Source organism: Mytilus galloprovincialis, chromosome 7, assembly GCF_965363235.1.
Source record: "Mytilus galloprovincialis chromosome 7, xbMytGall1.hap1.1, whole genome shotgun sequence".
Taxonomy (NCBI): Eukaryota; Metazoa; Mollusca; class Bivalvia; order Mytilida; family Mytilidae; genus Mytilus; species Mytilus galloprovincialis.
In genome coordinates this window covers 23,561,752-23,626,201 of record NC_134844.1, presented here as the reverse complement: position 1 = coordinate 23,626,201, position 64,450 = coordinate 23,561,752, and the positions used below count along the sequence as shown (strand labels likewise).

The 64,450-nt window shown below is 31.2% G+C and overlaps 2 protein-coding genes across 4 annotated transcripts; one reads left to right on the top strand and one right to left on the bottom strand.

Annotated features, from left to right (window-relative positions):
• Window positions 1-3,925: 3,925 nt before the first annotated feature.
• On the bottom strand, window positions 3,926-13,486 carry LOC143082592 (uncharacterized). Its single transcript, XM_076258337.1, has 6 exons — window positions 13,313-13,486; window positions 11,594-11,726; window positions 8,818-10,614; window positions 6,009-6,186; window positions 4,857-4,934; window positions 3,926-4,147 (listed from the first exon to the last, which is right to left on the bottom strand). Exons 1-6 carry the CDS (start codon window positions 13,361-13,363, stop codon window positions 4,057-4,059), a joined length of 2,328 nt encoding a protein of 775 aa, XP_076114452.1. The 5' UTR covers window positions 13,364-13,486; the 3' UTR covers window positions 3,926-4,056.
• Window positions 13,487-13,519: 33 nt separating this feature from the next.
• On the top strand, window positions 13,520-53,947 carry LOC143082591 (uncharacterized). Of its 3 annotated transcripts, none has more exons than XM_076258335.1 (15): window positions 13,520-13,611; window positions 30,497-31,320; window positions 33,126-33,395; window positions 33,851-33,926; window positions 35,243-35,551; window positions 37,540-37,802; window positions 38,773-38,908; window positions 39,708-39,910; window positions 40,426-40,483; window positions 41,191-41,293; window positions 43,638-43,710; window positions 44,028-44,162; window positions 48,242-48,393; window positions 49,721-49,872; window positions 53,049-53,947. In XM_076258335.1, exons 2-15 carry the CDS (start codon window positions 30,529-30,531, stop codon window positions 53,789-53,791), a joined length of 3,465 nt encoding a protein of 1,154 aa, XP_076114450.1. In that variant the 5' UTR covers window positions 13,520-13,611; window positions 30,497-30,528; the 3' UTR covers window positions 53,792-53,947. The 3 variants fall into 3 exon arrangements, with proteins under 3 accessions (XP_076114450.1, XP_076114449.1, XP_076114451.1); XM_076258334.1 differs by having other exon boundaries at window positions 13,526-13,639; XM_076258336.1 differs by lacking the exon at window positions 13,520-13,611 and adding an exon at window positions 29,695-29,713.
• Window positions 53,948-64,450: the final 10,503 nt, after the last annotated feature.

Sequence of the window (64,450 nt, the reverse complement as noted above, 5' to 3'; positions counted from 1 at the left end):
CAATATTGGGAATAACAAAATAATGAAAATGATATATTTGACTTATCATATCATCAATACAGGTTTTATATATGAATTAGCACCTTCCAATAGCCTACACCAAATGCAATACATGATATATATATAACTGATTTTTTTTTTTAAATTCTTATCATATAAACTGACAATTTTGTGAAAATTGATGAAGTGCTTTTCAAGAGATAATGCTTGTTTCATTAATTGTTGATTGCTTTATGACCATCAGCTAAAAAAAAAGCTTTATCATGGCAGCAAGACAATGCTGGAAGACGTTAAATAATTATACTAGATGTGCTTGAAAAGAAAATTGTAATTACATGTTCTGTTAAAAAATGATTATATCAACTCAACAAAAAAGAAGAGATATTCGATTTTAGAAATTTGGTAAATGTGAAATTTGCTGACATTTTGTATTAAGGTCATAAATATTAAAATTCAATTCATGAACTTTCAAAAATGACTTTCAGACAGCAATATTCTTAATTTCAAATCTTCTAACCATTAGGAATCAAACCTAAAGTAGGTTATAACCTCTTTATAGAGACTCACACCTCTACATTTTAAGAGGATTATTATTGAAAAAATATTCTAATAAAAATTACTTTAAATCTATCTATCAGAAGTTTCAGTTGTGAAAAAAAATGTCCATTAAATGGTTTAATAAAAGTGGTTTAGGTCACCAAAAATATCTTGTTCTTAAATCTGTCAAGGAATTTTTTTAGTTGAATATTTAATATACATTTTATGAAACAGTTTCTCTTTAACAAACTTTCAATATTTAAATCTATCCTTTCTTAAAACAGAAACTAGAATTTGACTTAATCACATTTTTTTCAGAGTCACTTGAATGCACCGAAGTACTATGGCAGTAAATAATATTAACAACAACCTGTATATGTAACAATTAGTATAATAAATATTTGAAATCAAACTACTATTTTACAATTTTTCAACTTTTTACTTCTTATAGAATGACAAAATCAAACACACACAAACACACATGCACACATATACATTTCAATCCATAAAACATTGATTTTCTGTATGAACCAGGCAATATAAAATACATTGTACTATCCCCTCTAACCACCAGCAGGTTTTGTATTAGTTACATCCTCTCTGGGTATGTTTTTAAAGATGCTTGTTCAGATCCAAATCCAGGATTTTGAAAGGGAGGGCACCAATAAGCAACATTAGGAATTGGACTTGAGTAATAGGTCTATGCATTAACCATTTATGTGGCTCCAAAAGAAGTCCCCTTCTGATATAAATTCACATCTGATGTTGTTTGCATTTCAATTTTGGAACTTTAATCAAAAGTTTTTTAAAGCTTAAAATCATGATACTTAATTCATTATAATGGTAAATATTATTGGATGCAGTTCATTGACAAAAAACGAACACAGCACTTATTTTAAACAATGAAAAGCTGAAAAATACAAAAGGTCAACAATTTGCCTGCTGTCAAATGCCTTATTTTTTATCATTGTTGCCTGATTCATACAAAGGCTGCAGTAACCCAGGGATCTCCATGGCCTGTTTAATGATGGCGACCCGCCATTGTTCAAATGTCTAGCGCCATCCTCAAATGTCCTGCGCCATCGTCAAATTCGCTTCCTCCATCGTTCAAATTGTTATTGTTTTTATAGCCCGACACCATTTTTCTTAGCAATTATCATCATATGCATGTCATTGCATAAACCTTAGCCTGTTTTAAATTATAATCTAATCAGTACAGTTTTAACGTCTGAGGGATATCCGGATTAAGATCACTAAACAATTGTTCCTGAGCTTGTACAGGTAGATCAACAAACCAGACAGGAGAAAACTATCTGAAGATTTACGGTTTATTTAATGAATTTTCCAAATAAGTTTCAGCAATTGCTTGTGATAATTTAGATTAAATAAATAAATTAATGATCCAGTTACAAAGAAAACAGTTTACTTTAACAAGTTGAACACATGCTTTTCTTTTGACTTACGCAATCAGCACCCCCTTTTTAAGAAGTACACAATAAGACATAAAACATTAATATTATATATATTTAATCGCAAATAACTCTAGTACTGCTGCAACAATAAAATAGAATTACTTAAAAAAGTTAAAACTTATATGTTTACTGTAAAGAAATATTGTATCGGAAATCCAAATTCATTTCGTAGTTTACAATCAAATTGATACTTCCGCGTTTCCCGTTTATATTCAGACTCGAAAGATGCATGTTGCATAGCATCAATTTGCTAGTTAAGTCATTAAAAACCTTTTCATTTGTGAACGTTTGCTTTACAAATCTCTTCAAACTTTTACACAACCCGTACACATCGCTTTGTTTTTTCTGCAAATCAGCAATATAAAGGGTTCATGACTTCTGAATTGGACAGTGCTCGTGAAAAAAAGCTCCTCATGATTTTTAACCCCCCATAACAATTACAAAAAATAGCAAGAACACTCCATTTGGGACTTTCATGACAGGTTTAGGTCGTTCTCGAAAGGCTTGGCATTTGAATGGATACAAACAGCAATTAATAAAAATATTGATACTTCTATAATGAAAATTCAAATAAGTATAAATTAAATAAGCTAATGAATTAGCATGTTCACCATTCCTTACATGGAGGGATGACACACTTTCGATCACGCGACACTGTACTGCGTAGACAAGGTTTGTGATGATGAAAGTTCCTCCATCGTTCAATTTTCATCCATGGAGATCCCTGGTAACCTAAACACAGAGCATTCATAATAACACACATTTTCCTATTTAATAAGCTATTTGTAGATACTATCATACATGTATATATATGTATAATAAACAATATTTTATCATTCATCCCAGTAAGTTTTCATAATTATATTTTGTTTTTTATCACATGCATATTATAAAATACACATACAAATGTATAAGCAACACATTAAAGGAAACAATTTCCAGTTTCCATGGAAAAGAAGAGGTATGGTGTATAAATCTATGACACATTTCTTTCTTTGACACATCTGAAAAATTCATAAGGAAAGGAACAGTGGTTTTATTGCTGTTCTCCATCTCAATGTCATGCTGAAGTCTTTTTCACAGACCAATAACTCATACCCCACAGTAAGTTCAGCACAGCCCTTATACCAGTCTAAGCCAGATCTTTAATAGATGTCTAACTGAAAACTATACTTTTAATTTAAACATGCAATGGAACTGAATTTAATTCTACATTTTTATAGGTCAAAGGTAATTGCCAATCATTTCTGAATTAATTAAAATTAATTAGTTTAACCCATTCAATATTAAATAAAATTCATTTTGTGACATATTCTTGAATTTGATAATAAAAATAGAAGTTTCTTAATTTTATTAAATGAAAAAGTTTTACATTAATAAGATAAGAAATTTTAAAATAAGTATGTTTTAGGGGATAAACAGAATGTGTAAACTAAATGAAACAACAGCTAAAGAAAAAAAAAACTGTCACAGGTAAAATCCTATAATTTGTTTTTTATTTAAAATTACTTCATGTTTTCATGATTATCTTTACTTGAGAACTAAATACAAATTAAGATATTTTATCATTATGCTTAGTTCAGAACAATTATTTTAGCTATTCTTATGGTCTCTAATGGTTTCTAAAGTGGTATAGTAGGCTCACATGAAGTCACAGTAATTTTTTAAAAGTAAAAATCAGCTGACTTGAAGACTTAAAAGAAAACTTATTTCAATTACAGCCATCAAGAAACACTGATTTGAGGTAAAACACACTTTTCACTTGTATGTTTCTGTTATATGCTTTTAATCTGATACTAAATGCATTCGGGCATTTAATTCCTTCAATGACATAATTGTAAGTCCTAAACAAATAGAATAATGGTATCCATGAAAAGATTCTTCTTTCAACATTAACAAATAACAGCTTATTCTTAATCTGATGTTAATTATTCATATCCGTAGCATTTTCAAGACCTCAGTAAATCACTTTTTCCTTTCATTTCTACCATCATATTTAGAATATGACTTTTTATCTTAATCTTAAATAACAACATGTTCATATTTATCATCTCTTTTTCTTTCCTGCCATTTTTCTTTTCATTTCTTCCTCTTCTTTTTTCATGTCTTCCAGATCCTCTTGCATACCAAGTCTTGCACTGTAATATGTAACATAATTGTAAATACATGTAACATTATTGTAAATATATGTACCATTAGTGTAAATATATGTAACATTATTGTAAATATAGGTTCCATTAGTGTGAATACATGTAACAATGTAACAATAGAGTGAACACATGTAACATTCAATGAAAGAACTTGTTCTAGTTAGTTATATTACAAATATATGCTTCAGTTACTAAACACAAGTGCTCCTGCAAAGATTTCAAATCACCAATTTTTCATCCTACACCAGCGTGACTTATTATGAAAGCAATCATATAATTTCTTATTTTTTTCTCACATGTGTACATGTCTTATATCACTGACTTTGTAATGTCTAACTGTCCCATTATTATTTGTAGAAGTTTCTATATTTCAAAATATTCAATAAAATATAAACAAACAAATAAAGATTTAAACCACCTTAAGAACTCTACTTTGGGGATGACAGATATTTGTCAAAGATTAAACTGTTTTATATAGCTGGAAAAACCATCGAAGGAGTGTTTAGGATCAACTGTTTGTATCACAAAATCAGGAAAATGACAGTTGTTTTCTGTAAAAAAAGTTGTGATGTCATTGTGGCAAGTCCGCAAAAAGGACATCTATAAGAGAAGTAAAATATAGGCCATCAATTTGACAATCAGAATGAGGATAATTTTTATGTTTTAATTCCAGATATCTGCTCCATTCTGTTCTTACCTTCTAGCTTCTTCTTTCATTACATCTTTAAAGTTTGATTCCATATTTGCGATGTCATAATCACTTTCATACTTAAATCTGTTAATATAAATCAAATTTAAATTAATAAAATCATAAAACTTTACACATTCAATTGCTTTGTGTGATTGATATTAAGATTTTGTTAAAGGTCAATGATCTCTGATTTAGTAGACAACTTTGGTTTGTTGCATTTCTGTCAAAAACTTTGGTTTTAGTGAACATCATTTGTGCGTTTAGGGGCGTCATTACTTCCGTTCCTTTGTTGAGCAATTGGTTGAAAAAACATTAATGCTGCATTGTACAAATTATACAGCAAATTAAATTCTTATTATTAATATTCAGCACTGGTATCAAAAAGGAAATATGATTCAGTACTTACAAGAATTTTTTATTTCTAGTTTATCCTGCACAATGAGCATGATGAGGATCACAAAGACTTTTGGTGAACTTTACAGCTGATTTCCTAATGCTTGCAAAGTAAAACTTTGTTTGGCTTGCTTGCTTTGTTTGTATAATTGTTTATACAAGCTTTGTAAATAAGATTGACATCTTTAAACAATTTATATAGGCATAGTTTAACCTGTATCTATCATTATTTAAATTTAATTGGGTGTTATCCTAATGATTGTTCAATATACAAACAAAGCAACCAAGCTAACCAAAGTTTTGTTCTACATGCATTAGGAAATTAGCTGTAATAGATCAGGGATATAGGTGATCCCCTCTATCTGGTAAATGAAGTCACAAAAATGACATTTTTTTCTGGTGAAAGACAACATGAAAGTGGTGTATTATGTCAAAATAAGTTGGAGCCTGAAGGTTGAAAATTGCACCTAGATGCAGGCTTCAGCTGGCCCCTCAACAAAAATGTGTACATTGTACTAGTTTATTGAAAATGGAAATCATACTAAACTTCCAAACATATAAAAGAACTAAAATTAAAAACTTTACAACAACATGAAAAAGTCTGCTTTGGTTTCATCATAAATTGCTGTTTATTTTAAAAGGAAGAGAAATTCATATTTAAAAAAAAAATATACTGTCAACAAAGGCAGCCTATGTGCTAGGTATGTATGTTAACTAATATTATGAATAGTATAAAATTTTCTGACAGGTTCTGTAATGACTTACTTTCGCCTATCATAACCAAATATATTTCTGATATGTTTGGAATAATCTTCATAATCATTGTCATAGCCGTCCATTTCTTCTTCCTCCCCTGAAGACAGATAATCCACGACAAATCCATCAAGGTCTCCGTCAAATTCATCTTCTGAATCAGAGTATTCATCAGGATGCTTCCGCTTGGCTGTAATAATAAACATCAAAATATATAGTATTCAAATTTTATTTTAAATCATACAATAATTAAAGAAAACCCAAAGTTTGAATATAGAGTTTTATCATATATATCAACATTAAAGAAAGAAAAAGAAAAAAATGTTCAGTGCAAAATATCAACAATTATATGTTAAATTTCAGTATTTCATATTCTACAAAGTTAAAAGTAATATGTTTTCCCATTAAATATGTTTAAACTTCAATAATGTCAAGAGCAATATGTTTTTGACTTATTGATTAAAATGAAGTTTTTCTGTGTACATTGCATACACATTAATATTTCCATTATAACCATTTTAGTTGTGTGGTGTTTTTTTTTTTTAAATCAATGCAAGTAGTTCCCTTTATTTCAGTTTTACTCTGCAAAAGTCAAATAGATGTCAATTTTCTTGCTTTCCTTAAGCTTTGATTTTCTTGTCACAAGAAAAGGTGACCATTCATGATGGTGTAACCTAGAAAAAACATATCTTTTTTTCAGATTAATGAACAAGAAAGATAAAGATTGCCTTCCTATCAATGATATTATCAAGATCATTAATAAGCAAAAAATTGAAAAAATATTTATTGTGTAAATCCGTAACAAATAATTTGTTTACAATTCCTTATATATATAAGAAAAAATCCTTGAAATACTTTCCTTTTTTAATAAATATATATATATATATTCATCAAGTTCATTTTACAGTTTTGTAAATTGTTCATAAGCCTTAATAAATGAAAAAATATTTTAAAATCTGAATCCTGCAAGTCATAATTTCTAGGCAAAGCTAGTACTAAGCAGTTTTAAGTACCAAGCTACTTTGACATTTTGTTTTCTTAACAATTATTTAATTGTTATTGATATTAATAAAATAAATCCAAATACAAATTGTTTTATATACCATTAAAGTTCATGAAAGTAATGAAAAATGCAATAATCATGATAATGTTTTTTTGAATATATCATTTATTAAGTGTTTTCTTATTCATGTTATTCAAAGCAAATTAATATAAAAAATGAAATGTGACTTTTTATTCTGTCTGTCCTACATTCATAACAGGCGGACCTCAAATTTGGCTATATATATATATATATAACCGCAATTTTTATACGTGTGCATGTAAAACAAATTTCGTTGTAGAAGGGTCTAAAAACAGCATAAACAACATTTTCCAAAAGACCAAAAAAGTGAAAAAGTATATTTAAACAAAACGCATTTGACTAACAGGTCGAAACAACTGATGTTCTTTAACCCTGCTGACTGCCATTGGCGATTGCCAAATAAAATTGATCACAAGATGTAACAAAATGGATCTTAATATAAATTTAATACTAAACAGAAAAACAAAAATTAACTTGTGGCCACGATGTTAAGCCACAAACATACGGTGTCAATATTTTTTTAGTACACCAGATCCGGATTTCGACAATAAATGTCTCTTCAGTGATGTTAGGAATCGAAACGGTATTTGAAAGGCCATATAAAAAGTACCCTCATTTTTAGAAAAAGTACCCTCATTTTTAGAAAAAGTACCCTCATTTTTAGATAAACTCTTGAATTTTAAGAGTCAATATAGGATGAACGGATCATATAAACCGGAGGGAAAATATGATACAAGCCCATATATATATTATGAAGTATGAAATATCTAGCTTGTCATTTGCTACCCATAAATAAAAAAAATAATTTTTTATTGTGTCTATCAATTTTGACTCCACTTGCATTGCATGTACCTAGCTATTATATTCATGAAAAGGTAACATTTCTTTGGACCATGAAGCCAAGACAATTTGATAAATTGTTTTCTATCAGTTTTGATCTTTTTAGAATAAATTTTGTATACAAGGTTGCTTTAAATAATAGTTCAAAAGAAAACACAATAATGGTTTAACAACATTAAAGATTATTTTTTTTTAAATAATCTCAAAACTTTGTCATGTTACTTTTTGTTCCAGGTCTTTCTGACCTAGCTTAGGCCTATATTTACATTCCATTAATACATAACATGTGAGATGCGTCGGATAGAAATTGACCTTATGCAAATAAATATCCAAACATCTGTTGAGTAATTTTGGGTTGACAAAAAATTGTATGCAAAATCTGTAATTGTTTAAAAATTGACGCTATATACAAATACCCACAAATCAGACCAACATCCATCTTTAATGTCACAAAATTAAATCAATCAAAGTATTAGCGTACTTGCATTAGGTCGATTTCTATCCAACTATCATATATATATACTATGTGACATGGTCGCCATGTTGGATATACACACTTATTGACACTATATGTTTATAATAGAGCCATTAAATTTTGATTTTTGTTTTGGGGTTACTGCTGCATAGACAAATGCTTCTTTATCAACTTTGAAATAACAGAATGGTCCATGTTTCAAATTCAAAAGATTATGGCTAACTTCATTGACTTAAATCTATGTAAATTGTGAAAAACCTTTTGTCAACCATACAATGTATATATATACTAAGAAGCATTAACATGAATAATATTCATGATATTGTTCAAAGAAGGGGCCATTTTCCAACCAATTTCAATGTTCTGAATTACTGTTTAAAAAGTGTTCTTCATATTTTTGAATGGAGTTTATATTTAATTACCTGGCTTTGATGGTTGATTTTTCTTAATTTCTCCATATATTCTATCAAATGGATTGGAAGATACTGGTTTTTCATTCTTTGGTGGTCCACACACTAGCACATTTTCACGTACATCATCATAATTATTTCTTTTAGCACCATTTGATTTCTTCCGATACTCATCTTTTTGGGAAATTCTTCCATTTTCTATATGCTCCCGTTTTATTTTCTTTGCTGGATTTGAGTCTGAATTGTGATGAGAATTTGTTGCTGAGTGTAGTTTGAACTGTTTTGTAAATGGTTTTGAAGGAATTGAAGAAGATGACATTGATTTACCTAATTTGTTACTTGATGATGGTTTAGATGAACTAGGCACAGGTGAAGAAGATTTAGTCACTAACTTTTCTGAATAAGGATTTTTCCTTACAGTATTTTGTGAAGAACTTGCTGATTTTGTCACTAAATTTGAAGTTGATTTACTTTTTAATGAATTAGAGTTTTGTTTTTCTCTTTTAACATCCACAGTTTGTCTCTCTTCAATTTCAGCCTCTCTTCTCATTTTCTTATTTTTCAAATATTCTTGATATTCTCTTTGAGATGCAAGCTCTCTTTTATTCAATAATCGTTCCTCTTCTTTTTTTGGTTTTTTAATTACTTCAATTTTGACAGGTTCTTGTGATTTTTGTTCAGCAATTTTTAACAAATCATTAAAATTCATTGATGGTGGGGGTGGAGGTTTTTTCTTTTTAACAGGTTTTTCCTCCCTTGAAGATCTGTCTGAATACCTATCATCACTATATTTATCATTGTATTTTGAATCACTGGAATGACTAGAAGATTTCTTAAAATCAGAATATTTTCTTTGTTCATCATCTTCATTTTTAGAAGTGTCAGATTTCTTTCCCTTTGCCTCACTCTCAGATGCTCTGTCCTTCCCCTTTTTTCTTTCTCTCGGTTTAGGTTCTTCAGGTCTGTTCATCATGGCTCTAATTCGTGCTGCTTTTTCTTGTAATGCATATCTCATTGTTTCAGCATCTGTTCTGTCAAATATCACTTCTCTTTTAATTCCTTCATCTGTTTTTCCCAACAATGTGATAGATTTTCCAGTTGCTTTTTCCTCAGCTTCTTTGAATTCTTTTTTTATTTTCTGAAGACTTTCCAGATTTCCTGTCATTTTATCTCTGTCTATTTTACTGGTAAGAGGTGAATATTTCTGAGATCCATTTGGTTTTTCTTTCTTATCACTATTACTTGATGACCCCTTACCAATTGTTTCTGAAATTTTCCTAATTTTGTCAAGTTTTTCTGTATCCGATATTTTATCACCTACACGCCCAAGACTCCCTGATATTTTTTTGATAATTGCAAGTTTTTCCTGGTCTGACAGTTTATCTAACTTATCTTTATATGATGGTTTCTTGTCAGACTGTTTAGGAACATCTTTTTCATTTGAATGTTTATCATTTGATGGTTTCTTGTCGTCTTGTTTAGAAACAACTTTGTCATTTCCAGTTTTTCTCTGCTCTGGATGAAAAGGTTTAGCTTGTTTATATTTGGAGGAAATTTTGTCACTTACTGCTGAACTTCTTTTTAAATCAGACTTTGACGAGGATACAGCAGTTTTAGATTTTCCAAAACTTGCAGCTAGTTTTTTAGCTTTCTCAAGTTTTTCCTGGGCAGATAATTTTGCACTTTTATCTGATTGTTCTGTAATTTCTTCTGGAGGACGAGGTTTCTTTGGAATTCTAAAAACTTTCTTTTTTTCTTCTTCTATTTGTCTTTGTTTTTCTTCTTCTTTTCTTCTTATTTCATCCATTTCTTAAAACATGAAAAAAACAGTTGATCATTATTTCATCAATATTTCAGGGAAAAAATTACAAAGATGAAATTGATTCAGAAAGAAGGATAATTTAAACATAAAAATATATGAACATATATATATAGGCACTTTATATATCTATCATGTATATAGCTTAAATGTTATAGTTTAAAGACCATTGAAATCCCAAACATCTTTTCCAGTAATTTGAAAAATAAATGGACATTTCATGTAAATCAAAGTTTCTAGATTTTTGCTGATCCTATGTGGATGGTCAATATGCATTATATATGTTATATCGGCTGATGGTCAGCAATCTACACTCACCAAAAATGAAATGGAAAAGAAATTAACCTGATTAACATTTGGTTAAATAATTGGCTAAAGCATTTTTTAATTTCTGTGGTAAAGGTTGCTATGGTTTCATCATTTTTTAATTTCTGTGGTAAAGGTTGCTACGGTTTCATCATTTTTTAATTTCTGTGGTAAAGGTTGCTACTGTTTCATCATTTTTTATTTTCTGTGGTAAAGGTTGCTACGGTTTCATCATTTTTTAATTTCTGTGGTAAAGGTTGCTACTGTTTCATCATTTTTTGAATGGTTTCCCTCTCACAACTGGAGAAGTAATTTTGTTATCAAACAACTATGGAGTTTTTGTTTAGAAGCTTTTATACCTTTCTATGATATTAAAAACAGAAAACAGACTTTCAAACATTTTTACAATTTACAGCAAAAATTTGTACTACATAAATTTAGATCTAAGACATGATAGACAGTAACCTTGGTAACATTTCTTTAAAATTTGATTTTCATATATATATATCATTATATAACTTTATTCTTATATCGTGAAGTGTGATGAATCCTTTGAACGAACTGTTCAATACTCATTATGCATGTACTTAATATCATTGATTCTATTGGCCTACATCACCAATTACAATTATTCTTGTTAATATATTAATGTTTTTCTGTAACCTTTTCTTTTTCTTTCTTGCTCTTTTTCTTCCTTAACTTTCTGAAGAAATTCAGATTTTGGTCTACCATCTTTATCTTTACGTTCCTTTCTAGGTGCATCAAGATCACTTCTATATCTTTTTTCAGTCGGTCTCTGCAAAAAATGAATACATGCATCTTTAAAATCATCAAGTTTTTGTTCTGTGTGTGTCATACCATGCCCAGTGCATATAGGTTTCTTACCAATCTGTTACAAAGAATCAGACATTTACAATTAAATATGCTGAAAAAAATGTCAATCTTAAGGCCATAACTAATATTTCTTTAGTCTTAATTGTTTGTTATAAATTAGGCCACTATTCATGCTACTTTTGTCAAATTAATTCCTTCATATTTTTCATGTTAGGGTCTTATTAACACTGACTATATCAAATGGTATGGGTTTTTCTCATTTTTAGAGGCCGTAAGTTTGTCTATAATTGCTTACATTCACTTCATTACAACTTTGGTTGATAGTGTGCCCTGTCTTATTGGTATTCATACATGTCATATCACATCTCCTTACTTTTATATTTCTTCAATACACCTTATCGCTATTAGTCCGCCATTACTAGATATCACACAGGTTCCCGTAAAATTTTGACGTCATTAAACAAGCTATCTGACGCCACAATGGAAAAGTGATTGTTGTACACTGTATGCTTCAAAAGTTCAAGCGGCAGGGTCAGCCGGGATAAGCGATAAGGTGTATATACATTTGTAATCAAATGCTATTATAATAAGCAAGACTACTGGATTCAACTAGTTCACAAACAGCTAACTATACATGTAGTACCAATCAACTATCATGTCATTATTTTTAAAGGTCTTTTTTTCCTAATTTCACTTTCAATACATGCATGTTGTGAACATGGTGAAAGTGAAAGTAGGATTGTCTCAAATAATATCTTTGAACATATAACTTTGTTTATAAAATTTGGAAATAAATAAATTTAACACACTTCTTTTGAAATACTAGCATACATTGACATTGTATGTGTACTTGTTTTTATTGTTGATAGATTAAGATATAACCATAAGACAAAGACACAATTGCAATAACCAGTCAGGGGTACTACTTAAATAAGTGATTTCATTATCACCCTACATGTATTTCAGTGATTGATGACTACAATGTTGAATTTGTAAAGTGTTGATAAAATATATAGCATGTATAAATATAGGACTCGCTATAGATGTTAAATACATGATCATCATGAATACCTATTCCAGAATTTTACAAGTACAAACTAAATGAGATTGAGTTGAATTAAAATATGGACAAAAAGGCCCAAGACTAACACAATTGTACACTACATTCTGTTAATTAGTATTAGCCTATATGTGGATTTGGTCCATATCCTAGTCCTAATAATAATGACATCTTGAAAGCTATTATATTTTTTTCTTGGACATCTTATATGGTCGCAGGAAGGCGTCAAAGCAAAAATTTAAAATAGCCTTCCAAGACGTCATAATTATTTGCACCTATCCATGCCCATATTTAATTAATCATTTGTTAATTGTTAGAACCTTTACATTGTTGAACGTAGTGTATCTATTACTATTCAGAATTTATTTCTTGTAAGGTTTGATTATGATAGTTATGAAATTTAATCAAGATGTACGAAATAAAGAAGGAGAAACACATTAATTTTCAGTACAGCTGTACTGCGGAATTTGTAAAGCCAATGTGTTTACCTGTTTTTGAGTGTTTTTAGAGGCTAAAGATAATATGGACCCGAAGTCCATCTTTCAAAAGTTTTAGTTAACTCATGTATATAAGAAAAAACTTCTTGAAATGTTGTAAAATGCCAAGTCAGCTGTATAATTTGATAACCATAATTTCTTGTTGATTTTTATCCGGAAGTTGAGCGTGTTAAGAGGAGCGCCCCCTGCATTGCATTCTAAACCGGAAGTTATGACATAAGTTTCGATTTCCCCCTTGACAAAATTTACAACTTCAGAAAAGATAAAAGGAATGAAATTCGCTGTTCATTGTAGGCAACTTTTAGTGATTTGTTGTCAGTGAGTCTATTTACTTCAGTTAATGTCCTTGTTTTTTTTAATATATGAAATTCAAACTTTGTAAACTTTTATATCAATATTTACTTTTAGATTCTACTTTCATTTTCACTATTTATTTTAAGTATTGAGTGTAAATTCAGTAAATTCCGTAGCAGATGACTCCTTATGTGTATTTTTATGTGGTTGCCTCTGTTTCAATATATATGTATTTGGTCGCATAGTACAACGCTTGTATGGCAAAGATAGAGCGTTGCAAATTCAGGAGTTTGTGCTGTAGGGTAAAATCAATTGAGTTACATCGCTTTCGAGATGCGACGGCCATAGGATGTGTCGGCCATACCGCCACATCGCCCATGGGACATATCGGCCACACATTGTGAGACGTATCGTTCACACTTTATTATTTTTTTTATTGAGATTATACGGGGACGAAGTCCCCTATTACAGTAGAAAATTCAATAAAAAAAAAAAAAAAAAAAAAATCGGGAAAATTTCCCGAATTTTTCATTGTACTAATGAACTCATAATCGTTCAATTTTTTTTTGTCATGTTTTTTAATTTCCGGATCTGCGCAGAACATATAACTCTACTTCCTTCTTCCGGTCTTGTTGTCGTGAGACTTTGATTAGTCTAGTAAAATATAGGAACTCAAGGAACACAATACCAATATTTCATTTTCAATCATTCTTTGTGTTTGGTATGAATAAACGTTACCTGATGCATTGCGTTTCTTTGTTTACATTGAACATGACATCATAACTTAAATAACGTCACAAGTAAAATCCCTAACAACAGAACCAAAATCGGAAACGTTACGGTATTTCCGTTTCTTTTTTTTTTAACAAATATTTAAGTTACAAAAAAATTAATTTAAACAAACTTCGTCCCCATTCACAGGTAATGCCTGCCTCATATTAACTTAAAATATAATAATAAAATTAGTATTTATTCATATTGATAACTTCAATATGATATTTTGGTATTTTTTTTCTGCTTGATCATCGTCACTCGTTACGGCCATATTATGATTATTTCTTGGTTATCAGTTATAAACAATTTCTGAATTTTATCGTAATGTGATATAAAGGCATCTTATTTTATATGAAGTTTAAACTTTAGGAATGTTGACTGTCGCTGTCGATGACGATATATAAATATATGTCCTTGATAATTACAAGCACATGTTACAGATCTTCAATTTTATTATATCTGTAAAAAAATATTATTCTAAACAATAAAAATCTTCTCAATCTTCTTGGAATTTAAAACAGGGAGCCTCAGTGTAAAGGTTAACTTTAAGGAAGGCAACTCGTGTCATGATCATCACATAGTTTTAATAATTCTGTATTTTTCCTCTTTCTTATAGTTTAGAGTCATTCCATTTTTAGAACAATTTCCAAAACAGAGACTACTGTAGAATTTTCCAATAACATAACAAAATACCCTTAATATCTGACAGAAATGTAGTATGGACAATGATACCAATATACTCTAGTATAAGAAACACAAAAAGATAATATTTTTGTTAAACATATTTTATTTATCACATCAGTTATACAGATAAACAAATATACAAAAAACATATAAACCATACAAGTATTGAAATGTAATAAAATACAATTGTATTTCATTACATATATAGATATATATGCCATAGAACATTCATCTTGTATACATTTTTTCAATTAACCATCTCATACTTTTTCTCTCATATACTCATGTCACTCATTCATTTACTCCACTGCATACACATTTCACCAAATATTCAACATCTTTATTCACACTCACACATATAACCTATAACATAAAGCACTAAAATACATAAACGTGCAGTTATAAAAGTCACAACTGAAACTAAAGCACTAAACATACCAAAATTTACTAGATTATGATCATTTAATTCATGAACTCAATTAAGTTAGTGTAATATCAAATGAATGGTCTGGTAACGTATCATCAAATGGTTGTGGGGATGCTGGTGCTGGTGATGCTTCTATTACTGCTGGAACCTGAACGAAAAACATATCTATAAAAGTTGTGAAACAAAATATGAAAGTGTATTTGTGAACAAAAATTATAAAAAAAACGTCAAATATATATAATTCAAAATAAATAAATTCACATTAATATTTGTAACATTGTTTGATAATTGGCAATCACGTAAACTAATTAAAGGATTAACACCTCCGAAATTTGTATACTTTGCATTAAATAGAGACATGCGCCCCGACAATGATTGGATTAATATGATTTATGATGGGTTTTTTTTTCATAGGTAATCAAATTCAGATTTAAATTCTTTAACTTTGAGCCTTACGGCTCATCAGAATAATCAAGTACATGTACAGTGTATACATTTGGCATATTACAAACAATTTGCATAATAAATATATGTATATTATGTTTTGTTCTTTTGTTGGTTTTTTTTTCTGTATGATGTATTGTAACATTATTATGTTGATTTACATGTATGTATGCCTTCAACCCATATGGGTAAAAATGTGCATTTATATTCAATAAATGTAATAAATAATAGGTGACGTCATTTAGTCTCTGATGGAGAGTTGTCTCATCATCGTATTCATACCGCAATCATACCACATCTTCTTTTTTATATCTTTTAATTAATATCTTTTTTGGTCCATTTATTGGACAAAATTAATTTGTAATGCAAATATCATTTAATAATGAATTAATTCTTTTTTTAAAACCAAAATTAAAGTACAAAAAAATGTATCTATAAAATATGACCGAAAGTACGAACTATGATTCAAATGAAAAAAATATATTACTACAGTGACTTGACTGTAAGTGTTGCTATCCACCAATTGCAATTCATTCAAAATTTTGATCAAATTGCAATTTGTTTTATTAAACCAAATTGTTCAACTGGTCAGAAATTTGAACCAACTGCTGTAGAAAACCACAGTCAAGACTGAAAGTGCAAGGTGATAAAATAAAACATACTTACAATCCTATAAGACTTTAACTCCACTTTATTGATGGTATTTTTAAATCAGTCTATCAATCTGTATAGTTATATTATAGCCATTACCATACTAAAGGTGAACTGTTTTATTTTTAATTGCTATAAAAATGTCCAAACTAAGCTTTTATATAGTTTTTCTTTCGAAAAATATTCTATATTCATAAGAATCACACATTATGTGAATAAAAACATTTCATATTCAGTAAAATATTTGTGAAATTGCAATATGTTTGTAGGAAGGGGAGATAATCTTCAATAAATATAAAATCCTTTTCAAAAGAAAAACTATATAAAAGCTTAGTTTGGACATTTTTATAACAATTAAAAATAAAAAGGATTTTATATTTATAAGAATCATATATCATTTAAAATAATACATCATATATTCAGTAAAATATGTGTGAAATAACAATATGCTATTGATAAGTTTCCTTGTGGAGATAACCTAAAGTACTATTCTTTTGAATAAAGATTTTTTGAAACCAAAAAAGATTATCTCCCCTTCCTACAAACATATTGCAATTTCACAAATATTTTACTGAATATGAAATGTTTTTATTCACATAATGTGTGATTCTTATGAATATAGAATACTTTTCGAAAGAAAAACTATATAAAAGCTTAGTTTGGACATTTTTATAGCAATTAACAATAAAACAGTTCAATAACTATACAGATTGATAGACTGATTTAAAAATACCATCAATAAAGTGGAGTTAAAGTCTTATAGGATTGTAAGTATATTTTATTTTATCACCTTGCACTTTCACATTTTGACTGAACAATTTGTTCAATATTCTGACCAGTTGAACAATTTGATTTTATAAAACAAATTGCAATTTGGTCAAAATTTTGAATGAGTTGCAATTGGTGGATAGCAACACTAACAGTCAAGTCACTGTAATAAATTTGTAAATACCTGTATTGCAAAGCTGTGTTACTTTTATAAATCAAGGCCGGTACATCAAAAAGACTTGGGTGCTGTGTTTTTATAGTGATCTCAAATTGTATTTCCTTTTGAATTTCTTGACAAAAGCATAATTAATACTTGTGTTCATCAAATAATTGACAATCTTCTTAAATTTAAAACTTAATCATTACTTGATTACCTTGTTTTATATTTTAAAACTAATCTTATAGTTATAATTTTGACAGAAATAAGTCTCCCATTCAGATAACAGTCATTCATATTTGTTCATTTTGTTCTGTTTGTTATACGGAAGATATTAAAAAATCATTTATATATAGAAAACAATATGATATTTTAACAGGTCGAGAACTCTAGATTTCTTTACGTCAGAATATATTTGCATAGTAATTTCCCAAACACAAGGCCAATACGGCCTTGAAAAACTGACCAATCGACTCAATGAGCTACAATGCATTGTGGGCTACTACGAGTTGACTACAAACTGAAAACACGTGGAATTAGAGGAAGAACTGTCAACTAATATAGTGTCTGGGATTCTCAAAATATATTTTTTTGTTCTGCGAATGTGATTATTGTAAAATATATAACATAATCTTCAATTTGCATGCTCAGATTAAAAAAATATTGTTAACGGGCTTCACTATTCGACTTTCTTTTTCGCCTTGTTAATATTGTTGAACAGGTTTTTTCCATTGTACCTGTGCAATAATTTTACGACCTGAAACAGTGAAATTTCAGATGAAATGACCACTGTCCACTATGAAATTTGTTGAGCTCTTTTAAACCTGTATAATGTCATTCCAAAATCATTTCTGCCTAGAAAAACACGAAAACTTTCATTGAAACACTTCTTTCTGTACTGGATATGTAAAATTTTTATCAGGACCTGAACTAAAAGCAAGAACATCATAATATTCAGTATGCTAAAGATAAGTGTTATGAAAGCGGCAGGGGCGGATCCAGCCGTTTTAAAAAAGGGGGTTCCTAGCCCTGGACAAAAAGGGGGGGGGTCCAACTACATGTCCCCATCCAAATGCATTGATTGTCCAAATAAAAGGGGGGTTCCATCCCTCAGACCCCCCTCCCCTCCCTGGATCCGCCACTGAGCGGGTACAGTATATAGCTAAATACATCTCCAATATTTAAAGTCTCTGGATCATAGTAGGTGCCATATTACCTTTTTTTTTCTCTTCTAAAACGTGCTTTGTAAAAAGGGAGAAGGTTTGGATCCATTAAAACGTTTAATCCCGCTGCAAATGTTTGCACCTGTCCTAAGTCAGGAATCTGATGTACAGTAGTTGTCGTTTGTTTATGTAATATATACGTGTTTCTCGTTTCTCGTTTTGTTTATATAGATTAGACCGTTGGTTTTCCCGTTTGAATGGTTTTATACTAGTAATTTTGGGGCCCTTTATAGCTTGTTGTTCGGTGTGAGCCAAGGCTCCGTGTTGAAGGCCGTACTTTAACCTATAATGGTTTACTTTTTTAAATTGTTATTTGGATGGAGAGTTGTCTCATTGGCACTCACACCACATCTGCCTTTATCTATTTGTATATAGAAATAAGAAGATGAGGTATGAGTGCAAAATGAGACATCTTTCCAACACAGACATGATCTAGTAAAGTAACCAGTCATAGGTTCAATGCTGAAAAGTAAGCTATAGATGACCCCAAAATTACTTGTGTAAAACAATCCAGCCAAAAAAAAAAAAACGGCCCAATTAAATATATCAAAGGAGCAGAAATCTATCCCATCAAAAATAAATATATAGGTTTCTATAGGAGCCTGTATTTCAGTGGTTGTCGTTTGTTTAAGTGTTACATATTTGTTTTTCGTTCTTTTTTTTGTATAATTAATGCCGTTAGTTTTCTCGTTTGAATTGTTTAAATTGTCATATATGGCCTTTTATAGCTGACTATGCGGTATTGGCTTTGCTCGTTGTTGAAGGCCGTACGGTGACCTATAAATGTTAACTTCTGTGTCATTTTGGTCTCTTAATTTAAAATTGTGGACAGTTGTCTAATTGGCAATCATACCACATCTTCATTTTTATATTAGATCCATCGCTGCAATTTTCACAAAACATATCAAATTTTCCACCTTGTCGCACATACATATGGATAACATCATTACAGCTTATTTCCTACTGCATGTAGCGCAAAATTTTGGTTAGCTTGCTCGCTTTGTTTGTATATTTTACAACATATAAAATACACAAGTTAAACTATACCTACATATATATTGTTTGAAGATGTCAATCTTATTTTCAAAGCTTGTATAAACAACTATTCAGACAAAGCAAGCAAGCCAACCAAAATTTTGCTTTGCAGGCATAAGAAATCAGCTGTAATGATTTTATTCAGTTGAGCAAATGTCTGAGCCCGTTAAACAATGTTAAAAAACGAAAACAAACTGAAACTACAGTTGCTGGCTTCACTACCTTCAAAACTAAGGGAACAGTTTGGAAGTCCCATATACTGAAATGTGACCAAAAAAAAAATACTCATAGATTTTGTTAACACTGCCATGTATGTAAATATTTCTTAGCCCTTTTTACGAACACAAAATTTAAAGATCACACATTTGCCTTTAATTATCTATACGAAAATTGCTGTACTCGTGAATATTAGCACCGGCTGATATCGACGGCTTACTTTACACCAGTAAGTTTGTCTCATGGATAATTGTGTTTTTCGCTGTTGTTTCGTTGCTGTCTGGTGGACGAATACATGAAATCTCCGTGCCATCATAAAATGTTTAAATGGCTATTATATATCGGGTAATTCAAACCCTTTTTTCTTCGCATAGAAACAACTCTTCGTTAATCTGAGCATGGAAGTAATACTTTATATCACGAACTATAAATGAGGATACACAAAAAGAAAAACTAAGTGAAATTGGGAATCCCGCATTGCATGAAAAAATGTGTTGTATTTCAGTAAATAACACGTGTTCTTGGTTGATTGTAAACACGTAGTAGTCCATCATGCATTGCGACTCATTTAGTGGATTGGTCAAAAACCTAGGTGAAAATAAATTGCGTCACATGAAAATAAACAATTACAAGTGCGAGAACATAAGTATGCTAATTTATGCATTTCCATATAAGGTAGTGGTCCCGACCTGTTTAATATTTTATTAGATTAAACACATTCCTATGATGCGTAAACAAATGATATAACAAAATTAAACATGATAAAGTAATGTTAAAACAGTATAGTTTATTAAAAAAAAGTTATAATAACCATCTATAAGTATCAAAATAATTCATATATAACATCTAAAGAAAAAAACAAAACATGGACGATACGTCTTTACAAAGTATGGCCGTTTCATCTTTTCGGGGTATGGCCGTTTCATCCTATGGACATCATGGCAGTATGGCCGTTACGTCCTGCATCGGTTACATCAGGTTTTCACAGTTGTCTTAGATAAATAAGAATATGAGTGGTTTTCTAAATCACCTATTCAAGTAACATTATTTCCACAAAGGTTGGAAGTAAGAGTTGTCTTCCTTTAATAATCACCTATTTAGTACAAATTAATTACAAGAAGAAGTGATTTAATTTTATTGTAGCTTTAAATATAGAATACTAATGATCCAGGGACTAATTATGTTTCTAAAAATATCAATATAAAAACATCTGTGTTCATAGGATGACCATAACATAGTCTTCAAACTTTGACAGAATTTCATGATTTATAGTGAGATGACATCATCTTTTTAGCGGAAAGTAAAGTTAGAGGATAATACTAGTACTGTTTCATCACTTCATTAGAAGTTCCTGTATGAATTCAGGCAACCTCATGTGAATAAAGGAACAAGTCGGGTACAGTTGATTTCCATGAGAATGCTTATTGTTTGTCAGTTAATTGAAAAAAACACGTCATTCATCAAAATGAAAGCATCAAAATAGTTTATCATATACAACTTCCATAAAATTTGTTACTAAAATAGTTTTCTCAAAATTAATATAATATAAAATGCGTGTAACTTCAACTTATTATCATTTAGTAATATAAAAGAATTAAAACCAAATTTGAATACACAAAAGAAGCATAATTTAAATTCAGTCATAACCATATATTAAATATTTGATTTCAATTAGAATCCCTAATGATTTTTATACGACCGCAAATTTTGAAAAAATTTTCGTCGTATATTGCTATCACGTTGGCGTCGGCGTCGTCGTCGTTGTCGTCGTCGTTGTCGTCGTCGTCGTCCGGCGTCCGAATACTTTTAGTTTTCACACTCTAACTTTAGTAAAAGTGAATGGAAATCTATGAAATTTTAACACAAGGTTTATGACCACAAAAGGAAGGTTGGTATTGATTTTGGGAGTTTTGGTCCCAACATTTTAGGAATTAGGGGCCAAAAAGGGCCCAAATAAGCATTTTCTTGGTTTTCGCACTATAACTTTAGTTTAAGTTAATAGAAATCTATGAAATTTTGACACAAGGTTTATGACCACAAAAGAACGGTTGGGATTGATTTTGGGAGTTTTGGTCTCAACAGTTTAGGAATTAGGGGCCAAAAAAGGGCCCAAATAAGCATTATTCTTGGTTTTCGCACAATAACATTAGTTTAAGTAAATAGAAATCAATGAAATTTAAACACAATGTTAATGACTACAAAAGGAAGGTTGGTATTGATTTTGGGAGTTTAGGTCCCAACAGTTTAGGAATTAGGGGCCAAAAAGGGACCCAAATAAGCATTTTTCTTGGTTTTCGCACCATAACATTAGTATAAGTAAATAGAAATCTATGAAATTTAAACACAAGGTTTATGACCATAAAAGAAAGGTTGGGTTTGATTTTGGGAGTTTTGGTCCCAACATAATAAGGGGCCCAAAGGGTCCAAAATTAAACTTTTGTTTGATTTCATCAAAATTGAATAATTGGGGTTCTTTGATATGCTGAATCTAACTGTCATGACTGTGTATGTAGATTCTTAACTTTTGGTCCCGTTTTCAAATTGGTCTACATTAAGGTCCAAAGGGTCCAAAATTAAACTTAGTTTGATTTTGACAAAAAATGAATTAGTTAGGTTCTTTGATATGCTGAATCTAAAAATGTACTTAGATTCTTGATTATTGGCCCAGTTTTCAAGTTGGTCCAAATCGGGGTCCAAAATTAAACTTTGTTTGATTTCATCAAAAATTGAATAAATGGGGTTCTTTGATATACCAAATCTAACTGTGTATGTAGATTCTCCATTTTTGGTCCTGTTTTCAAATTGGTCTACACTAAAGTCCAAAGGGTCCAAAATTAAACTTAGTCTGATTTTAACAAAAATTGAAATCTTGAAGTTCTTTGATATGCTGAATCCAAAAATGTACTTAGATTTTTTATTATGGGCCCAGTTTTCAAGTTGGTCCAAATCAGGATCTAAAATTATTATATTAAGTATTGTGCAATAGCAAGTCTTTTCAATTGCACAGTATTGCGCAATGGCAAGAAATATCTAATTGCACAATATTGTGAAATATCAAATTTTTTTTTAATTAGAGTTATCTTTCTTTGTCCAGAATAGTAAGCAAGAAATATCTAATTGCAAAATATTGTGCAATAGCAAGATTTTTTTATACGACCGCAAAATTTGAAAAATTTTTCGTCGTATATTGCTATCACGTTGGCGTCGGCGTCGTCGGCGTCGTCGTCGTCCTGCGTCCGAATACTTTTAGTTTTCGCACTCTAACTTTAGTAAAAGTGAATGGAAATCTATGAAATTTTAACACAAGGTTTATGACCACAAAAGGAAGGTTGGTATTGATTTTGGGAGTTTTGGTCCCAACATTTTAGGAATTAGGGGCCAAAAAGGGCCCAAATAAGCATTTTCTTGGTTTTCGCACTATAACTTTAGTTTAAGTTAATAGAAATCTATGAAATTTTGACACAAGGTTTATGACCACAAAAGAACAGTTGGGATTGATTTTGGGAGTGTTGGTTTCAACAGTTTAGGAATTAGGGGCCAAAAAAGGGCCCAAATAAGCATTATTCTTGGTTTTTGCACAATAACTTTAGTTTAAGTAAATAGAAATCAATGAAATTTAAACACAATGTTAATGACTACAAAAGGAAGGTTGGTATTGATTTTGGGAGTTTAGGTCCCAACAGTTTAGGAATTAGGGGCCAAAAAGGGACCCAAATAAGCATTTTTCTTGGTTTTCGCACCATAACGTTCGTATAAGTAAATAGAAATCTATGAAATTTAAACACAAGGTTTATGACCATAAAAGAAAGGTTGGGTTTGATTTTGGGAGTTTTGGTCCCAACATAATAAGGGGCCCAAAGGGTCCAAAATTAAACTTTGTTTGATTTCATCAAAATTGAATAATTGGGGTTCTTTGATATGCCGAATCTAACTGTCATGACTGTGTATGTAGATTCTTAACCTTTGGTCCCGTTTTCAAATTGGTCTACATTAAGGTCCAAAGGGTCCAAAATTAAACTTAGTTTGATTTTGACAAAAAATGAATCAGTTAGGTTCTTTGATATGCTGAATCTAAAAATGTACTTAGATTCTTGATTATTGGCCCAGTTTTCAAGTTGGTCCAAATCGGGATCCAAAATTAAACTTTGTTTGATTTCATCAAAAATTGAATAAATGGGGTTCTTTGATATACCAAATCTAACTGTGTATGTAGATTCTTCATTTTTGGTCCTGTTTTCAAATTGGTCTACACTAAAGTCCAAAGGGTCCAAAATTAAACTTAGTCTGATTTTAACAAAAATTGAAATCTTGGGGTTCTTTGATATGCTGAATCCAAAAATGTACTTAGATTTTTTATTATGGGCCCAGTTTTCAAGTTGGTCCAAATCAGGATCCAAAATTATTATATTAAGTATTGTGCAATAGCAAGTCTTTTCAATTGCACAGTATTGCACAATGGCAAGAAATATCTAATTGCACAATATTGTGAAATAGCAAATTTTTTTTTAATTAGAGTTATCTTTCTTTGTCCAGAATAGTAAGCACGAAATATCTAATTGCAAAATATTGTGCAATAGCAAGATTTTTTTTAATTGGAGTTATCTTTCTTTGTCCAGAATCAACTTAAATCTTTGTTATATACAATATACAATGTATATTCACTTTTTACTACCAACTGATAAATTAAAATAATCTTTACCATTCAGTGATAACAAGCAGTTTTTTTACATCTTAATATTTTATGATGTATTTAAATGAGTAGTTATTGTTGCAAACTCCATTAGAAATTTTAATTGAGATTAGTTTTGGAATAAGGGAAAGGGGAATGTGATTAAAAAAATTGGGTTCAATTTTTCTCATTTGAAATTTCATAAATAAAAAAGAAAATTTCTTCAAACATTTTTTTGAGAGGATTAATATTCAACAGCATAGTGAATTGCTCTAAGAGAAAACAAAAATTTTAAGTTCATTAGAACACATTCATTCTGTGTCAGAAACCTATGCTGTGTCAACTATTTAATCACAATCCAAATTTAGAGCTGAATCCAGCTTGAATGTTGTGTCCATACTTGCCCCAACTGTTCAGGGTTCAACCTCTGCGGTCGTATAAAGCTACGCCCTGCGGAGCATCTGGTTTTAATTGGAGTTATCTTTCTTTGTCCAGAATCAACTTAAATCTTTGTTATATACAATATACAATGTATATTCACTTTTTACTACCAACTGATAAATTAAAATAATCTTTACCATTCAGTGATAACAAGCAGTTTTTTTACATCTTAATATTTTATGATGTATTTAAATGAGTAGTTATTGTTGCAAACTCCATTAGAAATTTTAATTGAGATTAGTTTTGGAATAAGGGAAAGGGGGATGTGATTAAAAAAATTGGGTTCAATTTTTCTCATTTGAAATTTCATAAATAAAAAAGAAAATTTCTTCAAACATTTTTTTGAGAGGATTAATATTCAACAGCATAGTGAATTGCTCTAAGAGAAAACAAAAATTTTAAGTTCATTAGAACACATTCATTCTGTGTCAGAAACCTATGCTGTGTCAACTATTTAATCACAATCCAAATTTAGAGCTGAATCCAGCTTGAATGTTGTGTCCATACTTGCCCTAACCGTTCAGGGTTCAACCTCTGCGGTCGTATAAAGCTACGCCCTGCGGAGCATCTGTTTTTTTCTGTGAACATATAGTGTTCATGAGTAGGGCGAGTTGGCAGACCTTTAAAATTTCTATCATTTATCATCTTATTTCACCTTTCTTTATCATGTTTATAAGTGGGGCGAGTTGGCATGATAAAATTTAGATCTACAGGATCTTAATAATCCTTTTTCATGAGTTTTTTTGTAAGAAAGTTGGGCGACTTTGAAAAGAAGAGGGTAAAATTTTTAAAAAGTGGGCGACTTTGAAAAGAAGAGGGTAAAATTTTTAAAAAGTGGGCGAGTTGGTTACAAAGAGTGTGATATGGCAATGGGGCAAATTGTCTAGACTACGAAACAAGCTTTTTAAAAGCTAATATTTGGTATGGGAAAATAATCAACTAACGAATAACAACTTCCGGTGAATAGAAATACTTATTTCTTGAAGAAAGTTTTTGCCATTTTGCCAAATTTTACCATAATTCTAGATATTTCATAAGTTTGCTATGTTGGTCTTCAATATACTGAATACACATGTTTGACAACTCATACTTCTCATTGGGTTCCTGTTTTATACAATTTTTTTTTATATTTACAATATTTATGATGTTAACAACTGTTCAAAGACTCTTGTCTTTTAACATGTTCAAATAATTAAAAATCTTAATCCTCACAAAACTATGGGCTAGCCAAAATATGATGAGAAATGCATCTGAAATGTCAAAATTACTGACAGAAAGATTGATATTGATGTTTTTTTAATCAGTCAGGGGACTTAATAAAATGAGTGATTTTTTAAATCGCGGATTCAAATAACATTATTTCCATAAAGGTTGGAAGTAAGAATTGTCTTTCTTTAATAATCACTATTTTAGTAGTACAAATTAATCACTTGAAGAAATGATTAAATATTATTGTAGCTTTAAATATAGAATACAACATCTGTGCGATGGGATGACAAGGTCATTTCAGGTGATGACCTTGTACTGAATCTAGGGTAATTACATAAAAATCCCTTGTTTAAGTATCATACCTCAATTTCCTTCCCAAAAATCACTTCTTTAAGTATCATTATTTTAATACCCACACTAATTTCAACACCCCGAAGAGTGAAATTTTTATCGCGAACAGTAGAATTTTATTACATAATCTGAAAGATGAAAACTTGAACTTCACAGGAAAAATACTCCCACTGCTGGAAAAAATCTGTGAAAAAAGTATCAGTTCATTTTGTAAAGCCATTATTAAAGCAGGTAAATTATAGCATTAAAGGCATAAACCTTGCTATTAAAAGAAGCAAAAAGGTCATTTTTATTCAATTTTACTAATGAAAAGATATTATTTAAACCTATGTGTTTAAAATTTTGGTAAAACTACAAAATCACAATTTGAAACAAAACTTTGAATTTGCTACTTATTAACTATTTATTGGTCAACATTACAACTTTAGCCAGCTTCTTCTTCTCTTGATCTTCATCTTCACACCCTTCATAGGGTAACTATACATTCGTTTCAGTTCAACCACCATAAAAATACACAAAACTAATGAAAACACAACACTATATTCATGATATTCCCTTGTTTTGTTACATTACAGACTTAAATTTTATGCTTTTTACATTGAAAGTTTACAGTTTTATCTATACTATTAAACAAGAAGACCCCACTTTGTGTGTCGCTTCTCTTCCTTCCACGATAAATTAATCATCATGCCAATCTGTGTTCTATAGGTAACATGTATAGTCACATTTGTCATCCATTCTTATGATTATTCAGATTGAGTAAAAAAGGAGTCCGGATATTGATTCCGTCATCAGACTAACTTTTAGTCATAGATAAGACTTCCGGTTTGAAACATGCACAAGTACAACCAATCGTATGATAGATAACAAAAATGAAAAATAAATAAGCCAATCAGAGTGTTCTCCATATCATCATGATCATGGTGTTTAGATCGCAAAAACCACATCTATTATACCTTTTAGAGTGGACAATTATTTTTCGCGTTTAGGCCACAATTAAAAATATTTTGGTTTGCCCAAACCCTACCCAAGGGACAGTGGGTAGGTAGGCATTTTTTTTTTTTTTTTTTTTAAGAAATTGAAGTATCAGATGTTCATTAGTCTTCATGTCTATCTGATTAAAAAAAAACTTCTTCAAATCAGGACAATAAAAGAATTTGAGTAGGCAGCTTTTTTCTGGGTAGGTAGGGTTTAGGCAAACAAACCTATTCTTTTTTAAAGGCCTTATCTATGATTATACTACTTTAATATATAGAGACTCTCTGTATTCTGTCTACTGGTTTCTTTGATGTTTACTATTTAGGGGGTCATACCAGTTATATATTAAAATAAGTAAATCATGTTGGGGAAACAAGAATGTGTCCATAGTACACGGCGGATGCCACATCGGCACTATATTTACTAAGTTTCAAGTTGATTGGACTTCATTTTCATCAAAAACTACCTCGACCAAAAACTTTAACCTGAAGCGGGATAGATGGACGGACGAATGAGTAGAGATAAGAGGGAGGCAGGACCTTTTTCGAGACGTCGGGATCAGGTGTTTTTAAGCTCGTGATTTGGGGATTGATCCTTACAGGATCCTGGAATATATTTTTCGATTTCGGGATATGAATTTCCTTAAATTCTGCATCTCAGGATTTCATATTTTTAAGCCCGGGATTTTGGGATCAGGACCCCTCTGACCACCCCTCAAATTAGCCTTAGTCGGTCTTAGCCTACATTTATACCAGATTCATATCCTACCATTGGCATTGGCATGTTAATAAGGCTCTCGAAAGAAAAGAAAAAACACTGATAGATTGTCCTAGAAGCATATTTTATTAGACTAATAATGGTATATATAAATAACTTGCAGTTACATTTATTTCATGTTTGAAGCGGTGCAAATTTTTAACTTCATTTGTACATGTTGAAGCAAATGAGAAGAATAATTGTGGTCTGAGGCCAGAAACACAAAAATAATTGAATTTAACAGAAAGGAAACAAATATCGGACTTTGGAAAAAGGGAAAGAGCTGTTGATACCTTTTATGATATCCTCCATACATCATATCTTTTACAAAAAGTCATCCTACAACAGTTCACAAGCTGTATATGCCAGCGATTTTGGGTTTGTGTTCTAGTGACTTTTTACACAGGAAATTTTGTTTTTTGAGACCTTTTTCATGGGCAGTTTAAAATTTTTATGATTTTATCAGTCTTCATGTAAACAAAATGATTTTTGGGTGAAATTTTATCTGGTGGAAAAAATGTCACAGTAGTTGTTGTTATTTTTTTTTATCTAGAGGAAAATATTTCACTATGATATTTTTTCCTTTGCCATGAAATTCTATCTGGGTAGTTAAACTATTGAATAGTTATTAAAAAAACTCAATCTTTACAAATACCGGTACTATGAAACAAGAATGTGTCCCCAGTAAAACGGATGCCCTATCCGCTCTCATTTTCTATGTTCAGTGGACCGTGAAGGAAAATCTCTAATTTGGCCTGAAAATTAGAAAGATCATATCATAGGGAACATGTTTACTAAGTTTCAAGTTGATCATGTTGATTGGACTTCAACTTCATAAAAAACTACTTCGACCAAAAACTTAAACCAAAACTTTAACCTGAAGCATGCGCAGGAGGCACGGACGGATGACAGACGAACCATTATTATGGACAGACGGACACACAGACCAGAAAACAAAATGCCCATAAATGGGGCATAAAAATAATAATGTATTTGAATTACAGCTAAATTGGTAAAAAAATGTGTTATAATGGGAAATAATTTCACAAATTATCATTAAAAATAATTTCCTAAAATATTCAAGTAAATATCATTCTTTTAAAAAGACATTTATCATGCAACATATATGAAAGAAAACCAGAAGTAATTTCAAATTTGTGAAATAATATCATGATTAATTTAATATATACAAAATAAAGTTAGTGAAGTCAAATGCAGGTAAAAGTGAGTTGTTTTCAGTTGTCAGTACAAATATAAAGAGTAAAGGTAGAAATATAGTTGCATTACTACCATAAACAGTAATGGAAGAATTTGAGTATGATGATATTTTTAACTATAGTATATCATATAGTTTTGTCTGGGGACAAACATAATTTTAGATGTAGTTGTTTATTATATGGAAATCAGATGAATCATAGCATAACAATATATTGGAACAAAAGCAATTTCAACAGCTGGATAGCATTTACCTGTGAAACATTTATAATTATGATCAGATATATATTTATTGCATAGTAGTTAATGAGACTCTATTTCACAAGGATCTGTGAAACATGGAATGAAAAATATATACTGGTACATACTATCTGTATAACACAGTTAGATTTTCACTCCTCTGGAAAAAATCTACCTATGAAATACCATGTCTGGAAAAAAATTACCATGACAAATTATCCCCAGAATAATATATCACAGGGAAGAAATAAACCAAACATTTGAATCCACAAGCCCGAAGCTCAATTTTAGCAAATTTTTAGTTGGATTATGATAGCTGGTAGAGAAGAATTTCACAAGCAGGACAGCAATTTTACAAGCCATGGCTATAGGACTTGTGGTTAAGTGTGTAGACTGTTTTATTTTAGCTTCTGGTAGTTAAGACTTAAGAAATATTTGTGAAAGTGCTTGAATTTGGAAAGTTGTCAGTGCATAAAATATATCCATTTGCCACCCTTCATAAATTCTGAACAATTAACTGAATCAGTGGTCTACAATACAATGCCCCTTGTTGCTGATTTATAAGTATTCTAATGAACTTTAGTCATGTTAGTTGTTCATTCATTTAGGTATTGAAATAACAGTGTATAAATTTCCATTGCAGATAACAGTAAGAAAGTTATAAGGTGAAAGAAAATGACAAATAAAAGAGAGCAAGATGATGATTTTCTTGATTTGTGTGAAGAGAATTCTTCTCCTCTAGCAGATCCTGGAGCTATCAATTTACCAAAAAGGAACTTAAATATATATGATGACAGTTCATCTCCATTACCAGACCCTATGACAAAAATTTCATCGGTGAAAAATGAGGATTTATGTATATCTTTATCAACATGTAGTGATCCTGATAACTCATCCTTAGAGGATTACAGCGACATTGAGATAGAGGACAGTATCAGTAGCATCTCGCCAAAGAAAAAAAGTGCAATAGTTGGAGAACGTTCAACTTTTGGTAAAAAGAATTGTAATGATGCTGCATCACCTCCTAGTACAAGTGAGTTACAAACAAATAAGACATTACCCTCTAAATACGTGCAAGTGATTAGTGATGAGAGTGATGCAGAGAAGACTGAAAAAGGTCATGTTAAAAAAACAACATTTGAGCAGTCTATTTCTTGGGCAAAACAAAAGTCAATCAGTAAAAGTTTTGGTACAGGCAAGTCTGTTATCAGGAATAAGGTGAAGGAAATGTCACAATGGAATACCGAAGAAAATAAAACTAAATCAAAAACACTGATAAAAAGAAAACCTGTGCAAGATGATAGTGGAATTATTAATGATGTTTCTCCTTCAAAAAAATTAAAACCAACAGAAGATAAACCAAAGGATGAGATGGACAGTTTGTTGAATAATGTACAAAGAAATGACAATGATAGTGTTGGGAATAAACCACCAAAGGAAGTTGTTATCAAAGCTGCAATCCATTTGGTATGTTGGTAACTTTCAGTTCACAAAAACAGCTAGGGGCAATATAAAAATAAGAAGATGTGGTAAGATTGCCAATGAGACAACTCTCCACAAAGCATGACCAGAGACCAAATGGAGTAATAGCAAGCAACTACATGTATTTAAAAGTAAGGAGAGGTGGTATGATTGCCAATGACACAACTCTCCATCAGAGATCTAATTGTGTAATACTTGTAGTAAGCAACTATAAATCACTGTAGGGTCTTCAACAATGAGCAAAATTCATATTATAATTTTAAGCAATTGAAGGATTTAAAAACACTCCACAAGATATTTTTCTACCTAATAATGTTTAAGACCACCATATACATTATATATATATATATTATTCCCTTCATAAATTTATCTACATGGCTCTAATAGAATTTCTTATTCATGTTATTGTCTGTATCAGATGTTAAACTATTTAAATTCATAGAACATGTAGAAGAAGTATATAAACATGATCAGGGATCTCCATGGATGAAAATTGAAGGATGGAGGAACTTTCACCATTACAAACCGTGTCTACGCTGTACAGTGTAGCGCGATCGGAAGTATTTTATCCCTCCATACAAGGAATGGTGAACATGCTAATTCATTGCTTATCTAAATTATATTTATTTGAATTTTCATTATAGAATTAGAAGTATCAATATTTTCATTTATTGCCGTTTTTAACCATTCAAATGTCGAGTCTTCATGGTCCCCCCTTAGTCTAGAATGACCAAACGCTGTCATGAAGGTCCCTATGTAGATTTCTTGTATTTTTGGTAATTGTTATGGGGGTTAAAAATCATACAGGGTGTATCAATTTTATTGTAATATACCAAATGAATTCGGAATTACAATACAATATTTCTTTACAGGAAATATTTAAGTTTTTACTTTTAAACCTTTAAAGTAATTCTAAATTATCGTAACAGCAGTACTTGAGTTATTTGCGATGAAATAATATTTACTGTTTTGCGTCTTATTTTGTACTTCTTTAAAAAGGGGGATGCTGATTGCGTAAGTCAAAATAAAGCATGTGGTCGACTTGTTAAACTGTTCTTTGTAACTGGATTATTTATTTATTTAATCTAAATTATCATAATCATTTGCTGAATTTTAGTTGATTAATTCGACAAATGGATCGTCTATCCTCAGATAGTATTCTCCTGTCTAGTTTGTTGATCTACCTGTACAAGCTCAGGTACAAGTGATTAGCGATCTTAATCCGGATATCCCTCAGCCGTTAAAACTGTATTGGATTATAACATAAAAAGCCTAAGGGTTATGCAATTACATGCATTTGATTATAATTGATAAAAAAAATGGCGTCAGGCTACAAAAAACGATGAAGTTTTGAATGATGGCGCAAGACAATTTAACGATGGCGCGAGTCATTTGACGATGGCGCAAGACATTTGAACGATGGCGGGGCGCCATCGTTAAACAGGCCATGGAGATCCCTTCATGATAAACATGATTAAGGGAAGATTCTTCTTTTTAGAATATTGTGATTATTCAAACATAAATACAAAATTTAAGACTTACAAATGTACTTATATAAATATACATCAAGAACATCGGGTAGATAACAAAAAGACTTTAAGTAAAATCACAAAAATACTGAACTAAGAGGAAAATCAATTTGGAAAGTCCATAATCACATGGCAAAATCAAATAACAAAACGCATCAAAAACGAAAGAACTGTCATATTCCTGACTTGATACAGGCATTTTCAAATGTAGAAAATGGATAATATTATAATGAGCTCATATATAGTTAATGTTAATTTCAGAAAGAAATGTTTCCAGATTTAGGTGCTGGTCAAATTGGTGATAAAATAAAGGCAGTGATTAAGATTAATGGTACAATGTCAGAACAGGAACTTATAGAAAGAGTGGTAGAAGGCATATGTGGTAACTATGGGAATGCCACAAGTGAAGATATACAGATAGCAATAGCTAATCCTAAGATAAAGATTTCTCAGAATACACAATATAAACCTGTACACAAGGCCAAAAACCAGCTGTCTAACAGTTCTAAAGGAAAAGCTTTACTAAAAAGAGTAAGGAGGTTTACTTTTCAGTGAATTTATTTGTGTTTGAAGGATTTTGAATATCAAACAAAATGTTTTTGGATGCTTATTAAATAATTTTTGAAGGGGTTTATCTAAATATAAAAAAAAAAAAAATTCCTTAACAAACATGTAAATAAATAACCAATAACATATATATGAACATGAATTTTCCATGCATCATCAAAACACACGGTCAATTTGATTCTTTGATTTCTATATTTTTCTGTCCAATAGCATTTAGAAAATACATTTTTTTGTTAGTGTACTGAAATCATATAATAAACAAGGTCAAACAAATAACCGATTGACAAACATTTTTTCCAAAACTTAAAAAAAATTGGCACCATGTATCAATGATTAGAAATAATTGATCGTCATGAGAGTACATGTAATAATCACAGTTATATATAGAGTAAAATGATTAAAACATATCTAAATTTCAGGTAGTTCATAATACAGATGACACTGATATCATGGATATTGATATGGATTTTGGTGTAGAACAACCGTCATATGATGGCAAGTACAAATGTATCTTATATTATCAGGGCAGATACATTTGAAACCAAATTCGGATTTTTGGGATTTGAAAATAATTTTGTATCTCAAATCATTTCTCAAATGTATGTTTTAAATTTAGATTAAAAAAAAAAATATATATGCAGTGGGGGCACAGCACTTTTATTACATTGGTTGTAAAGAATGACATTGATTTCCCAGTGAAATAAAAACTAATAATTTCACATGTGAAATAAGAATAGATTATAACATGAACTTTTCCATATTGGCCCTGGTATCATCTCGAGACTCCCATATCAGCACGAGGCTTTAGCCGAGGGACGATATGGGTCGTGGGATGATACCAGGGCCAATATGGAAAAGACATGTTATAATCTATTTATCACATATTTAAGTTCTGCAGAAAAGAGAAAAATAACTATTTAATCAAACATAACAGGTAAAATCTTAAAAATTTATCACAAAAGTGTTATCACATTTTCAAATTTAGTTTTTATCATTGACTTCACAGAAATTTATTGTAACATTTCCACTTGTTTTGAAATATGGAAAAACATAAATGCGAGAATTTGGCATAACTGGGGCTAAATCAATAACAGTAGGTTGCAAAGGATGCAATGACGTCACATCATTTGGAATTAGGGCACAATAACCAATAACCTCTTTTTTGCCCCAGGCAATTTTGAGGTTATTACATATGCAAAACCAAATGTATTTGTAACAAATGTGTGATAAACATGGTTATTTCACTCCTCTGACATCACACAACAATCAGTGACAATAGACGTTGTCAAGACGGTGGATCAAAACAAATTGTGAATGCATAGAAAATGATATAGTTCCTTACATTTTCTACTTTAATTTAAGAAATAAAGCCATTTGCCAATGTAATAAACTAATCAAAGAATTCAAATATCAAAAAATATTCAACTCATGACCAAACAACACTGTAATTAACTCATGCGCTAGGTGCTTTTGTGAATTAATGTGTTGCTCGGTCACTGGTTGGATATTTTTCTCTATTTGAATTCTTCGATTAGTTATTCAATAATTATTTGAAAATGTGACTTTGTTTTGATTTATAGCAAGCCCCAAGTTACTGTATACGTAACAGTAAACTTTTCTTAGTTTCTAATGAAATAAAGCATGGTACCTTTTATCAAGAAGCTTTGTGTTGCTGAAAACAGTGTATAGAAAGTTATTGATACATGTTATAGGCCTACACATATAATATAAATAAATTTTCTTAATTTTCTTATCCTCATTCATTTAGTCATTTTTACCAATTTGATAATAAATCTTTTATATGATACCAGGTCTACAATCAACTTCTCCCGTTACAAGACCTGAGGTTATTGAGACAGAACCAAATAAAATCAAATTAAGATGGAAACATGAAGATACATCAGAATTTCCATTTAGTGATATGCATACCAGATATGTGGTAGAAATACAAGCTCCCCCTGCTAGAGAGTGGACAACATTATCAAGGAACATTGCGGGTACAGTTTATGTAGTGTCAAATCTTAAACCAGAACAGGACTACCAGTTCAGAGTTAGAGCAAGTTCACTATTTGGCAAGTTATCGGAAGCTTCTCCTGTTGCAGTATTTAGCAGAAATATTGGTAGGTTTTCTTGTATTCAAAAGGTGTGCTAAATAAAGGCAACAGTAGTATACTGCTGTTCGAAACTCATAAATCGACAGAAAAAAACAAATCCAGTTTACGAACTAAAACTGAGGCAAACCCATTAGATATAAGAGGAGAACAACGACAAAACAGTAACACAACATTAAAATGTAACACGCATAGAAACAAACTAAGCATTAGACAAAATCCGATGAGAATAACAAATATAACATTAAAACTAAATACATGAATTTGGGATAGAAAAAAAAAACTGTGACAAGTCTTATAGTAATGTGAATTCATACTCAAATATAAGAGGAAACAAACGACACACAGAAACAAACTATATATAACAATGGCCATTTTAATCCTTTGTTAGGCTTTGATGATTACTACCTGAATATAAAGTAAGGAGATGTGTTTTGATTGCCAATGATGATACACCTATCCACAGGAATTCAGTTGACCTACATTTAAGCAACTATAGACCACCTTTTAACCTTCAGCAGTGATCAAAACCAAGGGTCAGGAAACAGTCATATTTGCCAGTCTTGTCCTAAACTGAAAGTATTTTGTCCTAAACGAGTAAATGTGATTTAGAACAAATTTAATTTTTCAACAGAAATAATTTCGGTCATTTTGATGAGATCGAGTTTTTAAATCACCATTTTGAACTTGTTTTTGTTTTGTTAACAATTTTCTGTAATTTAACTGCCACTCCAGTAAAGTGTTATAATCTTGAGGGCCCTCCTAAGCGCTATATTAATGCCTCGGGGAGCTATTGGCTAATGATCGCTTACAAAAATGTATCTCTTTACCTGTGTTTGTAATTCAAACCTGACTATTAGCCACAAGCTCAGAACTAATATTAAAAGAAATTAAAATTCCAATAACTGTCTTCATTATTTAATTACTTTTCAGCTAAGACAATTGTCAATTATGATTAAGAATAAAATTAAAACTTGATTTAATTTAATTAGAAAAAAGTATTTATTCACTTATACTAACAGTAACGCACATGCTTTGTTTACTATGTAATACACATGCTTGAAATTTTCTTCCGCAGATTAAACACCATGAACACTAAATCGTAAATTTAAAATGATTCCACGCTTAATAAAGCAAGTCCAACTATTATCATTAATATGCAAACACTATCAAAGGTAAAATATTAAAAAGATGATGATTTCCTGTGAATTTGATATACAAAACTAAACCCAGAAATGAGTCTGGAATTGTTAATTTTAGTATTGTCGCAAAATATCTTGTTTGAATTTTGACTTCAAAATCGAAAGAAACTTAAGCAATGACTGAGTAAATTATCGTTTTGAGTAATTAAAATCATTTTATTTTTAAACTGTCTTCCCTTAATTGCTCTTGAACGATTTTTAGGAAAATGGTAGGAAAAATCATGGAGTAAATGCGATGCAACAGTTAAACAAGTTTGTTGATGCTACGAGTATTAGCATACTCATGTTATGTGATGTTGACATTCTTTTTTTGAAAAATGGCACCAACTTTTTAAGTGATATAAAAATGACCGAAATTAGGTGAAAAAATTTCCGGATCCTTCATCAAAACCAATAACATGATGTCAGCTATATAAAAGACCTCACAATAACATAATGCAAAAGAATTCAAACAAAAACTATTACAGGACAAAACAATCAGCAGCCAACTCTGCACAACCACTAAAGTATAGGCACCTGACACTTTATTATACTCCAAAGTAGGGATATTCCGGCAAATCACTGTCTGTCCTTGGATACATCCACTTGTAGGTCCTCCTTTAACATGTTTCTTTCCCCTTTCATGAGGAGGTACAAATCACAGCAACTTAATATTTGGTTCCATGCTTTGTCTGTGATGTAAAATTTCTTTGTCAACTATATTTTATATTAACAGAGTAAAAAACATGTATATATCATTCTGTATTTGTTTTATTCGAATTGACCATCTAAAAGACAATCTTATTTTTATTGAAGGCAAACCCACTCCTGTCACTGTTGAAAAACCAGAATGGTATAAGGCTGTAGATAACAACTTCTCAATAATCAACAGTTATGATCAGTTTCCATGGTTTCATGGCTATTTAACTCGTATTGAAGCAGAAAATCTCCTCAGATATAGCAGTGGAAGAAATGGAAGCTTTCTTGTACACAAAACAGATATAGGTGTAAAGGTTATAGGTGTTTTGTATGAAGGAAGTGTTCGACACTACAAAATATCACAGGATACTAATGGGAAGGTAATATTTTCTTTTTAGTAGCTTTATATTTGTTAGGGTATCAAATATTTTATATAGTTTATATGGTCTGCTTTGAAAATTTGCCTTCTGAACAATATCTAAATTTTTTGTGAAATCTAGTTTCCAGAGCTATTTTACAGAAATTTGGCCTATTCTTTAATAATTTTCACATATTGAACAGGTCCTTCACGAAACTGCAGGTCTCTGTTCAAATGCCTGACTTTGATTTTGAATACACATTCATATACATTTTACTGTAAATTCAGAAATTATTGGGGTTTTCTCATTTTTCGACATAAACATGATTTTAATTTTTACGATTTTGGGAAAATTCCATAAAATATTTCAAAATGCAAGTTTAAATTATTGCGTTTACAACTCTGTCGTATTTTTCGCAATAATAAAAACATAGCAATAATTTTTGAATTTATAGTACAGTTTTGTAATAATTCACACCTTTTAGATATGGAAAGACATCTATTATGTTAATTTGTAATGTTATTGACTTGAACATGTTGAACAAACATTTTGATATAAATTTTATTAAGATCTCAGCATTCTTGATCTACTAATTTAACAATCTTGTATTCAAAGCATTTTCATTAAGTCACAGTGATCTTGACGAGACAGCAACCTAGCATAATGCTACATTATGATTTTTTTCAAAAATTGAATAAAAAGACATTCACTGTATCTCTGTAAATGTTCAACTTTGTATTTAAGAATTAATTGCTTCTTTTTGCAAATTTATTATGGTGGGAAAGCATTGACCAAAGTACATTTGTACGAAGGTTATTTTCAGAATGTCACAAGATTGCTTTTAGACGATCAAAATAACTTATTATAATGAAACAAACATGTAATGTAATTATCATATTATACATAATTAAACTCATGATGTAATTTCAACTTTAAATACTATTTGCCTTCATGTCAGTTGGTTGAATTGTTTATATTTCACATGTTTCAGTTGTTTATATCTAAGGACAAGAAATTTGGTACTTTGCCAGATTTGATTGAACATTATTCCATTTGTAATGAAGAGTTAATAACACCATTACAACACTGTGTTCCAAAAGTTCAGGAAAGTTTTACTCAACCTAAAGGTAACATTTTATGTGGGTTTATTATATGTGAAAAGAGTATTACTTATCTTTTCAGTTGTTATGATAACTCAGAATAAATTAAGTACCAGAATTTCCATTCAGTTCATTTATTTCCAGTATCAAACTATGGTAACTCAATTTCCTAATTTTTGAACAAAATAACTCTCTAATAGTCAAGAAAGAGTAAATTTTGATACATTATATGGTTAAATACTGAAATAAAGGGTGAGCAATTATGTAAAAATTAGTCCTTAGAAATCACCATAAGTTAAATTCTTTTAGTATTGGTATATTATGCTGTTGAAGTAGATATTTTTTAGATGCTGTATATAATTATGTGATATAACAAATTTTACAATTTTTCTGAAGATTTATTGTCATAGATTTATTTTGAACATAAAGTTCTGAGTTACCTTGAGAAAAGATATGATGTAAGTGTACATATGGAAAAAAACTTTCCCAATATATATTGAATGTTTATACCTGATGGATAAAGTCAATTTTTTCAGTAACTTTGAATTTGGACTTGAAAAAATATCATAGTGTGTTGTTTCCAAATAAAAAGAACATGGAAGATAGAAAGCTCTGGGGAATTAGTTTCCTGCATTAATGATTATTATTGTGAGGATCTAAATGAAATATAAATGTGTTATTGAAAAGATTGAAATGGAACATTCAATGTCAAATATAAACGATAAAATTAATTTTAAGTATATATGATTCTGAAAATCTAATTTTAAAATACACAATCACCATCTATTATCTCATTATTCAAGACCTTTTCTTTACTTTAACGCAGAACCTAAGAGCATTGGAACAAAGAATGAAACAGTTTCCAGACCAGTTGATGGAGAAGAGGTATCGTCGTCAACAATGATGTGTGAAGCTTGTCAGTCACTCACGTCATGTGATAAGATAGTACAGTGCTGTGATGGTCATCTAAACTGTAACACATGTGTAGAAAAAGTAGTCAAGAAGGTTCTATCACATGGCAGTGAAGAGGTTAGTCTGGGATGAGATATATGTGTAGAATTATTTTAGGGTTAAACCTTACTGTTAAAGATTGTCGCTCTGAAATGATACTAAAAATGCAATTACACTAACATCTTGAAATTGTCATGCATGATTATGAAATTTACATCATGCTTTTCGAACCAATTTGAAGTAATACCTTCTCTATGTATAGCTCCAAGTTTCATCTGGTAATGCCATGTTCTGCAATGTTCTACACACACTTCCTGTTTGCTGAAGGATAAGTGTTCACCTGAAGTTAATCATGTTTTCTCTAGTTATTTATTTTCAAGAGTGACAGGTTGTTTTTCTACTTTGATCACTTTTGCCACTTTTGATTGGAAATAGAGAAAAGTGTAACAACAAAAACTCAATATGACAATAATGTCATTTTATTATTTTTGGTAAGAATTGTATTTATCTAGATATATATTCATTCCATTTTAAAGTGAAATTTATGGTACATTTTTCATTTACTTTTATGAATATTTGATATTATTTTCCAGACCAACATCACATGCTGCTATAATGAGTGTTTTGAATGTAACAGTTATATTCCTGAAAGTAAGTTATTCATTCCAATAGTAAAAGTTAAAAATTTTATAATATATTGGACAACTTCAAAAATAGAAAATAAGCTTGTTCATGATATTTTTTAACTAGACTAAAACTATTCTTATGCCCACATGACGTCATATTAATCTCCCCCTAGTCCATCTATTTGTCTGTCTCAATTAGGATACATTGTTTGTCCGGCACAGGATTTAGATTTTTGTCAAATATTCTGAAAATGACAGCTAGTTGGATGTAGACATTTTTTTGGTACAAGCTGCATAAAGAGATCATGGTTTGTTCAGCTAAGTCCTCCTACAGTTTTGGAAGTACAGCTTTAATATTTTGTAAGATGTTCATACACATAATAAAGGTGTGTAATGCCACGATATTTTGATTTTATTTCAAATATTTTGAAATGTCTGGTATTTGGACTTAGTCAATTTTTTGGTACAAGAAAACACCCTATTTTGTACAAGAGAAAATAATCTATTTATATCTAGTTGGAAAATAAACCATTGGACTCATAGATACCTGCATAAGACATCTGAGGAGGTAGGAAAAGATTTAAAGATAGAACACCGTCTTACATGAAGTTTATAGAGAAAATTTACTGAAAAAAAAGGATTACAGCTTTTTTTGTTCCTTAGTCTTTTTTAGATCATAGCTCATCATTGATCATAACAAACACGATCTTGATTATTTTATTATTTTTTCAGGTCAAGCAAAGAAAGTACTGCCATCTCTCATATTCGAACTTTTAGAAGATAAAATCAACAAAAAAGCAAGTGAAACTATTGAGAAAATGACAGACTTATACAGGTAAAATTTGTAATAAATGACAGACCAATACAGGTAAAATGTGTAATAATTTTCGACATTTTACATTTTATGAATGGTGACAAGTGCTCAGAAATGCTTATATTTGGACCTTGTATACACATTGTATAAGTATCTGTAGTTCTTTTCACAAAAAAATATGATTGAAGTTCTTTTAAAGTCATACTGAATTGGGTGTACAATTTGTGATTTAACTAACTCATTAGTTGTTTTTAGGTCTGACAAAATGGGCACATAAAAATGATATTAAATCAGTTTGTGTCATGGTTTTCCAAAAATCTCTTAAGGTCCAATGCAAAACAATATTCAATGGTTGTAGACATCTTGGATATGACGTAAGCATCTGAATAGAGGTGAATTAAAACCAGATTGAGACCTCATGAGACCTCAGCGGGCCACTTCAATACTTATTTGATAGGGGTGTTGCTTTGTAACCCCGCCCTTTTCAAAATAAATATAATATATACATGTATCTTAGGAATTTGACCTTTTCATATATTGTGTGGATAAAATTGTATTTTCCTTGTATTTAGTTTAGTTTAGTGGGGTGTGTTAGAAAAGTGGAATATTTAAAGCTAAGATTCTGTGTGAAATATTTACCTTTAGACTTTCGGCTGTGAAAAAATGGCAGGGCCTTTCATATACAATGCAAATACATGTAATTGGAACTTTATCAACCTTATTAACCTTAACGTATATTTCTTATAGATTTGCCCACCTTTTCCCATATTTTCAAGCTGAAAAGGGACCTATTCCAGCAGCACGTCCCATCACACGGTATATAGGAAATGCCCCCCCCCACTCCCGAGATGAGACCATGAGCATGTTTTTGAAATCATTTGTATGAATTATATGAATTTTTTAAAGTTATAATCAATCACATAAATGAAACACAATCTTTAAAACTCCATATTTAGCTGTTAAGGGAGTTCGCTTCTCAGTTTCAAAGTAATTAACTTTTCAAAACACAAGTTTATATAGATAGGGGGTTATTAAAGGAGTCCAAAGAGCAAAAAAAATATATAGGTCACCTTGCTTGTTTTCGAGATATATGCCATTGAAATTTTGGCGGGAAAATATTCTCTCTTGACTTTTCATAGCTTTATCATTGACAAGTTAAAGTTCTCAAAATCTGTTAAAAAGTAATTAAAATTTTATAAGACTTTTACAGATTGCTTATCATTATACATGTAAAAGATTTATAAAAAGAAAAATGGGGGTCACCGGGGATATTTTTTCCAGGCATTCAAATGGATAAAACCAGAGGATTCCGAAAATCTGTCAAAAAATCCAAAACATGACAAACATGCTTTCTTAAGGGTGCTATCTTAGTACTTACTCTTGGTTTTAATTATACATGAATATTTTTCGTCACATTTTTCTCAGGAACTACAATGCCAGGATTTCTGACATTTGGTTTCAGGGTTTATATAAGTCAGCTATACCGTGTGATACGTTTTCAGATTCATCACTCGACAACTTCCTGTTTACCAAACACTTGTATCATTTTACACATGATGGCCAAGTTGAAAATTATCATTTTACACATGATGGCCAAGTTGAAAATTTTCGTCACATTTTTCTCAGGAACTTCAATGCCAGGATTTCTGAAATTTGATTTCAGGGTTTATATAATTCAGCTATACAGTGTGATGTGTTTTCAGATTCATCACTCGACAACTTCCTGTTTACCAAACACTTGTATCATTTTACACATGATGGCCAAGTTGAAAATTTTCGTCGCATTTTTCTAAGGAACTACAATGCCAGGATTTCTGAAATTTGATTTCAGGGTTTATATAATTCAGCTATACTGTGTGATGCATTTTCAGATTCATCACTCGAAAACTTCCTGTTTACCAAACACTTGTATCATTTTACACATGATGGCCAAGTTGAAAATTTTCGTCACATTTTTTTCAGGAACTACAATACAAGGATTTCTAAAATTTGATTTGAGAATTTATATAATTCAGCTATACAGTGTGAAGCGTTTTTAGATTCATCACTCGACATCTTCCTGTTTACCGAACACTTACATATTTTCACACTATTAACATTATCCACTTGCGGCGTGTGTATCATCAGTAAGCAGTAGCTCGCAGTTACACTTGTTACCTCTGCATTTAATCTGAGAACTTTGAAATCAATTTAAAACTGATTGGGTGAGAACATTGAATATTCTGTATCTCTAAAATAAAATACTTATTGAAAGAGAAGTATGCAATTTTACATATCTTCATAATTAAAAAAAAACCAAAACAATAAAGTAATTACAGAAGTGATTATAAGAAATTGTTTCATTTTTGTGTTTATTCCTTTGCAGCTGTCCAATTTGCCAGTACAAAGTTGTGATTGAAGGAGATTTGAAGAAATTTGATTGTCCACAGTGTAAATCAGTAAGATAAATATAATTATGTCACAATTCACCAGTTAAATTATGCAATACACAACTACTTTTTTCCAGTTAAGAAAAAGTTAAATATAAAGAAAATTATTAATAAATTTTGTAAAAGATAAAACATGGTAAAACAAAAAGTGTAATAAATATACTAGTTTAACAACATGTTAAAGAAACAAACATTCAAAAGTTATATTATCATCAATGCATAACAGCTGAAACAAGGCAGCCTTGTTTTATAAATGTTCTCTGACATTTGTATGACTTCGTGAGATGAATGATGTTTTAATGAATACATTTTATATATTTTTATAGTCGACATGTAGATATTGTGGTAAGAAATGGGACTCATTAGATCATGGAGGTTGTACCCTCAATACATTTATGGCCAACTCGGACATGGACGTTACTTCTACATGGTGTACTAATACTTTACCAGAGGGATACAAGGTATAGTTTCAGTAGTGGGACAGATCTGATCTTTATTTCTAACTTGTTTTATTTTTAAGTTCTGTTATCTCTGACATGAAAAATTCATATCTCAATACTGTAACGCCCCCGTGATTTGAAAGCTGATATTTTTACTGTGGTCACTATTCCACACTTGATACACGCAGATGTCCGTTGTTGTGTTCTGATTCGTATTTGACATACAATACAATACAATACAAATACAAAGTTTTTTATTGTCAATTATGACGCCCAATAATTTGAGCAGTAAAATTAAGTTCAATTTCATACAAGTGATTACATATTGATTACATTGATTATTTAACAATTAAACAAAGTCAAGTCTTTTTCAACCAAATAAATTCTGCAGAAAAGATATATATATATATATAGTTTTACAATATAATATAGATGGACAAACTACCGGTGACTAAACTGTATCTAGAATTAATTTTCTCTCTTTGAATAAAGTACACAATAATAAACTTACTTTTTTAATTATAACATTATCCTCAGATGACATTAACCATATTAATTTTGATTTATTTGGGAGGCTTTTAAAGTTTTTCTTAACCTTATTTAAGTAATCTATATATTCAGATCTTTTATTTTCTAAAACAGGACACTGAAGAAGAAAATGAATTTCATCTTCAACTTCAATGTTACATAATTTACATATTCTATCCTCCTCTCGAAGCCCCACATATCTGCCTCTTTCAATTTCTAATTTATGTGCACTGACTCTGAACTTAGTGAGCAGTCGCCTTTCATCCTCATTTAAAATTAATAAGTACTTTTCCATATAAATATTTTCTTTAAATAATCTGTAAGTTGTTTAGTTTATTTCCATGCTGTTTATTTTGTCTATCATTGTAAAGTTCAGATTTCCAGATACAAGAATATTTCTGTTTTAATTTCCGGTAAATTAGTGATTTTAAATCCATCTTTGAATTTTTAACAAGTTTAAGATCTATATCAAGATATTTCATAAGAATAGCAATACAACTATACCAACTATTTTTGTTTAAACTATTTAGTGATCTAGAGACATTCAGGGCTTCAGAGAGAAGGATATCATCAGACTTTAATATATATTTATAATATCTAAACATATTTAAAATTACTTCAAGAAATAAGGGATATCTTCCCATATCACCCAATACAGCTATATTTGTAGATTTTTTACCTAAACCCAAAGAAAATTTACAGAATTTGACATGAATACTTTCTTGTTTCATGTCCTTGCATAGTTTAAAAAGATTATGTTCATTTTTATTTAGTTTATTTATTACTGAAGATCCCCATATTTCACTCCCATATAACAACACAGGTTTCACAGTATGATCAAATATATGTGAAAGTGTGTTAATTTTAGGTTTATATAAGTCAAAACTTTTTTTATATTTAAATAAAGCTTTCAATCCCCTTTTATATAAATCATCTTTAGCCTCTGTAAAGCTTCCACTTGCACTCACATAAATTCCTAAATATTTATAGCCCCTAGCCCTTTCAATAAGGTATATTATTAATATTAAATATTTTTTCATCTAGTTTTCCTGTTTTATTAAAAACTACTGATTTAGTTTTCTTTATATTTATTTGGAGTCCCCATTTATCACAATAATTATATAGTTTATCAATTATACACCTCTGTAGACCATCAGCTGTTTCTGACATTAATACTAAGTCATCTGCATACAATAAGCAATTAAGCTGTAAGGAATTTAAAATAGAGAATTTAACATAAGAAATAGTTTACCTGGACCAAACATGATATACTGACTTCTTTAATTCTATATATCGACTTTATTTATATATGTTATTGTTCATTTTGTATTTGTTTATACTTAGTTTCAGTATAATGCGCCAAATGTAACGTTACATGTTCTTGTTTATGAATAATTTGTGTATTAAGTCACACGTTGTATAAAATACGGAACACATGTTCTTACTGGGAGCTTCTCTTCTAACACCTCCATGCAGTTAGCAGTATCTCTTAAACTAGAATTTGCTGCACCAAGTAAAATTGCTTGGTGAAAATATTTTATGAAGATTTATGTACTGTTTGTTGGGTAAATAGCTAACCTTGCACCGAGTATACAGAGTATTTGAATGCAGTGCATCAAGTAGATTTTCTGCGCCAAATAATGCAGTGCACCAAGTAGGAGTACTTGGTGATAATATTTAATGCAGCGAGTATGCTGAGTATTGGAATGCAGTGCACCAAGTAGATTTGCTGCACCAAGTAATGCAGTGCACCAAGTAGGAGTACTTGGTGATAATATTTAATGCACCGAGTATGCTGAGTATTTGAATGCCGTACACCAGGGTTTCCGCTGGCGGTCGCCATTTTCGCAATTTGTGAAAAAATAATATTTGTGGCAATAAAAATTCGTCATTTGCGAAAGAATTTGGCGAAAGAAATGTATAACGATTTATTTTCCTCCATCTTGTTTATTTACTTTTTTCGAGTTTCTCGGACTTTACCGGATCAGACAATACTCGGAATTCACTTTGACCTCATTAAGATTTGGACAGAAAATCAATAATCAGCTGATTGCATTTATAGCTATAGACAACAAAGGACTAAATATTAAAGGTGTTGATTGAATTTTTTGACAAAATGATATGGTTAAATGGCTTCCGCTTAATGTCACATACAGAATTTTTTTACCACTTTGCGGCACACGTGTTTGGAGCAAACTTTTGTTGTCTCCTCTCCCTTTATAGATAGTTTTTAAAAAAAAGCTGTTGCTATGACGAAAAATGTTCAAAATCAGAAATAATCTCCGATTTAAAACCATAATTATCCTATGACTTTAATATAGGTAATTGAGTAGGGAGATTACTTTAAATTCGTTTTAGTGACACACGTGTTTCAAGCATAGTTGACATCTCAACCTTTTCTTCAACAACAGTCATACAACCCCTCGAATAAGAGTAACCCTTCAATGTAATGACTACACATGAAATGAGGAATCAATTTCATGTGATAAAAGCTTTTGTCTTGTTGTACAAACCACTTCTTAGTACAAAAGGGCACATCAGTATTTTTCTTTTAGAGAAACTTTCCCTACGAACTATACTGGTATTATATAATCAAAACATATCCATTAATTTTGTTATATTCCAGGACTTATATCTTCTTTATTATTAAAAATATAGTGGCCCCCTCATTTAGAAAAGTTTTAAGTTAAAAAAAAATCTGTTGTTTTAAAGTAAATGTTTAGTGTTTATTCATTATAATGTTCACTCTAAAATAAGTTTGAGAGAATAATCATAGACACAATGGGGCATAATCATCTTATTTAAGGGAGGGGGGGGGGGGGGGGGGAGGGGGTTGAAAAAAATTCAATTTTAAACAAAAATATAGTTTTGTTACTTGGCAAAAAAATAATAAAGTGGCGAAAAATATATTATTTTGGCGAAAGAGGTGGCGAAAAAAATAATTGACCTAGAGTAAGTCGTACAACAATATATTTTGTTTCATGAACAACTGTATTGGATGTAAAATTGTTTACAAATTAATAATATAATTTATTAACTTCTATTATGATTTTTATTATTATTTCCTTGAACAGAGGCCCACAAAAGTAACTACGAGTGTATATCCTGACAAAAAAACCCCGGAACGTTACAATACCCTTTTTGTTTGAAAAATTTGGTAATATTTTAAACAGTCCATATTTCCTATTGGTTAAGGTAATTTTGCTCCTTATATATAGAATTTTCTTGTATGTCTCTTCATGTGCCCCTAATCATTGATGAATTATAATTTGAGAATCCTTTTCTTGAGTGGAGTGACAATGATAGAGGCTGGATAAGGGGAAGGAGAAGGAGTTTATTCATTCAATATTAAAAAGGATAAAGGTCGAAGTCACTAGTAATATAAGATAGATGGACAAATTTGTAAAACAGAATAAAGACCACCATCAACTAGAGCTACCTTCTCTTTTAAGATTAAAGTTAACTAGGAAACATTCATAAAGTAAGAGGATACTATTTGTTAATATCTGTTATGTAGAACTAGTTTCTACTTCCTTCTTCATGTTAAGATGCATAATATTATTTTATTACAGGATTTTAGAGCAGTACCTCTGGACACTGGTCAATCAGAATACAATTTTGTCCTTTCATTATTCCATAAAAAAGGATTAAGAAAAGGGCCTTCAGGTCAAGTTAAAGCTGTATATAGTGTACAGAATCCACGACTATGGCAGAAGTTTTCTTTGTAAGTACCTTATTACTTAAAAATGTTAAATCAAGCATGTAAAAGTTTGTAACATTTGTCAATCCATCACACAATTTACAAATTACTGTGTTAACAAATAATTGCCAACCTACCTGTTTAAGATATAAATGCTTGCCTTCAGAATCATCATGTGTTGACTCCAGTGCTGAGTCAACCCTTAACTGAAAAAACTTTGTATTTCTGCTTCTCTGCTAGAATACGATACAGGGTATATTTTTTCATATCACATAAACATAGGGTTCACACTATTTGGACACTGGGGTGAGAAATTATCTGCTTTACTTATTCAAATGGCCAATGGCTGTTTAAACCGTCAAATTTGTAGATTGGTTGTATATTATTTCAATAAATTTTTAGTATTGCAAGCTAATTGAAGTACTTTCTTTCACTTCTAGCACTAGATTATACTCGAGAGTACGTCAACAGATTTTGAATTTTGCTAAAATAATTTTAAGAACTCCATTAGAGCATGTAATTAAAATGCCTTCATATCATGATTGATAAATTGAAAATGTCATACTCCATTCCAAATTGCTTTTCAAAGACTGTTCATTTTTGTATTTTTTTCTTTGGCCACCGTTTGACTACAAAGACTGTCAACCAGCATCCTTAAACAAGACCTATACCTATCAGACTTAAATACTTCGGTTTCAAATAATGCACCACAATATACAACCAATGAATATGGTTACGTTATGGACCTCACCAAAGAAGATTACATTGACCTCACAACAAGCAGCAGCAGTGTAACAATTTGACTGGATGAACTAACGGAAGAATTATGGGCCATTTACATGTTTTTTACATTCTATTAACAGCATTTACAGATGGGTTTCACCCCTAGAGCTCCTCCATTTTAAGTCTCATCACTTATTCTATCATTTCAAACAAAGAAGTCATTACCCCAATGATTCTTATCCTGATATATATGCATGTTATATTTCATATTGGATTTTAAACACTCATCCATTGTCATTATTATAAATGTTATTTGCTCATTTCAAATATTAGCGTAAGGAGGTATTAAGATATCCAATGTCAATTTTATGGTATGTTCTGGATATTTTTATCATGGTTATTTCTACCCTAGTCTACAAGGACTTATCATTTTTGTAAGTCTTACCTCTAACATGATTCAACAATAAATTTTAGAAATTTATATACTATAATTTAAAAAATATTTGCATGCACTTATAATCATTGATATGAAAATAAGGAGAAATTGCTTGTTCCTTAACTTAAGTTTAAGGTGGTATTGAGTAAATGCACATGTTAGATATTTGTGAACTTGATTATTATTTTTTAGACAAAAAGAGCACATGATAGAAGACATAGGAAAAGATAATATAAATGAGCAGCATCTTTTCCATGGAACAGACACATCAGCTGTAGGGGGTATATGTCGTGATGGCCTAGACTGGAGAATGTGTGGTTTGAATGGCACAGCTTTTGGCCAAGGTATATTATTAAACTCAACTTATGAAGGCCAATTTTAAGCTCAAGGCCAAAAGTGGGCTTTTCTCATTACTTGGCGTCCGTCATCCATTGTCATTCGTCTGTTGCCCTTCGATGTTAACTTTTACAAAAATTTTCTCCTTTGAAACTACTAGGCCAAATTAAGCCAAACTTGGCCACAATCATCATTGGGATATCTAGTGTAAAAGGTGTGTCCGGTGACCTGTCCAACCAACCAAGATGGCCGCCATGGCTATAAATAGAACATATGGGGCAAAATGTAGATTTTGGCCAATATCTCTGAAACTAAAGCATTGAGAGCAGATCTGACCCCGTCAAGATCTATCTGCCTTGAATGTTTTGGATGAATCGGACAACCCATTGTTGGGTTGCTGCCCCTGAATTAGTAATTTTAAGGAAATTTTGCCGTTTTTGGTTATTATCTTCAATATTATTATAGATAGAGGTAAACAGTTATAATGTACAGCAAAGTAAGACCAACAAATAAGTCAGCATGACCAAAATGGTCAATTGACCCCTGAAGAAGTTATTGCCCTTTATTGTCAATTTTTAACAATTTTCATAAATTTTATAAATTTTTGTAAATTTTTACATAATATTTTCCTCTGTAACTACTGGGCCAAGTGCATTACAGATAGAGATAATTATAAACAGCAAGAATGTTCAGTACAGTAAGACCTACAAACACATCACCATCACCAAAACACAATTTTGTCATGAATCCATCTGTGTCCATTGTTTAATATGCACAAAGTGGAAAGGGATTAATATAAGTTGCAAAACTTGTTTCCCAATCTACTATAAATAAATATGTTTAAACTAATATGCACATAGACCAAGGTGAGTGACACAGGTTCTTTTGAGCCTCTAGTTCGGTTATGTACCAGTGTTTGAATATTAACTTTGGAATGGATATTTTGTTGACAAGAAAAAGCTATATGTTCACTGCATGAAATTTGGAATGATGTATGAAAAACTTTGAATACTCAACTGAATTTGATACTGTTAATTAGTCAAAAAGTTATATTTTTTAGGGAATTTTGTTGTGAATTCTGTTTTCACCAAATAAAAATTCAATAAACCAAATTTTTTTTTTATAGTCTTTGTATAGAAACTTTTGAAGAGCAACTAAACAAATTTCCAAGAAAATACTGTTTTCCATAAATCCATGATAACTGGTATGTAGGAATACAAGCTAAGTGAATCAACTGAAATAGGGTTATTGTGTAGAAGACTATACTTTGATCTATATTGGTTTATTTTTATAAATTGTGACTTAAATGGAGAGTTGTCTCATTGGCACTCATACCACATCTTCTTGAATATTTATTATATTTCATTCACCTTGTTGATTTATCTATGGGCCTGTTTGTCCATCCGTTATTAAACAAATACTTTGGTGAGCATTATAAAAGGTAAGAATAGTTCATTATATGAAGTGTTAATAATTTGAAAATGTTGGAACATGCATCTGATTTCTCTATTGTAAGAAAATTTATCTGGACAGTTGTCACACTGTGTTGGTTACAAGGAGTATATTGAAAGGCAAGAAACTATTGCCTGCATTTATCATATTGCAATTTTTTTATGCAACCGCAAAAATTGAAAATTGAAAAAATTGGTATCACGTTGGAATTGTCCGTAGTCGTTGTCATCATCGGCGGCGTCGGAAGACTTTTGGTTTTCGCACTATAACTTTAGTATAAGTGAATAGAAATCTATGAAATTTAAACACAAGGTTTATGACCATAAAAGGAAGGTTAAGATTGATTTTGGAAGTTTTGGTCCCAACAGTTTAGGAATTAAGGGCCAAAAAGGGCCCAAATAAGCATTATTCTTGGTCCCAACAGTTTAGGAATTAGGGGCCCAGAGGGTCCAAAATTATACTTTGTTTGAATTCACCAAAAATTGAATAATTGGGGTTCTTTGATATGCTGAATCTTACTGTGTATGTAGATTCTTAATTTTTGGTCCCATTTTCAAATTGGTCTACATTAAGGTCCAAAGGGTCCAAAATTAAACTAAGTTTGATTTTAACAAAAATTGAATTCTTTGGGTTCTTTGATATGCTGAATCTAAACATGTACTTAGATTTTTGATTATGGGCCCAGTTTTCAAGTTGGTCCAAATTGGGGTCCAAAATTTAACTGTTTGATTTCAACAAATTTTTAATTCTTGGGGTTTTTTGATATGCTAAATCTAAACATGTACTTAGATTTTTGATTATGGGCCCAGTTTTCAAGTTGGTTCAAATCCAGGTTCAAAATTAAACTTTGTTTGATTTCAACAAAAATTGAATCTTTGGGGTTCTTTGATATGCTGAATCTTAACATGTATTTTGATTTTTGATGTTTTGGTCAGGTTATCAGATTGGTCCACATTGAGGTCTAAAGGGTCCAAAATTGAACTTTATTTGATTTCATCAAAAATTGAATAATTGGGGTTCTTTGATATGCTGAATCTAAACATGTATTTAGATTTTGGATATTGGACCATAATAGGTAATGTCCAATTTAAAATTTAAAGTTTTTAAGTTTAAGTTCTTAGACCACATTCATTATGTGTCAGAAACCTGTGTTGTGTCAACTATTTAATCACAATCCAAATGTAGAGCTGTATCAAGCTTGAATGTTGTGTCCATACTTGCCCCAATGTTCAGTGTTCGAACTCTGCGGTCCTATAAAGCTGCGCCCTGCAGAGCATCTGGTTGAAGATTGGACAAAAATGCTAGATAGATTATTGTGACTTTACAAAGCTTTAGTTCATGTATGATATATAAACCTTGCAATATTTTCTGAATTTACAGTATGCTATGTAGTTTGTATATCTTTTCATATTTAATTTATATAATGTGGATTTGTTAATTTTCATGGGTACCAATTTTCATGGGTTAAAGAAAACTTGCATATTCGTGGATATTTCATTTGTGGTTTTTGCCAAAGTCTGCATTAATTCCTTTAGAAAAGTTTTAATTGCTGAACACTTTAACTTGTGGTTCTCCTATACCCACGAAATCCTCAACAATTGTTTTCCGACAAATATTAACAATCCACAGTAGCTAAAAGGAAGAACATTGTTAACGCTTTACTGAGCTCATTAGTGATGGACAAACAATCAGTATCATAGCAATGCTCATATATTGTATTGGTATATTTTAGGGACTTACTTCGCAACAGATTCAAGTTATTCAGAAAAGTATTCTCATATCGGAACAATTAGACGTAATAAGTCAGCATGGCCTAAAGGTTTCAATTTGGGAAGTGCTTACCAACGTCCTTCGTTTGGAGGGAATAATGCAATTCCATTACCCTTTACACATGGTTTTTCTATGGGGGTTAACCCGCCAGTGTTAACAAACAGCAATCAAAATCAAGGATTCGGATTCGGAACAGCAGCTACAAATAATAATGTCTCAGGATTCTTTGGTGGAACTTCAAATAATCAAACTAGTGGTTCAAACTTTGCACAATTTTTAAATCATTATCGCAATATCAGACAATCACAGCCTCCAATCAACTCAGCTACTAATCCACCAGGGTTTGGATTTGTTGGTGCAGCCGCTGCTGCTACTTTTGGGGCAGCTAACAACTTTACTTTTGGAGCACAACCAGTAAACTTTGCAAACACTAATGTGAATATTACAGGCCAAGAGGCTAGTTCTACTGGTCAATCAGAAGATATTCCATTAGAGGAACAATTTATTCAGACAACGAGCAGATATATGTTTCTAGCACGTGTTTTAGTGGGAAGGCCATGTCAAGGACAAAATGGCATGCGTAAACCTCCACGTGATGAACAGAACAGGCTTTACAATTCAGCCAGTGACAATCCAGCTAAACCCTCCATATTTGTAGTATTTGATAGTGCTCAATGTTATCCGGAATATCTAATTGAATTATGATGATTTAGTAATTTTAAAATCATTTAAATTAACAAATACTCAGTTGATGCCGAATAAACAAAAGTTGTACGATCTAACCTGTTTATAGAAAAATGAGGTTATATGCTAAATATATGCAATTGGAGATGTTGTCAGTTTTACAAGAATTGTTAATTTCTTACCTTTTTACAGTGTTTAGGTTGGGTTTTTTTTATCTAAAGAAGGTGGATAAATTGAATATAAATTATATAGTTAAAATGTTTTCATTGATATTTTGATGTCAACTGAAAAGTTATAATAAGGCCACAAGATGCATGCATATTCAACATTAGTTAAACAAATTATTATCCTTTAGTTACATGTTAACATTCAACAGACAGTGCCATAATGTAGAAAAGTAATGATAGGCTATTTTTTATGCCCCACCTACGATAGTAGAGGGGCATTATATTTCTGGTCTGTGGTTCCGTTCATCCGTCCAGGTTAAAGTTTTTGGTCAAGGTAGTTTTTGATGAAGCTGAAGTCCAATCAACTTGAAACTTAGTACACTTGTTGCTTATGAGATGATCTTTCTAATTTTAAAGCCAAATTAGACTTTTGACCCCAATTTCACGGTCCACTGAACATAGAAAATGAAAGTGGTAGTTTCGGGTTAAAGTTTTTGGTCAAGGTAGTTTTTGATGACTTGCCCCAATGTATAGTGTTCGAACTCTGCGGTCCTATAAAGCTGCGCCCTGCAGAGCATCTGGTTGAAGATTGGACAAAAATGCTAGATAGATTATTGTGACTTTACAAAGCTTTAGTTCATGTATGATATATAAACCTTGCAATATTTTCTGAATTTACAGTATGCTATGTAATTTGTATATCTTTTCATATTTAATTTATATAATGTGGATTTGTTAATTTTCATGGGTACCAATTTTCATGGGTTAAAGAAAACTTGCATATTCGTGGATATTTCATTTGTGGTTTTTGCCAAAGTCTGCATTAATTCCTTTAGAAAAGTTTTAATTGCTGAACACTTTAACTTGTGGTTCTCCTATACCCACGAAATCCTCAACAATTGTTTTCCGACAAATATTAACAATCCACAGTAGCTAAAAGGAAGAACATTGTTAACGCTTTACTGAGCTCATTAGTGATGGACAAACAATCAGTATCATAGCAATGCTCATATATTGTATTGGTATATTTTAGGGACTTACTTCGCAACAGATTCAAGTTATTCAGAAAAGTATTCTCATATCGGAACAATTAGACGTAATAAGTCAGCATGGCCTAAAGGTTTCAATTTGGGAAGTGCTTACCAACGTCCTTCGTTTGGAGGGAATAATGCAATTCCATTACCCTTTACACATGGTTTTTCTATGGGGGTTAACCCGCCAGTGTTAACAAACAGCAATCAAAATCAAGGATTTGGATTCGGAACAGCAGCTACAAATAATAATGTCTCAGGATTCTTTGGTGGAACATCAAATAATCAAACTAGTGGTTCAAACATTGCACAATTTTTAAATCATTATCGCAATATCAGACAATCACAGCCTCCAATCAACTCAGCTACTAATCCACCAGGGTTTGGATTTGTTGGTGCAGCCGCTGCTGCTACTTTTGGGGCAGCTAACAACTTTACTTTTGGAGCACAACCAGTAAACTTTGCAAACACTAATGTGAATATTACAGGCCAAGAGGCTAGTTCTACTGGTCAATCAGAAGATATTCCATTAGAGGAACAATTTATTCAGACAACGAGCAGATATATGTTTCTAGCACGTGTTTTAGTGGGAAGGCCATGTCAAGGACAAAATGGCATGCGTAAACCTCCACGTGATGAACAGAACAGGCTTTACAATTCAGCCAGTGACAATCCAGCTAAACCCTCCATATTTGTAGTATTTGATAGTGCTCAATGTTATCCGGAATATCTAATTGAATTATGATGATTTAGTAATTTTAAAATCATTTAAATTAACAAATACTCAGTTGATGCCGAATAAACAAAAGTTGTACGATCTAACCTGTTTATAGAAAAATGAGGTTATATGCTAAATATATGCAATTGGAGATGTTGTCAGTTTTACAAGAATTGTTAATTTCTTACCTTTTTACAGTGTTTAGGTTGGGTTTTTTTTATCTAAAGAAGGTGGATAAATTGAATATAAATTATATAGTTAAAATGTTTTCATTGATATTTTGATGTCAACTGAAAAGTTATAATAAGGCCACAAGATGCATGCATATTCAACATTAGTTAAACAAATTATTATCCTTTAGTTACATGTTAACATTCAACAGACAGTGCCATAATGTAGAAAAGTAATGATAGGCTATTTTTTATGCCCCACCTACGATAGTAGAGGGGCATTATATTTCTGGTCTGTGGTTCCGTTCATCCGTCCAGGTTAAAGTTTTTGGTCAAGGTAGTTTTTGATGAAGCTGAAGTCCAATCAACTTGAAACTTAGTACACTTGTTGCTTATGAGATGATCTTTCTAATTTTAAAGCCAAATTAGACTTTTGACCCCAATTTCACGGTCCACTGAACATAGAAAATGAAAGTGGTAGTTTCGGGTTAAAGTTTTTGGTCAAGGTAGTTTTTGATGACTTGCCCCAATGTATAGTGTTCGAACTCTGCGGTCCTATAAAGCTGCGCCCTGCAGAGCATCTGGTTGAAGATTGGACAAAAATGCTAGATAGATTATTGTGACTTTACAAAGCTTTAGTTCATGTATGATATATAAACCTTGCAATATTTTCTGAATTTACAGTATGCTATGTAATTTGTATATCTTTTCATATTTAATTTATATAATGTGGATTTGTTAATTTTCATGGGTACCAATTTTCATGGGTTAAAGAAAACTTGCATATTCGTGGATATTTCATTTGTGGTTTTTGCCAAAGTCTGCATTAATTCCTTTAGAAAAGTTTTAATTGCTGAACACTTTAACTTGTGGTTCTCCTATACCCACGAAATCCTCAACAATTGTTTTCCGACAAATATTAACAATCCACAGTAGCTAAAAGGAAGAACATTGTTAACGCTTTACTGAGCTCATTAGTGATGGACAAACAATCAGTATCATAGCAATGCTCATATATTGTATTGGTATATTTTAGGGACTTACTTCGCAACAGATTCAAGTTATTCAGAAAAGTATTCTCATATCGGAACAATTAGACGTAATAAGTCAGCATGGCCTAAAGGTTTCAATTTGGGAAGTGCTTACCAACGTCCTTCGTTTGGAGGGAATAATGCAATTCCATTACCCTTTACACATGGTTTTTCTATGGGGGTTAACCCGCCAGTGTTAACAAACAGCAATCAAAATCAAGGATTCGGATTCGGAACAGCAGCTACAAATAATAATGTCTCAGGATTCTTTGGTGGAACTTCAAATAATCAAACTAGTGGTTCAAACTTTGCACAATTTTTAAATCATTATCGCAATATCAGACAATCACAGCCTCCAATCAACTCAGCTACTAATCCACCAGGGTTTGGATTTGTTGGTGCAGCCGCTGCTGCTACTTTTGGGGCAGCTAACAACTTTACTTTTGGAGCACAACCAGTAAACTTTGCAAACACTAATGTGAATATTACAGGCCAAGAGGCTAGTTCTACTGGTCAATCAGAAGATATTCCATTAGAGGAACAATTTATTCAGACAACGAGCAGATATATGTTTCTAGCACGTGTTTTAGTGGGAAGGCCATGTCAAGGACAAAATGGCATGCGTAAACCTCCACGTGATGAACAGAACAGGCTTTACAATTCAGCCAGTGACAATCCAGCTAAACCCTCCATATTTGTAGTATTTGATAGTGCTCAATGTTATCCGGAATATCTAATTGAATTATGATGATTTAGTAATTTTAAAATCATTTAAATTAACAAATACTCAGTTGATGCCGAATAAACAAAAGTTGTACGATCTAACCTGTTTATAGAAAAATGAGGTTATATGCTAAATATATGCAATTGGAGATGTTGTCAGTTTTACAAGAATTGTTAATTTCTTACCTTTTTACAGTGTTTAGGTTGGGTTTTTTTTATCTAAAGAAGGTGGATAAATTGAATATAAATTATATAGTTAAAATGTTTTCATTGATATTTTGATGTCAACTGAAAAGTTATAATAAGGCCACAAGATGCATGCATATTCAACATTAGTTAAACAAATTATTATCCTTTAGTTACATGTTAACATTCAACAGACAGTGCCATAATGTAGAAAAGTAATGATAGGCTATTTTTTATGCCCCACCTACGATAGTAGAGGGGCATTATATTTCTGGTCTGTGGTTCCGTTCATCCGTCCAGGTTAAAGTTTTTGGTCAAGGTAGTTTTTGATGAAGCTGAAGTCCAATCAACTTGAAACTTAGTACACTTGTTGCTTATGAGATGATCTTTCTAATTTTAAAGCCAAATTAGACTTTTGACCCCAATTTCACGGTCCACTGAACATAGAAAATGAAAGTGGTAGTTTCGGGTTAAAGTTTTTGGTCAAGGTAGTTTTTGATGACTTGCCCCAATGTATAGTGTTCGAACTCTGCGGTCCTATAAAGCTGCGCCCTGCAGAGCATCTGGTTGAAGATTGGACAAAAATGCTAGATAGATTATTGTGACTTTACAAAGCTTTAGTTCATGTATGATATATAAACCTTGCAATATTTTCTGAATTTACAGTATGCTATGTAATTTGTATATCTTTTCATATTTAATTTATATAATGTGGATTTGTTAATTTTCATGGGTACCAATTTTCATGGGTTAAAGAAAACTTGCATATTCGTGGATATTTCATTTGTGGTTTTTGCCAAAGTCTGCATTAATTCCTTTAGAAAAGTTTTAATTGCTGAACACTTTAACTTGTGGTTCTCCTATACCCACGAAATCCTCAACAATTGTTTTCCGACAAATATTAACAATCCACAGTAGCTAAAAGGAAGAACATTGTTAACGCTTTACTGAGCTCATTAGTGATGGACAAACAATCAGTATCATAGCAATGCTCATATATTGTATTGGTATATTTTAGGGACTTACTTCGCAACAGATTCAAGTTATTCAGAAAAGTATTCTCATATCGGAACAATTAGACGTAATAAGTCAGCATGGCCTAAAGGTTTCAATTTGGGAAGTGCTTACCAACGTCCTTCGTTTGGAGGGAATAATGCAATTCCATTACCCTTTACACATGGTTTTTCTATGGGGGTTAACCCGCCAGTGTTAACAAACAGCAATCAAAATCAAGGATTTGGATTCGGAACAGCAGCTACAAATAATAATGTCTCAGGATTCTTTGGTGGAACATCAAATAATCAAACTAGTGGTTCAAACATTGCACAATTTTTAAATCATTATCGCAATATCAGACAATCACAGCCTCCAATCAACTCAGCTACTAATCCACCAGGGTTTGGATTTGTTGGTGCAGCCGCTGCTGCTACTTTTGGGGCAGCTAACAACTTTACTTTTGGAGCACAACCGGTAAACTTTGCAAACACTAATGTGAATATTACAGGCCAAGAGGCTAGTTCTACTGGTCAATCAGAAGATATTCCATTAGAGGAACAATTTATCCAGACAACAAGCAGATATATGTTTCTAGCACGTGTTTTAGTGGGAAGGCCATGTCAAGGACAAAATGGCATGCGTAAACCTCCACGTGATGAACAGAACAGGCTTTACAATTCAGCCAGTGACAATCCAGCTAAACCCTCCATATTTGTAGTATTTGATAGTGCTCAATGTTATCCGGAATATCTAATTGAATTATGATGATTTAGTAATTTTAAAATCATTTAAATTAACAAATACATGAAAAACTCAGTTGATGCCAAATAAACAAAAGTTGTACGATCTAACCTATTTATAGAAAAATGAGGTTATATGCTAAATATGCAATTGGAGATGTTGTCAGTTTTACAAGAATTGTTAATTTCTTACCTTTTTACAGTGTTTAGGTTGGGTTTTTTTTTATCTAAAGAAGGTGGATAAATTGAATATAAATTATATAGTTAAAATGTATTCATTGATATTTTGATGTCAACTGAAAAGTTATAATAAGGCCACAAGATGCATGCATATTCAACATTAGTTAAACAAATTATTATCCTTTAGAAACATGTTAACATTCAACAGACAGTGCCATAATGTAGAAAAGTAATGATAGGCTATTTTTTATGCCCCACATAGGGGCATTATGTTTTCTGGTCTGTGCGTCCGTTCGTCCGTTCGTTCGTCCGTTCGTTCGTCCGTCTGTCCCGCTTCAGGTTAAAGTTTTTGGTCGAGGTAGTTTTTGATGAAGTTGAAGTCCAATCGACTTCAAACTTGGTACACATGTTCCCTATGATATGATCTTTCTAATTTTAAAGCCAAATTAAACTTTTGACCCCTATTTCACGGTCCACTGAACATAGAAAATGAAAGTGCATGTTTCAGGTTAAAGTTTTTCAGGTTAAAGTTTTTGGTCAAGGTAGTTTTTGATGAAGTTGAAGTCCAATCAACTTGAAACTTAGTACACATGTTCCTTATGATATGATCTTTCTAATTTTAAAGCCAAATTAAACTTTTGACCCCAATTTCACGGTCCACTGAACATAGAAAATGAAAGTGCATGTTTCAGGTTAAAGTTTTTCAGGTTAAAGTTTTTGGTCAAGGTAGTTTTTGATGAAGTTGAAGTCCAATCAACTTGAAACTTAGTACACATGTTCCTTATGATATGATCTTTCTAATTTTAAAGCCAAATTAAACTTTTGACCCCAATTTCACGGTCCACTGAACATAGAAAATGAAAGTGCATGTTTCAGGTTAAAGTTTTTGGTCAAGGTAGTTTTTGATGAAGTTGAAGTCCAATCAACTTGAAACTTAGTACACATGTTCCCTATGATATTATCTTTCTAATTTTAATGCCAAATTATATTTTTTATCCAATTTCATGCTCCATTGAACATGGAAAATGATAGTGTGAGTGGGGCATCTGTGTACTTTGGACACATTCTTGTTTCTTTCTATTTTATTACTCAGGGAGTTTGAGTTTACAGGAAATTATCATGATTATTGAATTGTATTGTAACTACTTTATCATATGATTTCACGTAAACTGTGATATATAAACAATTATTTGACCTTTTATATTTCCTTGTTTCAGGTTAAAGCATTTCTGGAAAATCAAGTGAAAAAAATCATGAATAAAGTTATTTACAAGTCTAAAACAATTATTTAATATGCATGTTTTTTATGCCCCACCTACAATAATAGAGGGGCATTATGTTTTCTGGTCTGTGCATCTGTTAGTTCGTTCTTTCGTGCATCCGTTGGTTCATCCATCCGTTCGTTCGTTTGTCCGTCTGTCCCACTTCAGGTTAAAGTTTTTGGTCAAGGTAGTTTTTGATGAAGTTGAAGTCCAATCAACTTCAAACTTAGTACACATGTTCCTTATGATATGATCTTTCTAATTTTAATGCCAAATTAGAATGTTTACCATAATTTCATGGTCCATTGAACATGGAAAATGATAGTGCGAGTGGGACATCCGTGTACTTGGGACACATTCTTGTTATTGTTCTTGTAATCACCAATTGAAGCACTGTTTACTGCAGAGGTTTTCTTCAAATTCACTTGATAGTATTAAAATTAAGGACTTAGAAATGCTCAACTGTATGTATCTCCCTCATGCAAAGCTCTGATTCCTTTCACGGATTTGGCTATACTTTTTGGACCTTTTGGATTATAGCTCTTCATCTTTCATATAAGATTTGGATTTCAAATATTTTGGCAACGAGCATCACTGAAGAGACATGTATTGTTGAAATGCGCATCTGGTGCAAGAAAATTGGTAACGTTAATTTTGTAATGGTTTGTGTTAAGTATTTTAAATGAAAAAGAAAATGTAAAAACAAAGGAGGTATTGAATGTCAATAATGTGTGCAGATGTTTTTTGTGTTGTTTTTTAGTTATGATATATTTTTTTGTTTATTTAGCAGTCCTTTACGTTTTATTGAAGATGAATTGTTTGCATATATCCCATTAAATTTAAAAAAAGAACAGGAACTGTTCTACTATCAGTTTAATCGAGCAGGTCAAAGTAACAAGTCAACTGTTTCTGACTAGAAACAACTGGTCTAATTATCAAAGTATTAAATATATGTTGTTTTTTATTTGATGAAGCAACCCCCTTTAAAAATTTAGGTAATATTGTCTATCTTTAAGAAGATAAATTAAATCTGTGGGGTTCTTTGAGATGCTGCATCTAACCATGTATTAAGATATGGGATATTAAAACCATAATAGGCAAATATCCAATTTCAATTTTCAGGAATGTGGATAATTTATGCATGTATGTCCATAAGTTGATAGCAAAATTACTCAAATAGGTATGCTGACTTGGGGGCTCTCAAACATCCATTTTGCTGGAAAGCCTGTAGCATTGGTAAATATGTCCTACGTTAAAGTTGTCTCCCTTTGATAATTTGAAAATGGTCTATACATGCTACTATGTTCTATCAATATGACATATATGTAGACGGGGAGTAAAATAGGAAACAGAAGAGCTATTTTTTTACAACATGTTGGTACATGTATATTTAACAACTGTGGGTTGATTTATTTTCGTTATTACCAACTTTTGTGGATTAAGTAAAACTTGTATTTTGTATTTTCGTGGATATTTAAATTCGTTCTTTTGGCAAAGTCTGCATACATTCTTTTGGACAAATTTTACCCACTAAATCAACGTAAATTGTTATCCAACAAATATGTATAAATCCACAGTATGTTGGTGTGAATGAATATATGCATAGATTTAAATGAACCAACATGTGAAAGTGTAAAAAACTTTTTTTCCATAAATAATTTGAGCATTTCCTTTCCAATAAATCTATATAAAATTCAAACAACTACTATAGGGTATTAGTTTTTGTCGAGCCTGCAACTTTTGTTGCAGAAAGCTCGACATAGGGATAGTGATCCGGCGGCGGCGGCGGCTACGGCGGCGGCGTTAGCTAACTTCTTAAAAGCTTTATATTTTAGAAGGTGGAAGACCTGGATGCTTCATACTTTGTATATAGATGCCTCATGTTACGAAGTTTCCGTCAGTCACATGTCCAATGTCCTTGACCTCATTTTCATGGTTCAGTGACCACTTGAAAAAAAAGTTTTTTGTAATGTTGAATTCTCTCTTATTATAAGTAATAGGATAACTATATTTGATATGTGCGTACCTTGCAAGGTCCTCATGTCTGTCAGACAGTTTTCACTTGACCTCGACCTCATTTCATAGATCAGTGAACAAGGTTAAGTTTTGGTGGTCAAGTTCATATCTGAGATACTATAAGCAATAGGGCTAGTATATTCGGTGTATGGAAGGACTGTAAGGTGTACATGTCCAACTGGCAGGTGTCATCTGACCTTGACCTCATTTTCATGGTTCAGTGGTTATAGTTAAATTTTTGTGTTTTGGTCTGTTGTTCTCATACTATATGCAATAGGTCTACTATATTTGTTGTATGGAATGATTGTAAGGTGTACATGTTTAGCGGGCAGATGTCATGTGACCTTGACCTCATTTTCATGGTTCAGTGGTCAAAGTTAAGTTTTTGAGTTTTGGTCTTTTTATCTAATACTATATGCCATAGGTCAACTATATTTGGTGTATGGAAATATTTAATGATTTTTATGTCAGTCGCACAGGTTTTATTTGACCGTGACCTCATTTTCACGGTTCATTGCACAGTGTTAAGTTTTTGTGTTTTGGTCTATTTTTCTTAAACTATAAGTAATAGGTCAACTATATATGTTGTATAGAAGCATTGTTAGCTGTACATGTCTACCTGGCATGGTTCATCTGACCTTGACCTCATTTTCAAGGTTCATTGGTCTTTGTTTAGTTATCTTGGTTAATGTTAAGTTTATGGTACAGTTGTTATAAACTTAGCTTTTTACTTAGGACTATCAACATAATATCAATGATTAGTATAGAAGGCAAGACATTTCAGCGTGTGCACTCTTGTCTTATAGATCATGTAGAAATATTTTCTAAAATATTATTTTCTAATTTTGATCAATGAAAGTCTATATAATTATAAATTCAGTCAATAATTAGGATAACTATGACATGCTAATTGTTACACACATTTAGCCATTTTTATCTTTTCCAAAATGTAAAGCAGACCCCTTTATCATGTTTATAGAATTGTGTGATACCAAGTAAAAATAACTTCAAGACATTATATCCTATATATGCTTGTAAATATCTCTTTATTCATATACTTATATATGAATATCAAGAAACATGTTGCCTTTATTGTAAAATCAACATAGTGTAATATACATATACAAAGTAGAATTGAATGAATATATGTTTACATTACATGTGTGATCATGATAAGATATTCATCCATCATTGTTTTATTGTGTTTCCAGTTATTAGATATTTAAATATGGAAATAAATTATATAAAAAAGAAGATGTGATAATTGCCAATGAGACAACTGTCCACAAGAGACCATAGGTCACTGTACGGCCTTCAGCAATAAGCAAAGCCCATACCGCATAGTCAGCTATAAAAGGTCCCGATATGACAATGTAAAACAATTCAAGCGAGAAAACTAACGACCTTATTTATATAAAAAAATGAACCAAAAACAAATATGTAACCTATAAACAAACGAC

Excerpts from the sequence above, each read along its gene's own strand:
- LOC143082592 (XM_076258337.1), bottom strand. The coding sequence starts at position 13,363 with ATGGACTTCGGGTCCATATTATCTTTAGCCTCTAAAAACACTCAAAAA. Across the intron at positions 6,187-8,817 it reads AAATCAACCATCAAAGCCAG|CCAAGCGGAAGCATCCTGAT; the intron begins GTAATTAAATAT and ends TTATTATTACAG. Across the intron at positions 4,935-6,008 it reads TTTGGTTATGATAGGCGAAA|ATTTAAGTATGAAAGTGATT; the intron begins GTAAGTCATTAC and ends TTATATTAACAG.
- LOC143082591 (XM_076258335.1), top strand. The coding sequence starts at position 30,529 with ATGACAAATAAAAGAGAGCAAGATGATGATTTTCTTGATTTGTGTGAA. Across the intron at positions 35,552-37,539 it reads AGTATTTAGCAGAAATATTG|GCAAACCCACTCCTGTCACT; the intron begins GTAGGTTTTCTT and ends TTTTTATTGAAG. Across the intron at positions 38,909-39,707 it reads AAGTTTTACTCAACCTAAAG|AACCTAAGAGCATTGGAACA; the intron begins GTAACATTTTAT and ends ACTTTAACGCAG.